A 69,324-nucleotide genomic window follows, 5' to 3' on the forward strand; every position below is an offset into this window, starting at 1 on the left:
TGGGGAACAGTAATGGGGATAGACCATTAACACTCCTCTTTCCAACACCACCAAACACTGCCCCCCGATACGCATTTCCACTCATATTGATCCTTTTTCACCCCTAGGCGAAGGCTCAATACAATCAGAAACGCGTGTCGGGGCGCAGTCATCCCTGGACATTGGAGCTCATCACACATTTGGTAAGGTCTGGTAATTTCATCTTTGGTCTTTGAATACCTTAGCCAGCACCAGCATTCGCTGTGCAGACATTGTCATTGTAGTATATAGCCTGCAAGCCTCCTGTAGTTTAAAGCCAGCCAGACCCTGTAGTATAAAGCCAGACCCTGTAGTATTTAGCCAGCCATCCCCCTGTAGTATTTAGCCTGCCACCCCCCTGTAGTATTTAGCCTGCCAGCCCCCTGTAGTATATAGCATGCAAACCCCCAGAAGTATGTAGCCTGCCCGCCCCCTGTACTATAAAGCCAGCCAGCCCCTGTAGTATATAGCCTGCCAGCCCCCTGCAGTATATAGCCTGCCAGCACCCTGTAAAATAGCCTGCCAGCCTCTGTAGAATATAGCCTGCTAGCCTCCTGTAGTATATAGCCTGCCAGCCCCCTGTAGTATAAAGCCAGCCAGCCCCTGTAGTATATAGTCTGCCAGCCCCCTGTAGTATATAGCCACCAGTCCCTGTAGTATATAGTTTGCCAGCCCCCTGTAGTATATAGCCAGCCAGCCCCTGTAGTATAAATCCAGCCCCTGTAGTATTTAGCCAGCCATCCCCCTGTAGTATTTAGCCTGCCACCCCTCTGTAGTATTTAGCCTTACAGCCCCCTGTAGTATATAGCATGCAAACCCCCAGTAGTATATAGCCTGCCCGCCCCCTGTACTATAAAGCCAGCCAGCCCCTGTAGTATATAGCCTGCCAGCCCCCTGTAGTATATAGCCTGCCAGCACCCTGTAAATTAGCCTGCCAGCCTCTGTAGAATATAGCCTGCTAGCCTCCTGTAGTATATAGCCTGCCAGCCCCCTGTAGTATAAAGCCAGCCAGCCCCTGTAGTATATAGTCTGACAGCCCCCTGTAGTATATAGCCACCAGTCCCCTGCAGTATATAGTCTGACAGCCCCCTGTAGTATATAGCCACCAGTCCCCTGTAGTATATAGCCAGCCCCCTGTAGTATATAGCCACCAGTCCCCTGTAGCATATAGTCTGCCAGCCCCCTGAAGTATATAGCTACCAGTCCCCTGTAGTATATAGCCTGCAAGCCCCCTGTAGTATAAAGGCAGCCAGCCCCTGTAGTATAAAGCCAGCCCCTGTAGCATTTAGCCAGCCATCCCCCTGTAGTATTTAGCCTGCCAAACCCCTGTAGTATTTATCCTGCCAGCCCCCTTTAGTAAATAGCCTGCCAGCACCCTGTAAAATAGCCTGCCAGCCTCTGTAGAATATAGCCTGCTAGCCTCCTGTAGTATATAGCCTGCCAGCTCCCTGTAGTATATAGCCTGCCAGCACCCTGTAAAATAGCCTGCCAGCCTCTGTAGAATATAACCTGCTAGCCTCCTGTAGTATATAGCCTGCCAGCCCCCTGTAGTTTATAGCCACCAGTCCTCTGTAGTATATAGCCACCAGTCCCCTATAGTATATAGCCACCAGCCCCCTGTAGTATATAGCAACCAGTCCCTTATAGTATATAGCCACCAGTCCTCTTTAGTATATAGCCACCAGTCCCCTGTAGTATATAGCCACCAGTCCCCTGTAGTATATAGCCTGCCAGCCTCCTGTATTATATAGCCTTCCAGCCCCCTGTATTATATAGCCTTCCAGCCCCCTGTAGTATATAGCCTTCCAGCCCCCTGTAGTATATAGCCTGCCAGCCTCCTGTATTATATAGCCTTCCAGCCCCCTGTATTATATAGCCTGCCAGCCCCCTGTAGTATATAGCCTTCCAGCCCCCTGTAGTATATAGCCTGCCAGTCCCTGTAGTATATAGCCTGCCAGCCCCTGTAGTATATAGCCTGTCAACCCCCTGTAGTATATTCCCACCAATATAATATATATGCCCTCAATATAATGCCCCGGAAGTATACTCACAAGTCTGAGCAAGAAGAAAGAGTTAAATAAACACAACAATGAATGCACATCACCCAAAATTTATTTCCACTTTCTTTACACAAGTCAAAACATTCCGAAACAGTAGTTGTACATTTATTATTTAGCTACTAGAATGTAAGTGTGTATAGGGAGGACGATACAGACTTAACACCACTGTCTTAATAACTAAAGGATCAATATTCAAAGTGGCTTCCATAGGGTTTCTATACACCCTGCAGTACAACGCCAGAGCAGAATGGAGGATTTTACTCTGACTCCGATAGAACTAAATTACCTGTCACCAGAGGTTTAACAAACGTAGCCTTGGTGCAATGTTCTGGATTTTCAAGCATAAAACTTTAGTCCCGAGTGTTCTCAATGACGCTTTTGAAGCTCCTCGCTGATACATATATATATATTTTCCTATACACATACATATTGCTTGTTAATTTTTCCGAGAGGTCATTGGGTTTTATAAGACTAGTTCTTGCTTCAATTTTTTTTTCCCACCAGTTTTAGATGTTCTAAGAAAATTGAGGGGAGGTCAGCCCACCTGGACACATTGGGGCACATTTACTAAGGGCAATTTTCCGCCGGGTTTTCCGAATTTTACCGTTTTGCGCTGAATTGCCCCGGGTTATTGGCGCACACGGTCGGATTGACGAAAAACGGGGGCGTGGGCGTTGGAAAACCTGGCAGATTCGACAAAAATCACGCTTTTTTTTTTAAAAAAAAGTGTTGCTTGACATGCACTTACAAGCACCAGGAATAGAATGGGGAACTCCGTCGGACCTTGGAGCAGCAGCGACACCTAGTGGATATTGGGCGCACAACCTTAGGGAATCCCGGCAAGCTCCAAATCCTCGTCAGAGAACGCGCCGTTGGATCGCGACAGGACTGGGTAAGTAAATGAGCCCCTTTGGTTCTTCAAGAAAGCGAAAAACATGGATGGACCTGCAGGGCCCTAGTCTTAACCGGTTAAGGACCGGGCCATTTCCCGTTTTTTCATTTCCATTTTTCACTCCCCACCATTAAAAAACCTTTTTTATTTTTACACGTAAAAAGCTGTGTGATGGCTCATTTTTTGCGTAACAAATTGCACTTCATAGTGATTGCATTGAATATTCCATGCCATGTACTGGGAACCGGGAAAAAAATTCCAAATGCAGTGAAAATGGTGAAAAAAAGCATTTGTGTCGTATTCTTGTGGGCTTGGATATTGCAGCTTTCACTGAGCGCCCCAAATGACGCATCTAATTTATTCTTTGTGTCGTTACGATCACAGGGATACCAAATTTGTATAGGTTTTATAATGTTTTCATACATTTACAAAAATTAAAACCTCATGAACAAAAATTTTTTTTTTATTTTGCCGTCTTCTTGTGCTTATAACTTTTCCATACTTCGTTGTATGCAATTGAGGGTGGTGTCATCTTTTGTGACTTTTGATGATGTTTTCAATTGTATTATTTTTAGGACTGTACGTCCTTTTGATCACTTTTTATAGAATTTTTAATTTTTTTTTAAATGGCAAAAAAGTGCCAGTTTTGACTTTGGACGCGATTTTCCGTTACGGGGTTAAATGCAGTGAAAAACCATTATCATATTTTGATAGATCAGGCATTTTCGGACGCGGCGATACCTAATGTGTTTATGATTTTTACTGTTTATTTATATTTATATCAGTTCTAGGGAAAGGGGGGTGATTTGAATTTTTAGGTTTTTTTATTATATATTTTTTTTTTTTACTTTTTTTTAATTTTTTTTTTTACCATTTTTCAGACTCCCTAGGGTACATTAACCCTAGGTTGTCTGATCGATCCTACCATATACTGCCATACTACAGTATGGCAGTATATGGGGATTTTACTACTCATACATTACAATGTGCTGATAGCACATTGTAATGAATGGGTTAACCCGAAGTAGCTTCGGGTCTCACGACGGATCGCCGCTCCCCGATGACGTCACGGGGAGCGGCGATCCTCGGAAAGATGGCGGCGCCCATGCGCCGCTGTCTGTTTGAAGCCGCCGGCAGCTTTGCCGGCGACGATCAGCAAGAAAACACCTGCGATCGGCCCGCGAGCCCTCTCCATGCATCGGAACGCGACCGCCGCCGTGAATACACGGCGGGCGGTCGCGAACCGGTTAATACTTTAAAGGAGGAATATGATAGTCCAGCTCAAAAAAAGCATCTCCAATGTGATAAATATAAAACTTCTTTAATGTAGACTTTCTAAGTCAGCATAACAGGATTGTTATAACATTACACAAGTTCTACATGTTTTCTTCTTCTTTATTGGTTGTGCTCCATATCTTCTCGTATATTACTTCACCAAATTGCATTTACAGACACATATTCATAGTTTCTCCCCAGGGGATAATGAGGTAGAGAGAGACTTCAAAGACCCTGGAAGATGCTTGCGAGGTATGAACGTGCTCACCTCAGGAATGAAGGATTCATTAGTCTGTAGACCTTCAAGTGTGAGTGTGGGGAGATTTCCTGCCTGAACTACACTAAGGACTCAGCCTTTAGATAATGGGAAATCATATTTGTCCAATAACTTGAACATAATTCATGGTTATGATCCCCCATTTACAGGATAGAATTTGGCTATTTGGGAACAGGGTCAAACCAAGGAGCACCCCTGATTTTATGCATAGCCAACCAAAGTCTAAAATTGGGTGAAAGATAATGAGATACCCAGATGAATGGAGCCAATGGCACGGTCACGTTTTCCCACCAAGAGTTGTGGGGTTCCTACAAATCCTCTACAAAAATGTATCTTACTGGAGTGAGGGGAAGGCAACATGAACCTCCTCCTCTCAGTAACATCATAGTCAGGGGGTGGAAGCAAAAACCAACTGAATTTAAATTATTGAGTCCCTGTCAATCTTGGGAAATACATCTTTACGGGGTGGTTGCCCAAATTGTCTCTGCTGAGTTTCCCCAGCCAAACTATTGTAACTGTTCCATAGTAAGGTTATTTGTTTGTATATATTATGTCTGCATTGCACACACATGTATTTTATTTTAAAACTTAATAAGCCTCAGCTTGTTGTCTTAAAGAATTTGCTTTACTGAAGACATTTGCGTTACCAGGTTCTTATAGAATCGCATATTTAGTGATTGTGTGTTCTGTGTGATCTACTACGGCCTTCTTAGTGTAAGTAAATTGTGGGTGGTGGCAGCTTGTGTGTGTGCTGAGAGCACTTAGGAGTAGATTTAGTGTACATACGCCATCTTGGATAGATGGGTGGGATTTATGTTGTAAGTTGTGTTTCGGATATTATATTTATCAGATTTTAATAGAGAATAAACCATGTTATACGATTGTGCTATTTGCTATATAATATATAATGATACTTCAATTATTGATATTCCATGTCTATTAGTATGAAGTTTTATATGTCCTCTGTTTTTATAGTATGTAACTAGCCTTATGTATCTAGTACGATTGTTACAATGTTTGCTGCATTTATAATGATTTATAATTTCCTTACCTGCATGTACCTGGTGCTGTTAGTAGGTGGTGATTGGCTGGTGACAGACTTGTGACCTGATGGGCATTGGTGTGTGAGACGCCTTGGGGGATAGCCGTGGAAAAAAAGTTATATAAAAACGCAAAGGCTACGAGCATTTTTGTGTGTTTCCTTTTTTGTAAATATAAATAACAGGATATATACAAAGTCTACATTAAAGAAGTTTTTTTATTCATTGTGTGGGTAATGTTTTAGTTTTGTTTTTAGCTGGGCTTTCCTATTCCAGATCTCAAAGTTTAGGATGCTGCTTATATGTCTTTGAGCAACATTTTGTTATGGTATTATGCATTACAGAATGCATACAGAATGCAGCCCCCAGTGATGAGTATTCGGCCCCCAGTGATAAGTATTCGGCCCCCAATGATGAGTATTCGGCCCCCAGTGATGAGTATTTGGCCCCCAGTGATGAGTATGCGGCCCAGCTTTCAAGAGTATTTGGCCCCCCTTTCATGAGTATTTGGCCCCCCTTTCATGAGTATTTGGCCCCCCTTCCATGTAAGTATTCAGCCTCCCTAGTGCTTAATGTTGAGTAGAAGCTTTGGATCCCTCTTGGGAAAATGCTACTAGTTTCTCATCCTTGGATTTGAGGATCCTCTCCAGTTCCCTTTAGGTTGGATGGTGAAAGTTGGTGGAGGCTATTTTCAAGTCTCTCCAGAGATGCCCAATTAGGTTAAAGAATCTCAAGAAGGATCAGAAGAAAATGGACAACATACGAGTTAAATCTGCAAAGGGGCAGAATACTTATGACTTTGTGATATTTCAGTTTTTCTTGTTTAATAAATTAGCAAATATATCTACATTTCTGTGTTTTATCTGTGTGGGGTGCAGAGTGCACATTTTTTGATCTCGCCAATTGGCTGAAACTTTGTACCAAATAGTTGTTTATATATTTATCAGTGCAGTGTTTGAGGGAGCCATGACCAAAGGCAAAGTCCAAGCTTCACATCGTCACGGTTGTCCCCGCGTTCCATGTCGGGGATTGCGGGCACACCCGTGCTCCTCACTGTTGCGACATGTATCCCCCATCCTTGGACTTTCCTATCCTGGCTCCTGGCTGCGCTCCGGGTCCCGGCATGCAGGCCGCACTCCTCCTGCCATCCAGGCGACACGCTCCCGCTACTAGGGTATGCAAGCTTTCTTCTCAGAAATTAACGGGCCAGCATCCTTACCATTGGCGATTATCACTTCCAGGTGATAACCGGCGGCTCCCTTCACTCCCTGCCGGATCTTCAAGTCTTCCCACTGAAGTGAAAACCTCCTGTGTGTATCCCGAGGTCCAGTTCCTGTGTGTATCCAGAGGTCCCCTTCCTGTGTGTATCAGGTGGTCTGAATCCTGTGGTCCATATTTGGTGACGCTGAGGTGGCGCTGCTGAATTTGCGCCAAGGAGGCTTGTCCATGGGCAAATATGCCGTCAAGTTCTGCACCATAGCTTCTGAGCTCTCCTGGAATGATTCGGCCTTGTCAGCAGCCTTCAAGAAAGGACTATCTTTCCAGGTAAAAGACGCACTGGCTGCCCGTGTTCTCCCTGCTACTCTGAGTGGTCTTATCACTCTGGCCACTCGGATAGACGTGCGGTTCACGGAGCGTGTTGGAGAATTGCTCCACGAACAACCGCAAGTCTGGCCCCACGCCTGCCTCTCCTGGCTCCGGTGTTCCAAAAGCCGTTCCAGACCCTAGATGCACAGTCTGAATTGGAATCCATGCAAGTCAACAATGCCTGTCTCACCGTTGAGGAACGTTCCAGATATCTCCAGGAGAAACTCTGCCTTTACTGCGCCAGTTCCCAGCATCTCATCGGGATGTGTCCTATCCGCCCTTCTACATCTAGGGGACACCAACACCTTGGAATTCTAGGACAAACATCCCTAGTTGATAATACTGGATCTCCACGCTTTACAGTTCCCGTAATTCTCAGTGTCTGTAACAATGCTCCAATGCAAGTCCCAGAATTCCTAGACTCCGGTTCTTTGGGGAATTTTGTGGATGCCGCTCTGGTCTCCCGGCATCACATTCCTGTGGTTCCCATCAAGAACCCTTTATCCATATCCTCCATCGATGGACAGATTTTGCCTGTTCTAGTCCAGTACCGCACTAAGCTAGTCCCTCTCCAGGTTGGAGTTCGTCATAGAGAAAGACTCTCCTTCTATGTCCTGCCACGTTCCACCTCATCTCTCCTTCTTGTTCTTCCATGGCTGCAACACCATACTCCGGTCCTCGACTGGAAAACTGGTGAAATCCTGAGTTGGGGATCAGAATGCCCCCCAAGCTGCACTTCTTCACCACAAACCGTCCTGACCTCTTCGGACTTCGCTGGTAAGGTGTCAGTTCATTTACAGTTATCCTCCTGCAAGACATCTCTTGCACCTGCTCTCCTCCACAAATGCTCTGGTAGAGGACCACGGGAGTCCCCACGATCCATGGCACGGATCCTGGGCACACACGCGCTCCTCGCTGTGGCGACATCTATCCCCCATCCCCGGACTTACCTATCCTGGCTCCTAGCTGCGCTCCTTGTCCCAGATGCACGTCTCCTGCCATCCAGGCCGCGCGCTCCCGCTACTAGGGTGCGTGCGGTGACTTCTCAGAACTTAAAGGGCCTTAAAGCGTCCTTCGCTTTTGTGCTAGTCACTTCCGGGTTTCCTATATAACCCTGCGGCTCCCTTCACTCCCTGACAGATCTTAAAATCTTCCCACTGAAGTGAAAGCCCCCTGTGTGTATCCCAAGGTCCCGTTCCTGTGTGTATCCTGTGGTCTTTATCCTGTGGTCCCTGTTTGGTGGTCCGTATCCAGTGGTCCGTATCCCCTGGTCTGAATCCTGTGGTCAGTGTCCTGTAGGTCATTCCCGTGCTCCTATCCTCCAGCCATCCCGTGCTCCTGCTGTTCCTTCCAGAGTTCCTGCCCAGCGGTATCTTCGTTCATTACCAGCATTGCCAGCTTTCCTCTGCATTCCTGCTGTCATCCCAGGTTGTGGCTGTTTCCTGCATTTGTTACCTTGGCTGCCACCGTGGGTCTCATACCATCCCCCACTGTGGCCCAGGGGGACCACAGACTTTTCCCAAAGAGACTCACAGACGGTTCTTCCTTCACAAACTGTGACACACATCTAATACAAGGACAAAATGTCAAGCTTCTATCTCAAGTTCGCAGTTCCAAATTCTTTGAGTTTACATATTTTTGTAAATTGTTTTGATATATATTTTTCATTGATTTGTATATATTTGTGCTATAATTTGCAGATTTCTTCACCAATTGTTCTTGAAGTAGAGCTGTTTATGGGCCAAAACGTGAATCCTCTTTGAATAGTAAAGATATTTACCGTATCTACAGGTCTATTTTACGTGTATATATATATAATGTTTTAGATATGTATTTTAATCATTGCTGGTATATATCTATGCACTGCAGGGCCATTATCTAAAGGGATCATTATCTAAAGGGATCTTTATTACAGCCACATACTATATTTAAAGGTGTGGTATATTTATCGCAAGCATGTTTTTATGTTTGAAGAATATTTCCTGCTTATATATATGCATGTGTGCAGTATATACACTGCTAGTAATGATTCAGGTAAGCAACTTGGTTATTGCTCCTATATATTTGTATGTATTTGCTGTATTACAACTGCTGTTATAGGTTTATATGTGTAGGATATTCCCTTTTTATAAATTATATTTTAATGAGTGCAGAATTTGGATTGTTTGTAGATATTTATTTGTCTGATATAGTTGCTGTTGGTATAAGTTTATGTGCACAGTATAGTTGTTTCTGGTATATATTTATGTGCATAATATAGTCACTGCTGGTATATATTTTGTTTGTGCAATATAGTCACTGCTGGTAGTGATTTATGTGTGAAGTATAGTCACTGTAGGTATAGATTTATGTGTACAGTATAGGCACGGCTGTTATATATTTGTGTAGTAGAGTGACGGCTAGTATATATTTATTTGTGCAGTACAGTCCCTGCTAGTACTTTATGCTTGTGCCGTATAGTAACTGGAGGTTTATATTTGTATTTCTAGATAATTTTGTCCTAGTGCATTTTAGGGGTATCCTAGAGGAGATGCGCCATTTACTTTTCTGCCTCCAGAGAGTCTAGAATCAACTGTCCACTAGGATTGCGTATAAGAATTTTTGGGGAATCCTTGTATTGCATAATTTACTGTTTCCGTTTCCTCTAATTCTACCCTGATCCTAAAGTCATTATATTGTAATCTTAAGAGTTTTTTTAATTATTAAGTTTCCTCTAACATTCAGTTCTGGTCTCAGAAGAATAATGTAACATTTAGGAATGAAGATACAAATCAAAAGTCCTGCACCCGAAACCTCAATGGTGAGGACCTCCACAGCCACCATGTACTTCCCCTTGGTGCTGAGATAGGCCAGAATGAAGGAAATCCACAGACTGCAGAAGACCAGCATGCTGAAGCTGATGTACTGAGCCTCGTTGAAGGTGTCTGGAAGTTTTCTGGCAAAAAATGCTACAGCGAAGCTCAAGACAGCCAGGAGTCCCACATAACCTATAGCAACATAGAAAGCAACGATAGACCCTTCATCACAATGTAGAATGATCTTCCCGATTTCTGTTGTCGTATCTTGATATGGGAATGGTGGAGAGAAAGACAACCAAAAGACACAGATGACAACTTCAACAGATGAGAAGATGATCAGCAGACCAGATGAGAATTGTCTTCCGAGCCATCTCCTCAGTCTTGTATCTGGTTTTGTGGCTCTAAAGGCCAAGATCACTGTGATGGTTTTCACCAAAATTGTAGAAACTGAAACTGTAAAGATGTTACTAAAAGCCACTTGTCGGAGGAGACAGGACGTCTCGGTTGGATGGCCAATAAATAGAAAAGGGCAGAGAGAGGATAAAATGAGCGTGAGAAGAAGGATAAAGCTGAGGTTCTGGTTATTGGCTTTTACAATGGCCGTGTCCTTGTGTCTGATGAAAATCCCCAATATAACAGCAGTCAGAAGACAGAGGACCACAGCAAGAACCACAAGAGACAATCCCAGGGTTTCCTCATAAGACAGGAACTCCACCGCTCTGAGGATACAGGAGTCTCTTCTCTCGTTTGACCATTGATCCCTGGAACACTTCAGACAAGTTTCCATATCTGTGGAGATGTGATGTACATGACACATTAATAATTACTTACATTGATGTTACACATGGAACTTCTTATTGTGATTTGGTTTATTTATTCTTTTCATTTTTATGATTTATACAGTAGTCACGTTTCTCCTATTACCTGTGTCTGGATTCATTATAATGGTAAAAACTTTCTGAACCTTGGAGAGAGATTAATTGTAGATAAAGTACAGTATGGCCTTACCTATTATGTGAGTACAGAGGAATAATCTAGATATTGGAGATTATAAAAGATGATATAGTATGGAATCTCCAACTGGAAAACCTGTTTTAATAGGTTAATCTAAGTGTTTTATAGATGAAAGTCTGTGTAAGGATCAGGGGTAGTGGACCTACTGTACCACCATGAGCGATGACAAAAGCAGACACCTGGGAGCGGAGTTTATATGGCACCTGGTTTTCACCAGGTTGGACTTGCTGAGGCAGGATATCACCAGGTTGAAACACAGGCACAACTTTGTTGCGATGACGGCCAAGGAAAGCTAGAGAGCCGTGACGCCGGACAGGAATTCGAGACAGGCAGCACTGGATCAAGGTCAAATTCAGAGCAGAAGGTCAGGGCTAGCAGCGGAGAGGCGTAATCAGTAACATAACCGGGGTCACAACGGGAATTAACCAAACAATTGCAGGGCATAAGGAGCAAGCTTTTTCAAGGGCACGAGGCAGAAAGCTCTGGCATGGTATCAACGGCAGAGGCTGGCTACTTAACAGGTCAGGCGGCCTGCAACACCAATTAGCGGCGTGCTCGCCCTTTACATCTCGCAGGAGCCACCGCTGGATCACAGAGAGGTAAACGAGACTGCTGTTGGCGTGGAGAGGGACACAGAAGAGCATAGGTAAACCTACAACCCGAGACGTAGGCCCAAGCCCCTTCCAATTGACAAGGAAGAACTGCCACGAGAGCAGGAGGAGGTACTTGGCGGGAGAAACAGTTCAGGATGACTGGTTTCAGAAGAGAGACGTGGAAGGAGTTTGGGATGCGCGTAAAGGGAGGAAGGTGGATCTTATGCGCCACATAGTTTATGTGCTTCAGCACAGGACTGGCACCAGCACTAGGCAAATTTGGTCAAATGCCGATGCCCAGAGCTGCTGGGGGGGCCCACATAAGGCTGCACATAACAAATCCATGGCGGGTAAGGGAGACTTATATAAAATAACTATGAAGTGACTGTTTGGTATGACAAACAAGGGAATATTTTAGAGAACAGGGGACTGATTTGGTTTCTGAATTTTTAAGGCTGCTACGTGAGTTCACTGCAAAGGGGCCCACTGAGGCCCCAGCAACCAACCTGGAACCGATCCTGCTTCAGCAACTCGAATGGTCCCAGGAAATGTGGACCAAGTTTGCAGCTGTGAATCTTCAGACAGATATGCCTGGTGGACAGCCACACCTTATTACCCGGAGAGAAGATTGGTGAATGCCTACGTTTTTTGTCGGCCTTGGTTCGAGCAGATGCCTGTAGCAAGGAAAGTCGAGTCTGCTTCCAGATAGACTTAAGATCTTGGACCAACTCTTCCATGGCAGGAACATCCGAAGGCACAAAAAGAGGAAGAGGAGGGCTTGGGTGTTGTCTTTAGACAATGAAGAAGGGAGCGGAGCTAGCAGAATTGTGCCAATGGCAACAGAGTGGATGAGTCGTCCTGATGGGCAGAGAAACAATGATGGAGATAACAGCCCAGAGTCTAGTTAACTCTCTCTATTTGTTTATTTGACTGTGGATGGTACACAGGGGAGAAATCCAACTTACTTGAAGTTGGCTACACAGGGATCACCAGAATCGGGAAATAAACTGGACCCCATGGTCTGAGGCAGTCTGCAGAGGGATTTATAGAGGATGGGTCAGCTAGATCTAACGGGCGCTGACAACCGGTAGGGGGTGTATCAACGGCAGTGAATCACTGACTCAACTCCAACATAAAGATGATTTTCAATAAATAACATACACTAGGAAAATAAAATCAAGGTATTTCAAATTCCTTTTAACGCGTTTAACGCGAAGTTTCAGGTCGGACGACCCTTTCTCAAAGATAGGAGAAGCAATGAAGCTGCAAGACCTGGACCTGGAATATCTTAGAGAATCCATTCCCATGCAGATGACTGTATTACCGGAAGATAAAGGGAGATCTGTTGTAAAGTCCATGGCTTTGTGAGTCCATGGGCAACAGGGTATTAGCAATGGTAGGAGCAGACCTGACTTGTTATGGGCACAGGAAGTGCAGGAGCTCACAAAATCATGTACGTCCCTGACCAGATAGAAATGAGATATGAGAGCGACACATCCCAGGGTGTCAAAGCCACATGAGAGAAATGTCCCCACATTAGTATCCTCTTCCTAAGAGCTGGCCGGAGGAAGCTGCCGTAGGTCCACAGGAGAAGCAACATTTAGCCGTTCAGAAGGAACCATATGGCTAGGAGCGGGTTCTTACCCATTTACACGAGAGGCATGAGAGATGGCATTGGCCTTAACATTCTTCTCTGCAGGACGGAAATGTATCATGAAGTTGAAGTTAGACAAGAAGAGGGACCAACAAGCCTGTCGAGAGTTGAGATGCTGAGCAGTCTGCAGACTCTTAGGGGCGGTGTAGATACAGACCGGATGACGAGCTGCTTTCAGAAGATAACACCTTTTCTCTAAAGCTAGCTTTATGTCCAGAAGCTCCCGATCACCATGGAATAATTCCTCTCTGCAGAAGTTCTTAGAGAAGAAGCCACAGTTGAGGGTTTGACCTTCGGGCCCTTTCTGGGTGAGAACGGCTCCAGCACCAACGAATGAGGCGTCAACCTCTAGCAGGAATGGTTTCTCAATATCAGGTTGGATAAGAATGGAAGCAGAGACAAAGGCAGACCTTAGCTAAGAGAAAACTTCTTCAGCTGCCGGAAGCCGGCACAATAGTAGAGGAAAAATGTCGTATGAACTGCCGGTAGTAATTAGCAAAGCCCATGAATCTCTGTATAGCACAAAGTCCTAGATGATGTATCTGAGGAAAGGAAGACTCTTCTGATGAAATTGGCACTTCTTGAGTTTAGCATAAAGGCGATTGGCTCTTAGGCACCTGAGAACTTGCCATACATGGGCCCGATGGGAGCTTGGAGAACAGCAGGATATCATAAATACAGACCACAATACAGGTATACAGTAAGTTGGGAGGCTGGATCCCGTGTGCCACCCTGCTGGTGTGGAGGAGCACAGGGGAGAGGAGAGGAGCACGGGTGGGTTGCAGGGCGCTGTTTGGTCTATATGATTAATTGGCATTGACTGTTAATTGAGGTTTATCTTTCAAACTCCCCGGCTTCATTCACTGCACATTTGGTCGTCTGAGAATAATATTACCTGTCTGGTTGGAGATTTCCCCCTCTGGACATGGGACACAATAGTAGCAGCATCTGGGTTTTTCTTCATGGAGAACTTTCCTGTATCCATGTAGACAGCGAGGATTGCAGAGAGATTGTGGAGTCTGGAATAGAGGAAGTTCATGAGAAATCCTGGAGCTTCTGTATACAGGACTATAAGTATCAGGGTACAAATGGTGGCCCAAAACCTATGTCCAGCTGCAGGGAATGATGGGAAATGACCATACAACTTGCATTTCATGTATTATAATGATTTTGCAGTGACAGATGCTCTATAGATCAGACAGAAACATCCGCTACTTATCTGTGGATTGTGTTTGATGGAATTAATGCGACTCCTCAGTACATAGATTGGAAAGCAGGATGGGATTATGGTGTGATTTGAGATGTTATACCCCAACCCAGAATAGAACAGCTCAATGACATTAAGAATGTATGAGGAGGGCTCATGGACCTTTACAGACCTTAACTCGAGGCACTTAACTTTTACTGGTTTGTAATTCTTGTATTGTTTTTTCAGTTTTTAGCACTTTATTTGCAGAACAAATCTACTTTCTAGTGGTACCATTTAATATTACATGCAATGTATTGGAAAGGTTGAAAAAAGTTCAGAACTGCAAAGTTATGTTTCAACCCCTAGCAATTAATGCCTGACTTTGTCAGTAATATTTAAACAGTTAACACTTGTGATCGAGGCCAGCACCAATAGTGGTTGTTACCGGTGGGGTTTGGTTCCAGGTTCGGTGTCTGGACCTGGTCAGATTTTAATGAAATTGGTAATCACCACTAGGGAACATAAAAATAGTTAAATAATCATCAAAAAAGTTTTGAAAAACCTGACCAAGCTACATAGAGGACGTCTGAATAAGAGCTTCAACACACGGACCCCAAACCGTGGCTTATCAGCAATTCATCAAACCCAAAATTTGAAAATCTAGGAAAGACAAAGGACCTAACTATTATACTACCCCCAAATGTAAGAAAAATCAAAAGGATTTGGAAAAATAATCTGTAAAAAGCTCGCCTCACTGCCCCACCACCAGCATGGCATTGCAGGACTTCAATGTGCCAGACAATTCAGAAGCTGAGAGCCTAACCGACTAAGATGCAGCTTCCACAGATGGCAATTCAGCACCATTGTTGACCTCAGTTCTCAAGAAAGTGCCTTCTCAAGCCCTGGCACTAAGTTCCTGTACCTCAAGCAGAGCCTGCTTTTAGCCATTACCAAAGCCTTCGTCTTACAAATTAGAGCATCATTCAACTCATTCCTGGAAGGCCAAAAAGCAAGGATTCCTTATAAGCGCCTGAAACTTAGAAGAGTCAATGAGGCCAGCTATTATATAGCAATACTCTAAAAAAGATGTATCCAACACCATAACCCCCAACTCTGAGCTTTGAATTAGAAGCCCACTCCTTGACTAATGCCCAGAAAGCACAACTGTGGAATATAGATCCCCCAGGCCCATGTGATAAACCCATCACTAAGACAACACTCCAAGTCATCAAATCCTCCGATACTCATCTCTTAGGTTCACCTTCTCCTCTTATGCCAAGCAACGTGATACCATATCTGCTTAGACCGCACCGAGCAACATATTTATCTTCAACCTCGTTTCATTGGAATTCTGTTCTTTTTTAAAAACATTTCTTGATAAACATTTATGAGTGATAATAGAAGACCCTCAGTGTAAGATGATTACCTTATTTTTACAGATACTGTTAATTATGCAACATCAAATTGCCATATATACTCATGTATAAGTCGAGTTTTTCATCACAAAAAATGTGCTGAAACCTGTCTCTTTGGCTTATTCACGAGTCTATTAAAAAAAATAAACTTATATACTCACCCTCCGGTGTCAAGCGGCTCCCCGATGTCGGCTTGGCTCGTCTTCTTTCTTCTGTCTTCTTAAACTGCAGGCACGGACGCGGCCATGTTATCTTCCGGCCGGCGCATACTATGAGTTCAGCAGCGGACGCGTCATAGTATGTGCCTGCAGGAAGAAAACATGGCCGCGTCCATGCCGGCAGTTTAAGAAGACAGAAGAAAGAAGAGGAGCCGCGAAGGAAGAAAGAAGACAAGCCGACATCGGGGAGCCGTGCCGTACATTGGAGGGTGAGTATATAAGAGCTGGGGTGGGAGGCAGGCTGTATACTACTAGGGGCAGGCTGGCTGTATACTACATGGGGGCAGGCTGTATACTACTAGGGGCAGGCTGGCTGTATACTACATGGGGACAGGCTGGCTGTATACTACTAGGGGCAGGCTGGCTGTATACTACATGGGGACAGGCTGGCTGTATACTACTAGGGGCAGGCTGGCTGTATACTACATGGAGGCAGGCTGTATACTACTAGGGGCAGGCTGGCTGTATACTACATGGGGACAGGCTGGCTGTATACTACTAGGGGCAGGCTGGCTGTATACTACTAGGGGCAGGCTGGCTGTATACTACATGGGGGCAGGCTGTATACTACTAGGGGCAGGCTGGCTGTATACTACATGGGGACAGGCTGGCTGTATACTACAGCCAACCTGTCCCCACTCCGGCCTATATCGGCAGCAGGGAATCTGATCTAAATAGGACCTTCTTTCAAATGAACAAAATCTACATTAGATCCCATGGGTTTTGGAGGTATATTAAAATTCAGGAAAACTTAAAGGCGGTGTAACACACCTGTGGTTTTAGTAGAAAAAACAACAGATGATTGTTAGAGATGTGGCAACACAGGGGTTTTTTGGGTCACATTTTCTGGAGATTTCTCAAACTGTTCTGTTTATGGGAATAGATTCGAACCCAAATAAGAAATATAGTTGGTAAGCAGGTCACACTGACACCAAAATCTGTTTACCTAGTAGGTCCTGGTCATCACATAAAATGAGAAATATAGTAGGTAACACCATGTGACAAGTTCCCTTTAAATATTTCTAATAATATCTATTGCCTCATACAGTTCATCTACCTGAGTAAATTTTGGGTCCCAGTGAATGTCGCTGTCATTTATCATGAATTGCTGATCACCGCCCACATCATTAAAATATCCGATTCTTGTTATTTCTTTTGAGGTGTTCAATATATAATAGTTTAATACATCAAATCGTGCAGGCGTGCTTCTATTCTCATTGAAGTGAAGCTCCTCCCCCCCAGGAGTCGTGAAATTCACCGTCTGTAAGTAGCGATTGACCTACAGAATGACAGAATGTTTTGTTACTGTGATACAATTTAAGTCTCATCAATGTCCAGGAATTAAGCAAATGAGATACGGCTGGGAGGGTCTGTAAAAACAAGAAACCTTCTATACTCACTCGTTCTGCACTCCTACTACTGGGATGAAGATTTGTAAACCAAGTACACTGACAGACTGGTGTTCTGACATAGAGGTTCCATTCTTCTTTAAGCTTCCTATGCCCTAATTTTTTAGAAAGAAGGCTTTAGAAATCATGCTAATAGGCTCGAGAGGCTCTAGGCTCTACTAAGATCTATGGAGCCTCCCAAGCTCATTTGCATAATTTTACAAGCCTTTTTTTGTAAAAAAACCAAGGCATAAGAAGCTTAAAGGGGTTTTCCCATTTGGCCATTCAAATTTATTTGCCAAATGTAAACATTTCTTCAATTGGATGTTTAAAAACAATGTTCCTGTGTGAAGATAATTTCTCATAAATGTAGTTATGTTGTCCCTTAGAAACGAGATGGCTTCCTCACATTTTGGCTGCAGTGGCCACACATTCGCTATTGAGTCCTGTCCGAACCATTTGGCTTCAGCAATCATTACCACATGACGCCTGTAGGACCTGCAGTAACCCCCGGACATTTCATGTACAAAACCTTTTTGTTTCTTTGGGCAATCCCTCGAGCAGAGGTGACCGTAATTGTTGGTGAAGAATCAGCAACAAGGGGAGCACAGTCGTGAAGTAGAACAAACTTTCTTAGATATTTTAAACTTTTGTAAAAAATAAACTGAAAAGTAGGGTGTTCAATATTATTCCGCCCCTTAAGTTAATACTTTGTAGCGCCCCCTTTTGCTGGGTTTACAGCTGCAGGTCTTATGGAAGTGGTGGCGAACCTATGGCACTGGTGCCAAAGATGGCACTCGAAGGCATCTCTGTGGGCACACGGGCTGTCTCCCAGGCACAGGGTTTGCCAGACATGGCACTTTCCTGCAGTCTCTGGCAGTCCAAGTAATGCCCTGCCTGTGCTGCTTGGTCCTGTCCGAAGAGTGAAAAGGTGTTGGATTGGAATCAAAAGTTCTGATAGCAGTAAGTTTGTTACTGCCTAAATTGCTGTGCTGGCACTATGGGAAAAGCTAATGGTTTTTAAGTCTCATTTTGGGCACTCGATCTTTAAAAGGTTTGCCATCACTGTCTTAGGGTATCAGGTCACTATCAGTTTTACACATCGAGAAACTGAAATTCTTGCCAATTCTTCCTTGAAGAAGAGCTGGAGATCAGGGATGTTGGATGAAACATTTGTGAGCAGCAGTTTTCAGCTCTTTCCTCAGATTCTCCATTGGATTCATGTCTGGACTTTGACTTTGCCTTTGTAACACATGGTTACGTTTGCAAACCCTCCATTGTATATTTGGCTTTATGTTTGGAATCATTGTCTTGTTGGAAGATTATTCTCAGTCCCAGTCTCAGGTCTTTTCCAGACTCTTTTTCAGGTTTTTTCCCATCAATTTTAACCATCTTTCCTGTCCCTACTGAAGGAAAGCCCAAACCATGAAGGTGCCACCACCATGTGTGACAGTGGGGATGGTGCCACCGCCATGTGTGTCAGCGGGGATGGTGCCACCACCATGTGTGACAGCGGGGATGGTGCCACCACCATGTGTGACAGCGGGGACAGTGCCACCACCATGTGTGACAGTGGGGATGGTGCCACCACCATGTGTGACAGTGAGGATGGTGCCACCACCATGTGTGACAGTGGGGATGGTGCCTCCACCATGTGTGTCAGCGGGGATGGTGCCACCACCATGTGTGTCAGCGGGGATGGTGCCACCACCATGTGTGACAGCGGGGATGGTGCCACCACCATGTGTGGCAGTGGGGACAGTGCCACCACCATGTGTGACAGTGGGGATGGTGCCTCCACCAAGTGTGACATTGGGGATGGTGCCTCCACCATGTGTGACAGTGGGAATAGTGCCTCCACAATGTGTGACAGAGGGGATGGTGCCCCCACCATGTGTGACAGTGGGGATGGTGCCCCCACCATGTGTGACAGTGGGGATGGTGCCTCCACAATGTGTGACAGAGGGGATGGTGCCACCACCATGTGTGACAGTGGGGATGGTGCCTCCACCATGTGTGACAGTGGGGATGGTGCCCCCACCATGTGTGACAGAGGGGATGGTGCCTTCACCATGTGTGACAATGGGGATGGTTCCCCCACCATGTGTGACATTGGGGATGGTGCCTCCGCCATGTGTGACATTGGGGATGGTGCCCCCACCATGTGTGACATTGGGGATGGTGCCTCCACCATGTGTGACAGTGGGGATGGTGCCACCACCATGTGTGACAGTGGGGATGCTGCCACCACCATGTGTGAAAGTGGGGATGGTGCCTCCACCATGTGTGACAGTGGGGATGGTGTGTTCAGGGGATGAGCTATGTCGCTTTTACGCCAACCATGTTGTTTGGCCTTGTGGCCATAAAGTTTGATTTTGGACCCAGAGCACCTTCTTCCACATGTGTGGTGTCTCCCAGGTGGCTTGTAGCAAACCTTCAACAAGACTCTTTTCTGGATATCTTTGAGAAATGGCTTCTTCTTGCCGCTCTCCCATAAAAGGGCAGATTTATGAAGCGTACAACTGATTGTTGTCTTCTGGCCAGACTCTTCCACCTCAGCTGTAGATCTCTGCAGGTCATCCAGAGGGATCATGGGCCTCTTCTTCACTTACCTAGGGTGTTCCTTAGTCTTCATGATGCAGAACCTGAGATATCACAGATCAGGTGGATTTATACTGAGACTTGATTGCACACAGGTGGATTATATTTATCATCATCAGTGATTTAGGATGACATTGGGTCATTTAGAGATCGGAGACTGAACGTCTGGTGGGAGTTTGCTGCACTGAAAGTAAAAAGGCGAATAATATTGCATGTCCCACTTTTCAAATATTTTAAAATATCCAATAAATTTTGTTCCATTTCACAATTGTGCCCCACCTGTTGTCGATTCTTCACCAAAAAATTACAGTTTTATATCTTTATGTTTGAATCCTGAAATCTGGAAAAAGGTAGAAATGTTAAAGGGGGCTGAATACTTTCACAAGGCGCTGTATATGGCATCTAATACACATATTTGGTCACATTATTGGTTTTCACATTGCTCATTACTCACATTGTGTATTTTAATGATATTTTAAGTAACAGAAAACAGTAACATAAAATGAAGGCGAATGGGGCATGAAGGCCTCTTCAACATTACTGCCTTCTTGGGTATTTACCTTGGATAACATTCGGAACCTGTTTTTGGCCAATGACATCAGATCTCCTTCTCTTAGTGATAAATCATGTAACGCATAAGCCACAGCGTAGACTGCAGAGTACACACTGAAGGTAAAGCGGAAATTGTTGACATCATACATAGAAGGGTGAACTTTACTGAAGAGATTTGTATCGTTACAGGATCGGCAGGCCGGGTCCTGAGAAGGATTTTCACAACATTCAAGATAAAAGTCCCATATATCATACGTTATTTTGGAATCTGGATGTTTGAAAGGACCAACGTTGAGCAAAAAATCCTTCAGCCCTAAAATATCTCTAATAGATAGAGAAATCTGTAAAGATCCAATCAGCTCGTGACCAACATCAATACTATGCTTAGTAAATAAAGGCGGTAGTATAAAAACTTTCCTATTATTATATCCATGAAGCAAATAATTCTGAACATCCCCGAGATCCCTTGTGTTACCAAGAAATATGATAACATCACAATTGCTTTTGAGTATCTCTTGGACAGCAAATTCGGAACCAGACATAAAGTTTGTTAATGTGTATTGTTTATAGACAATGGTATTTAGAACAACACATATCCCGTTCCGGGTCAGGACACTAGTGAGATCTATCACCGCTCGTTCACTGCTCTCATCATCCGCTCTTACAATTCCAATCCAATTCCATCCAAAATGCTTCAGTAAGAGAACAATCGCATTATGCTGATTCCAATCATCCGGGACTGTACGGAAAAAAGTTGGGAACCGGATCTTATTGTTAAATATAGAATCCATAGCCCCATAGCTGATCTGGGAGGAAAATAAATAATATGTGATCAAACGATTGCTCCGAGTTAATTTACATTTCACATGGTTGATAATGGATTTGGTTTTGTATGGATAGCTGCATAGGTGGGATCCAGTCAAAAGCATTTAGCCTGCAGACTAGAGGGAAGAAAAGCACAGGAACTAGGTCATTTTACTATTGTTAACTGTGGGGCAGGCACTGTGGCTACTTGTGAGCAAGCACTATGACTATTGTCTATTTGGGCAGCTGCTATGATTACTGACTAGGGGGAAAGTACTGTCACTTTTGGCTACCAGGGGAAGGCAATTTGATTTTTGGCTACTGAAAGTAGGCTATATGACTTTTGTGGGACAGGGACTATGACTATTGGCTACTTGTGTCAGGTCAGACTGTGTGACTAGTGGTTACTGTGGGGCAAGTGCTGAGACTATTGGTTATTGTGGGGCAGCTTCTCTGACTATTGCCTATTGTGAGGGGAGGCACAATGACGATGTCCTTGTGACTAATGGTTACTGTTGGGAAGGTGGTGTGACTATTAGCTATATGTTAAGCAGTCACTAGGTCTATTGCTAACTGAAAGCAGATGCTCTGCCTTGGCTACTGGACCCAAGCACTAAGACAATTAGCAAGTGAGCTATTGGCTACTGGGGGAAGTCAATGTGACTACTGACTATTGTAAGGTAGATACATTGGAGGTACTTTATCATTAGAGCGGCTTCTTACGTTCTATGCAGTCAGATTATTTAAGGTGGCTTTGGCCCTTGATAAATCTGCTGTATTTTTTGCTGTGTGCGTTGTTGTCGCATAAAAAGTCGGAACAACAAAAATCCCAACATAGACCAGGGTAGGGACTGGTGTAAATTTGCACCAAAACTTGCACCTAAACGGAAATTGCGCCAAATCACAAATTATGCATTTAGTAATATTGTGAAAACTAGTCTATACAAATAATGAATTTGGCGCAAGCAGGGTCTATGTCAAAGGGTCTATGTTTCCCAAATATTTCTGATTTGCCCTGAATTGCACAGGGGTTCTTGTTGCACACGAGCAGATTGTGGCGCTTCAGCGGACGCAACGGAATGGTTAAGTAAATGTGTCCGTTTTGGGGGATCTGTATATCCCAAATAGCAGTTATTTTTTGTTGCTGAATTGAACAGGAAGAAATCTGTGTAAAATCCACATTGTTTCTGTAGTAATTTCTGCTCCTATTCCAGAGTGTCAGTTCTTGTGCTTCTGTACACCCCAAATTTCAAGTTTTTGGTAGATAAAGTAGATCTGTGTCTAATCAACATAGTTGATTAACCAATATGTCAGAGAGGTGGCAGGTGGAGCAGGCACAGGTCGCAGCACAGTAAGGGGACGTCGTGGCGGGGGTGACTCTGTGAGGCCAGAACTGCCGGTGTCATCAAGCGGCAGTGTGTTGATAAACAACTCAAAGGTTGTCAATTGATTGACTAGGTCATCTACTTCCTCCCAAATGACATCTAACAACCCCAGTCAAGAGTCCATGGGTTTGTCAGATACAACACTTAGCTGGCATGGCCAAGGAGCAGGTCAGTGGCCCTCACCTGTCCTCAACCAGCCAACTAAGTGGTCTGCGCTCAGCGTCACTATACAGAGAGGACGAACTCCTTGAGGACAGTCAGCAGCTGCTTGGCAGTGAAAAGGTAAAGCAGACATCCGCTGCTTCGTGCAGTAGGCGGGAAATTAGAGATGTGGAGAGTGGCACAGGAATTTATGTTGCACTTGCAAGTAGTCAGGCTGTGCATAATGAGACCGTTGAGGAGAATAGCAAAGCCAGGGATTTATCATCATTGTCAGGAGAAGAGAGTGTCAGCTTGCGCGTCAGGCAGCGAAGCAGTCAGCAAGTCGCTACTGTGGCCGTGAGTCAACAGGGTGGCAGCAGTGCAAGGACGGAAGCCAAACAGCCGCGGGGTACAAACCCCAAATAAGCAGAGGTACAGGGTCTCAGTGAGGCAGTGGCATTAGTAATGACTCAGTGCAGAGGGTTGGCAGTAAAATCACCAACTTGGCGGTGTGGCAGTTTTTGTTAAGACACCAGAGGAGCCGAGCGTGTGTATATGCAAAATCGGCAGGCAGAAAGTGAAGCATGGCCAGAAAGCTAACATTGGCCCCACGGCCCTGCCTCAACACATGCAGCGTCACCATCCAACGGCCTGGGAGAAACGTGGCTCAGATGTGGCGGTCCATTCTGCCACCGCAGCAACAGCAGCAGCACCTAGTGGAATACATGCCATTTCAGCCAGTCAAGGCTCCAGGGGAGATGCTCCTGCTTCTCGCTACGCATGGCGCCAGCAGTCGTTGAAAGAGGCGATTACAAAGAGACAACTGTATGCGTCCAGCCATCCCAAGGTGCAGAAGCTGACCGTGCTCCTGTCCAAGTTGTTGGTACTGCAGTTCCTCCCTTTCCATGTCGTGGACTCTGCACCCTTCAGAGAACTAATGGCTTGTGCTAAACCGAGGTGGAGAGTTCCAAGCTGAAATTTCTTTTCCGAAAAGGCAGTACCAACCCTTCACAAATATGTAGAACAGAAGGTGGGCCAGTCCTTGAGCTTATCGGTTTCTTCCAAGGTTCACGGCAGCGCAGATGTGTGTCAATTTGCTGCTCTTGCGCCAGTGTCCGCCTCCACCTTCTGCACCACCACCTCAGCCTCCACAAGTCTAAGTGCTGCTCCATCATACCACATGTGCAGGGCACAGCGGTGTCACGCAGTTCTACACCTGGTGTGCCTGGGCAAACAAAGTCATACAGGGGAGGAACTGCTCAGCGTCATGCAAGAAGAAATCAATCTGTGGCTTTTTCCTCAACAACTGAAAATCGGAACCATGATGACAGACAATAGGTGTCTGCGCTGCACCAAGGAGGGATGGCATGGCACACGTGTTCAATCTGTTTGTCAACAGGTTCCTCAAGTCTTCCACCCAACTGCAAGACATTCTAAAAATCACCATGAAACTGTCTATATACATCAGCCATTCTTACAAAGCCAAGCACATCCTCTGTAGCGGCAGAACGGTGTCCCCCAACATAGTCTAATATGCAATGTTTCCACCCGTTGGAATTCCATCCTCCATATGTTAGACTGCCTATAACAGAGAAAAGCCATTAATGATTTTTTGATGATGCAAGTGGACCGGATTTACTGTGTAACTTTAATGTCAGCCAAATAAAATTACCCAGCAAATATGGGTCAGGGATAGAATAAAACATCCAAAAATTATTAATGTCAGCCACTGGCAGCTCATGCGTGACACCTGCCGTTTGCTCAGGCCCTTTGAAGAGGCCACGTTATTTGTCAGCCACCAGGACTGCGGGAAAAATAGCATCATTCCACTGCTTCATGTTCTGGAACTCATGCTGCAAAATCTGTCTGGTCAGGGCACTGGAGAAGTGACTACATCTCATGGCCACATGAGTCCGGTGGTGGTTGAACTGGAGGAGACGTCTGGTGAAATCAGTGGTTTTTCCACTCAGGTGTCAAGAAAGGAGGAGAAGGAGCATCCAGAGGAGGTAGAAGATGAGGCAGATGACCCAGAAGCACTGTGGTAGTATACAGTGGAGATGGAGGTCGGGAGTCCCTCAGAGTCACTTGCGCAGATGGCTCGCAGCATGCTGCTTTGCCTAACTAGTGACAGCTGAATAGTCAACATCCGGCATAGAGATGAGTTTTGGCTCAACAACCTCTTGGACCCTCGCTACTGTTCAAAACTGGGTGACTTTTTTCCAGCTGCCGAGAGGTAGGAACAACTGGCATACAATTGAGAGACACTGCTCATCGCTCACGTACTACTGCCATGGCTGCTGTGGGGAGATGGGGGGGGGGCCGTAAGAGCACTAGCAGCTCCATCAGCAGCAGCTTAAGTCTGGAGTCCTTAATGAGCAGTTTCCTTCAACCGCCTAGTGAGCAGGGTAGCCGCCAACATCAGCAGGGCATGGAGTAGGCGGTGGCCTACTTGGACAGCACTTTACCACCCATGATAGAGGATTCCCTGGACTACTGGGCAGCCAAACTTGATGCGTGGCTGCAAATTGCGGAGTTTGCAGTAGAGAAGCTGTCCTGTCTGGCCAGTAGTGTGGCATCAGAGCTGGTGTTTAGTGCAGCGGGGGCCATCGTTACCCCAAGGAGAGCCCACTTGTTCACACATAATAAGGAGGTACTGACCTTTGTCAAGATGAATCAGGCGTGGATCGGCCAGGATTTTAACACACCAATCCCTTATGCATCAGATTAGATCAGCCATGACGCCTCCCCCAAATGTTGAGGAATGAATCTGGATTCTAACTTCCTGCCTCAGCCACTATTCTGATACTGCCACTTGCCTGATGCCACACATCTGCTGCCAGTTGCTCCATCTGCCTCCCACCATCTTTACCAGGGACTGGAATTGTCACCCACCTCTACACACTGTCATTGTGCCACTCTGTTGCCTGTTGCTGCCAGCTAAAGAATTTGTCATTGTGCCACTCTCCTGCTGCCGCAAGCTCCTCATACTGTCGTTGTGCCACTTTCTCACCTCCTGCTACTGCTGCCACCTTCACACTCTCAATGTGCCACTCTGTAGCTTTCCATGTTGCTGCCACCTCCACACTCTGTCATTGTGCCACTCTCTGACCCTCTGCTTGCTGTTCTTTTTTGGCAAAGACATCATATTTTCAGGGAAATTGTAATGAAGGATGCATGTGGCACCTCTAATCTTCAAATTCAAATTTATATTAAAAATTCCAACTTCAAATTCATTTCAAACTTCGTCATTGTGCCACACTGTGGCCTATCATGTCGCTTCCACCTAAAGAATTCATCATCGTGCGACTCTCTGACCTAATGCTGCTGCCACCACCTCCACACTCTGTGGCCTTCCAGGTTGCTGCCACCTCCACACTCTGTAATTGTTCCACTCTGCGGCCTTCTGCTGCTGCTGCCGTCACCTCCACACTCTGTCGTTGTGCCACTCTGTGGCCTACCATGTTTCCGCCAACTCTATAATTTGTCATTGTGCCAGTCTGCGGCCTACTCGTGCTGCTGCCGACTGACCGCAGTCTCCCTGTGATTTCCATAATGCTGTTTTCACCCTCCACCACTCTATGATGTTGCCACTGTTTGGTTTTCCCCTTCATTTCATCTGTCAGAAGGATCCACTCCTGTTTGTTTTTTGCTTTAGCAATACTGATGATGGATTATTGATGGATGATTGAACGGTCACTGACGGACAAAATGAAGGGTAAATTGATCAGTGACGTCAATGTAGAATTACTGCCGACACCCTCTCCCTCTTTTGGGGGTTTCTTCATGTATCCACGTCTAACAGAACAGGTTCTGTCCTAATCTATGGAATCATCTGATGTCAGTGTAAAAAGAGTGCACTCTGTGTTGTTATAGTGGGATCTTGGCCCTCAGCTCAGTCCTTTAGAGCTGGCACAGACGTTACCTTGACAGGATGCATTCCTGCTTATTTGGTGAAGATGGCCTCTGTAAATGCCCATGGAAGGGAAGAGTGAAGCGATTCTAAGAGCGGCGGCTGTCATGTGCGTGTCATACTAAAACACAACATTGTTTGAAGACCAAACCACGCTCCCTATGCATATTTAAGCATGGCACAATGTTCTACGACACCCTACAGGCTCTTAGCACCCAGGAAATACATGTTTTTTAATGTGGTTCATCATGATCGATTTGGGTCGAATCCACTGTTTTTCAAAAAATTCGACAAATCGGGTTGAACTGAATTTCAACAAATTGGCTCATCTCTAATTATTATCTGTATCAAATTACATTTAACAATACATAGAACAGTAGGGACTTATAACATCATTTAACAAACACATGCAGACATCTACAATTGTCAGAAAAATGGCGGCTTACTGGGAGACTAAGCTCCAAAAAGTGAATCCAATGGCAGAAATGTACAGACCTACCCGCAGAACAAGGACAGAGTGTCTCGGCTTGTTTTAGATCAGAATGGTAAAAGAAGAGTAAAAAATCAACCTTTTTTCAGCCAATACATTGTTTATTGAAGGGTTTACAAATATTTCTACCGACATCATAAGCAGATGGTGGCCCATAACATAGAGGTCACCTCCGACTGCATAGACAGAGCAGGAAGCAATAAAAAGAAGGGGCAAGAGGGGAGGAAAGAGGGAACATTAAACGGACACAACAAAAAGGTTACTGATGTTCACATTATGCAAGAGTATGGTAAGACAGTGATACAGGTTCACCGAAACCATCCCTAGACCAGAGAGCTGGTGCTACATCATATGGAAATCCATAAATTAGGAAGAGGTGGGTGCGAAAAGACACAAGGCATTTTGCCTCATAGCTGATAAAGGTGGAAGTCGAACCAGTTCTTGCAGCTATACGGTGTTCTAATACACAGTTGTATTGGATCTCATGTATTATAGCAGATACGTCAGGATTCTAAGCAGATTTCCACATCTTAGCTAGATTCATTCTTGTAGTTGTGAGGATATGGAAGAATTGCTATATAGTTTGAGGGGCCATCTGACAACAAGCTTCCTAGAAGCTCTGTTTGAGTTTCAACCCGTTAGTGTTTAGAGAAAGAAATTAAAGGGAACCTGTCATCAGAAATTGGCCTAATAAATCAATACCAGTATGTTGTCAAGCAGTTGAACAGCTTCTAGATCATGTTTCTTTTATGGCCAAGCTTGGTGGCATCATTCAGGAAATCAACTTTGAAGTGAGATGTTAATTGGCTGTATCAAGTCAGGGAGGCGTTGCTATGATGTCAGGAGGGATGTGACACTGAAGTCAAGCTCTCCTGCCTCTGACCACCTCCTCCCATGTGACAACATGTATCAGACTTCAGAAGATTTGATCCTGACCCTGGACAGAGAACCATAATTACAGTGAAGGGGGCGTTTTATGGCAGGGCTGCTTGCAGATGACATCAGCGTGAGAAGGGGTTTAGCTAGTGGTAACTCAACCGGTAAAAGGTAGAGGCTGTGGAGCTGCTTCTTGCGTCTTCCACATGTTCAGAGCAGAGGCCTCGTGGCTGGCGCAATCTCGGGAGTCCTCTGTCGCAGGGACGAACTTTGTAAGTTTCGGAGGGCTCTTCTTCCCTTTGCCATGTCTCTGCTGGTACCTCAATAGCTCCGGCAAGGTTTGTGATGAGATATAAAGCTGATGTGGCTGCTATTTACCCACTGTGCTCCCTGGTTCAAAGAGCCAAAATGGATTACAATGTGCCCCGCAAACAACAAGCCCTCATGTGGCTTTGTAAATGGAAAAATTCTTAGATTTGGCTTTAGAAAAGTAAGAGGTAAATAAAAAAGTTAAAACAAAAATGTAGGTTTACACAAACTTAAGGAATCTACCTATTAAGGTAGATCTGATGGTAGGTTACTAACCCTATAACACTTTCTAAACTGATCTACATGCAGCTAACTAATATGGAAATTTTTCAGAGAGCATTGAAGCCAGAGTTATTGCGCATGCGCGGTGGGCCGGGTGCAGGAGGCACGCTAGATAACGTGCGTCGTTAGGGAGGGACCACAGGGGCCACTGGGGCATGGACTAGCCTTTGCTCCCCCTCTTTGGACAAGATTTTCCATGCACCAGCAGCCTCTCCAGAAAAATTAACATTTTAGTTAACTAAACTGTAGATTAGGTTAGAAAATGTTATGGGGTTATGGAAGGATAGTTTAGGGTTTAAGATATAACCTGCTCACACCAAGACCGAAACGTGAATGAGAATGAGGACCTGAGGATCATAAGTCAACCAAGAATTCTCTCATAACATCATTTCAATAGAGTTCACTAGATCAGACAATTCTCTTTAAGCCTAAACTAAAACTTGATGAGGGCTGGAGTTCATAGGTCAGGACATCAAGATATTTCCTACCTGAGGATATCCATAGATCCTAATTATCTGGTTTATGAACAGACTGGAGGCAGACATCAGGTGTCCAATAAAAGCCACCACATTGTTCTTCTCATCACAGTTGTAGTTGGGGACGGCTTCTGCTCTTGCTGACAGTATACTCAGTGCACTCTGTACAGCTTTATCTCCTAAACTGCAGGAGTCATAGATGTTGTATCCAAGCGTGATATTAGGTAAGATGTCAGATCTACTGTTTATTTCTTCTAAGGCAAATATAAAGGCCAAGAGATGTCTCCAGAAATTAAGCTGTAGCCTGTAAATAAATGATAAAATAGAAAGATGAGTAGTGCAGGGTTTCTAGTCCATTTAGTACCAATATCAGAGGTTAATAATTGCAAATAGTGATGTAATAATGGGGCAGTGTTATCTATATAGAGGTCATTGTACATGGAGGGGGAGGAGATAAGCTGTGACATCATCTATTGTTAGTAGTGATGTAGTGATGGGTCAGTGTTATCTATATAGAGGTCATTGTACAGGGAGGGGGAGGAGATAAGCTGTGACATCATCTATTGTCAGTAGTGATGTAATGATGGGTCAGTTATCTATATAGAGGTCATTGTACAGGGATGGGGAGGAGATAAGCTGTGACATCATCTATTGTCAGTAGTGATGTAATGATGGGTCAGTGTTATCTATATAGAGGACATTGTACAGAGAGGGGGAGGAGATAATCTGTGACATCATCTATTGTCAGTAGTGATGTAATGATGGGTCAGTGTTATCTATATAGAGGACATTGTACAGGGAGGGGGCGGAGATAAGCTGTGACATCATCTATTGTCAGTAGTGATGTAATGATGGGTCAGTGTTCTCTATATAGAGGACATTGTACAGGGAGGGGGAGGAGATAAGCTGTGACATCATCTATTGTCAGTAGTAATGTAATGATGGGTCAGTGTTATCTATATAGAGGTCATTGTACAGGGAGGGGGAGGAGATAAGCTGTGACATCATCTGTTGTCAGTAGTGATGTAATGACGGGTCAGTTATCTATATAGAGGTCATTGTACAAGGAGGGGGAGGAGATAAGCTGTGACATAATCTATTGTCAGTAGTGATGTAATGATGGGTCAGTGTTATCTATATAGAGGTCATTGTACAGGAAGGGGGAGGAGATAAGCTGTGACATCATCTATTGTCAGTAGTGATGTAGTGATGGGTCAGTGTTCTCTATATAGAGGTCATTGTACAGGGAGAAGGAGGAGATAAGCTGTGACATCATCTATTGTCAGTAGTGATGTAGTGATGGGTCAGTGTTCTCTATATAGAGGTCTATGTTTGTTGTCCAATCAGGTGGCAAACTCGGAGTTGGGTCTTTAGTATTGGTTTATTAGAGTTTTTAAAAATGGCAACGTGTTTCGGGTCAAAAGTGTCAAGTTAACAAAGACTGAATGAGGTAACGTGAAGTGAAAGAAATTTCAATCTGTAGGGTATGAGAGGCGCACGGAAAGGAGGAAGACGGAAGTACTGTCATGGTAATAGAAAAATCAATCAATAGATAAATAAATATATGGATAAATAAATGTGATTGATAAGATACATGAGGAATATTTATAATACTCATGTCAATGGATGGCCGAAATCCAAATGGGTCATCACCTCTGGTTACATTATAAGGACCAGATTATGCTGGAATATATGGAGGAACTATGTGGGGTGGTCCATGGGCAGACGTTCCAAATCAGCGGATCTACAAACCTTTATGGCTTTCAGTCCACCAGGAGAGGGTAAATAACTGGCCCCTACGTAACATCGCAAACGCCCTGGAGCCCCTATGCAGCACCCTCGGCATCGGTAAGTGGCCAACATGTTTCCCCTATAAAATTACCTCCAATCATACAACCTACAGACAGAAGATTTGGAAACACCATCTTATACACCTGGGTATTTTACCAGCACTTTCTACATACCAGATATGGACCTTCCTGTATGAATGTGATACAACTGGCTAATATGATTTAGATACCTTTTATATTTCTATTTATTTATCCATTTGCCTAATATTAACAACAGTGAAACTAGATATATGTATTTAATTACTAATTCGTTTATTTTATTATTATTTTTTTCATATGAATTTTATGTACCTATTGTACCATTTTGTTTTAACGTGTAAAATACCCAGGAATTCATTTAGATTTTTTGTAAATACTAGATTTCCGTTGCATTGTACAGCTGATAGGAAGAGATTTTTTTTAACATGGTTTTATTTTAACTGTAACTTATGTTTCAATCTACCAAAAATTTACCTACTGCATACTACAGTGCAGGATACTTCAACTATGTGCATTGCACTTATATTGGGTATCACCACATGTGGCACTTTCATAGTCATAAAGCACCGTCCGTTATTTTAGGGTTACAGTATGTTGCACTGTTTAAAAAGTACATTAAGAAAGTACAATCTATACCAGTAAAATCTTAGGAGCACAGTGTGGGGAAATATTATTTTAGGAGCTCAGTGTGTGGCACAATGATAACCATGGAGCACAGTGATTGGCAAACAAAGTCTTTGTAATTTGTCATCCATCTTTCACAAGATGATACATTTAGTGAATACACATATTTCTGTCCTATGTGGATGTCAGAGAACTAATCCAATCATCTTGGACTGGCACTCTGACATCTCCTAAAAGGTTTGCTATTTCCTCCTTGCTTGCTTTAGTCTTATTTTGAGCTAGCTGGCATTTATCTTGAATTCTTTATGCTGGACTTTTTTACTCTTTTCTGACTATTTCTTTGCCTATTGATTTTGTACTGCATCTGTCCCCTTGGTTCTGACCCATATCTTGTTGACTTCTTTGATGTCCACATGTCGACCAGCTGTCACCTACAGCTTTGGGTAGGCTGGGCAATTAGGTAGGGATAGCTGGGTGGGGGGTTTAGTTATGCAGATTTTAGTTTTATGTAAATTACAGAATAAAGATTTTCTACTTACAAATTACAGTTTTGCATTTCTTTCTTTAGGCCAATTGAAGGAAGAAAGTAGCCATAAGACTCGTCAGAAAGTTTAATGATTCCCCCGATGATCAGGTCTCCAGACTCTACAACATTGTTTACATTTCCAATCATTGTCATTTTGCAGGCGCTGTCTGCAATACCTTGTCCAAGGACAAAAGAGGGAGCCATAAACATGATGTATAAAATAAGCAACATGGAGACCTTGGGAGAAGAGAGGAATCATCATTTATTCAGACATGAAACATTTGGCCTTAAAGTGTAACTCTGATTTCATAATGTCATATGTGAATTCCCCTTTCAGAACAACAATATGATTCCCACGTCATTTGGCTTTCCCTTTTATTTCCAAAGACATTCCAATTACATTTTCTATGATAAAGTTACTTTTCAGAAACCATCCCCTGTAGTAGTGGACAGAAACCAACCTGTCCTGTCTTTGCTGAGTCAGATATAAGCTGCCCTCACTTCCCATGATGCTTTGTGTTCTCTCCTAAAGTAACTTCAATGAGAAGTGACTGAGGTAACTAAAGTAATTCAGTAAATCTTGTGAGATTCCTGCAATGAATCCATGGAGCTCTGCATATTGGGTAAGTAATGATTGTACACAGACAGTGAGCCCTAAAACTGAGCCACCACCCCCCCCCCAAAGATTCCTGCCAGCTTACTGTGTCCACCCCCATAGAGTGAGATCAAACACATCACAAATAGATATAACAAGCTTCGACAGAAACATTGACATTTGTTGGAGCTCGTCTATTGTCAACACTTATCCCGTCAGAAGTCACTGACAAGTTAAGAACACTTTTCTTGTAACTACATACATATAGACACACATAGACAGTCATATAGACACATATACACACACACATACATGTATCCATACACACTGTACACATACATGTATACATACACACATACATAGTGTATATACACACATACATACTCTACATACACACATACATACTGTATATACACACATACATACTGTACATACACAAATACATACTCTACATACACACATACATACTGTAGATACACACATACATACTGTAGATACACAGAGCTGAGGACACAGCACACACTGTCAGTCTCTTGTACGGCACACGCTGTCAGTCTCTTGTACGGCACACGATGTCAGTCTCTTGTACGGCACACGCTGTCAGTCTCTAGAACGGCACACATTGTCAGTCTCTAGTACAGCACACGCTGTCAGTCTCCAGTACGGCACAAGCTGTCAGTCTCTAGTACGGCACACGCTGTCAGTCTCTAGAACGGCACACGCTGTCAGTCTCTTGTACGGCACATGCTGTCAGTCTCTAGAACGGCACACACTGTCAGTCTCTAGTACAGCACACACTGTCAGTCTCTTGTGCGGCACACGTTGTCAGTCTCTAGTACAGCACACGCTGTGAGTCTCTAGAACGGCACACGCTGTCAGTCTCTAGTACGGCACACGCTGTCAGTCTCTAGTAAAGCATACGCTGTCAGTCTCTAGTAAAGCATACGCTGTCAGTCTCTAGTACAGAACACGCTGTCAGTCTTTAGTAAAGCACACGCTGTCAGTCTCTAGTAGAGCACACACTGTCAGTCTCCAGTACGGCACACTCTGTCAGTCTCCAGTACGGCACACTCTGTCAGTCTCTTGTACGGCACATGCTGTCAGTCTCTAGTACAGCTCACGCTGTCAGTCTCTAGTATAGCACACGCTGTCAGTCTATAGTAAAGCACACGCTGTCAGTCTCTAGTACAGCACACGCTGTCAGTCTCTAGTACAGCACCTGCTGTCAGTCTATAGTATAGCACACGCTGTCAGTCTATAGTAAAGCACACGCCGTCAGTCTCTAGTACAGCACACGCTGTCAGTCTCTAGTACAGCACATGCTGTCAGTCTCTAGTATAGCACACGCTGTCAGTCTATAGTAAAGCACACGCTGTCAGTCTCTAGTACGGCACATGCTGTCAGTCTCTAGTACAGCACACGCTGTCAGTCTCTAGTACAGCACACGCTGTCAGTCTCTAGTACAGCACCTGCTGTCAGTCTCTAGTACAGCTCACGCTGTCAGTCTCACACGCTGTCAGTCTCTAGTACAGCACACGCTGTCAGTCTCTAGTACAGCACACGCTGTCAGTCTCTAGTATGGCACACGCTGTCAGTCTCTAGTACAGCACCTGCTGTCAGTCTCTAGTACAGCACACACTGCCAGTCTCTAGTACAGCTCACGCTGTCAATCTCACACGCTGTCAGTCTCTAGTACAGCACACGCTGTCAGTCTCTAGTACTGCACACACTGTCAGTCTCTAGTACAGCACACACTGTCAGTCTCTAGTACATGAAGCTTGTGCTCTGCTGTTGTCACTTACTTGTTACTATGTGGATGCAGCCGGTCTGGAAACCTCCTGAGTCTGAGGAGAAGATCCTGAGCTCTGGAATTTATATCCTCCTTCCACACAAACAGGTTGTGTTATTTCATATGTTCTTGTGATGACACAGGAGATAATTGTGATGTTTACACAAATCTATAAAAGTTTATAATTGCTCCTTTTACCAAAACACAAACATCTCTGCTACATCATGATGTAAGAAATGCATAGTATGTGGTGGATGTCAGTAACATCCAGGCCTTTCACTTGAATAATTTGTTTTTATTAAAAAAAACTGAAAGGAGACCCAAATTATCTTTAAAAAAGCATATATATATAAATTTAATTTACATTTTAAACCCTGTGATAATCTGTTGCTGAAGTTCCCTTGACCCCGCACCCGCACCTGGGATGTGGCCCCTGCAGGCACTGACCCACATTTACTAGGAGCAGTGCATTGTGTACTATGTGCAGTGTCCTGTGTAGTGTGCGGGGGTCGCCAGATTACTGAACACTTGCGCCGGGTCTTCATGAATCTGGAGCCCCAAGAGCAGCCGCGACACAAAACTGGCGCAGACACTTGATAAATACATGCACAAGACGTGTGTATGATCTTTTCCATACAAAGTCAGACAGAAAACTGGCGCAGACACTTTCAATATGTGCGCCAGTATGTGCCACTGAACTAATCAGGTCACTGATTGTGTGCAGCAAATATTGACAGGTCAGAGCCATTGCATTTCTATGTACTTGTATTGTTTTAATCAAGGCAGCCAGATCTTGTGCAGTGAGCTCTGCAGATTTTTGTGGCCGATAACTTTAAAAAAAGCATTAGCAAAGCGAGTGTGTGTGAGCTTGGCAGCGAGTGTGCACTGATCCCAAGTGTGTGCAGTGTCCTAAGTGTGACTTAGGTTTAAGGGAAGGAATACATTTTGGATCCTGCAACAAATAGATAAGTGCATCTACATTTTTATTTCCTGATATTCATTGTGTGTTTTTTATTGCAACCAAGTAGATCTAAAGGTATTTTACTTGCATAATCTGTATATTGTGTGGGGGGTATAGGGAGGCATTCACCTTGCTTATCTAGACAGTATAGTCACAGGTGCTGCCTAATTAATAGTGGGGTGTGGCTATCTAATTAGCAGCCTTTATATACTTCTGTGGTCAGTTTGTTTGGTGGTTTGCAGCCAGATCTTGTGCAGTGAGCTCTGCAGATTTTTGTGGCCGATAACTTTAAAAAAAGCATTAGCAAAGCGAGTGTGTGTGAGCTTGGCAGCGAGTGTGCACTGATCCCAAGTGTGTGCAGTGTCCTAAGTGTGACTTAGGTTTAAGGGAAGGAATACATTTTGGATCCTGCAACAAATAGATAAGTGCATCTACATTTTTATTTCCTGATATTCATTGTGTGTTTTTTATTGCAACCAAGTAGATCTAAAGGTATTTTACTTGCATAATCTGTATATTGTGTGGGGGGTATAGGGAGGCATTCACCTTGCTTATCTAGACAGTATAGTCACAGGTGCTGCCTAATTAATAGTGGGGTGTGGCTATCTAATTAGCAGCCTTTATATACTTCTGTGGTCAGTTTGTTTGGTGGTTTGCAGCCAGATCTTGTGCAGTGAGCTCTGCAGATTTTTGTGGCCGATAACTTTAAAAAAAGCATTAGCAAAGCGAGTGTGTGTGAGCTTGGCAGCGAGTGTGCACTGATCCCAAGTGTGTGCAGTGTCATAAGTGTGACTTAGGTTTAAGGGACTTAAGTTTGAGGGGCTTTAGCAGGTAACTTCTGTGTTTTGTGTTACTTTGACTGTAAATTCTTTCTGTGCATATTTATATTGTAATCCCCATTAGAATTATGGACTCCATAAGTGGCATTGCTACACGGTGTACATCCTGTGCCATGTATGCTTTCCTTGAACAGCCGTTCGAGGGGGAATACTGCTGTGTGGGGTGTGTGAAAATTGCTCACCTGGAAGCCCAGATTGTGGATCTAAATGAGCAAGTTTCAAGGCTGCGGGCAATTGATAATATGGAACGAAGTTTGCTGCTCCTGGAGCACAAACTCTCTGGGGAAGATGGTTGTGGGGAGGGAAGTATGGAGGTGCAGAGTGAGGGGGCAGCTAGTTGGGTAACATGTAGAAGGCGGGGTAGAGGGAAGAGTTGTAGAGAGTCTAGTCCTGATCTGGTGCAGCCCAATAAGTTTGCCAGGCTGGCGGATGAGGGGGATATCAGCTCTGGGGTAGCAATGCTGCAGAAAGACGTGGCCGCTAGCAACCAGGGGAATGTCTGCTCCAGTAAGAAGGGTAATGGGAGCAAAGGCAAAGTCAGACAGGTGCTGGTAGTGGGAGATTCCATTATTAGGGGAACACACAGGGCAATCTGTCACAAAGACCGTGCATACCGAACAGTGTGTTGTTTGCCGGGTGCTCGGGTTCGGCATGTTGCGGATCGGGTTGACGGATTACTGGGAGGGGCTGGTGAGGAACCAGCGGTCATGGTCCACATTGGCACTAATGACAAAGTAACAGGTAGGTGGAAGGTCCTTAAAAATGATTTCAGAGATTTAGGCCATAAGCTCAGGGCAAGGACCTCAAAGGTAATTTTCTCCGAAATACTGCCTGTACCACGTGCCACACCAGAAAGGCAGCGGGAGATCAAGGAGGTAAATAAGTGGCTCAAAAGTTGGTGTAGGAAGGAGGGGTTTGGGTTCATGGAGAACTGGGATGACTTTTCTGTCGGCTACAAGCTCTACAGTAGGGATGGGCTGCACCTCAATGGGGAGGGGGCCGCTGTTTTAGGGGAAAAAATTGCTAGAAGGTTGGAGGAGTGTTTAAACTAGAGACCTGGGGGGAGGGCAATTACACTTGTGCAGGGCAAATAGACGGTGTACATAGAGAGCTGGGAAGGGTCATAGTCCATGGGGGAGGAAGGGGGGCTGGAATGAGATTGGGGAATAAGGACAAAAGGAATACGGACAGGGAAAACCATATAAAGTGTATGTACACAAATGCCAGAAGCCTCACAAACAAAATGGAGGAACTGGAACTCTTGATGTTGGAACGGAAATATGATATAGTGGGTATCAGCGAGACATGGCTGGACAGTAGCTATGACTGGGCTGTTACTATAGATGGTTATAGTCTTTTTAGAAAGGATCGGATAAATAAAAAAGGGGGAGGGGTTTGTTTATATGTGAATTCTTGCCTCAAGCCCGTCCTGCGAGATGACATCAGTAACGCAAATGTGGAGTCCCTATGGGTGGAGATAAGGGGAGGGAAAAAGAATAATAAAATATTACTAGGGGTTTGTTATAAGGCTCCAAATATAATGGAGGCAGCAGAGGAAATGCTGATAAGTGAAATGGATGCGGCTTCAAAGCATGGTGAAGTACTTATCATGGGGGACTTCAATTACCCAGATATTGACTGGGGGGCAGAAACCTGCAGGTCCTTCAAAGGTAGCAGGTTCTTGTCAACAACAAAAGACAATTACCTGTCGCAACTAGTCCTGGAGCCAACAAGAGGGGGGGCACTGCTGGACCTTATCCTTACCAACAGACCTGATAGGATATCAAAACTACAGGTTGGGGGGAACCTGGGGAATAGTGATCATAATATCATTGATTTTGTATTACGCTTTACTAAGAGCGTTAGTGAAGGGGCAACCAACACTCTAAACTTCAGGAGGGCAAATTTTCAGCAACTAAGGGAAGACCTTAAAGGCATAGACTGGGATAATGCTCTCAAGGACAAAAGCCCCACCCAAAAATGGGACTTTTTCTCATATATTCTGAAAAAGTCCTGTGAGAAACACATACCTTATGGGAAAAAGCATAAAAGGAACAAGAAAAACCCTATGTGGCTAACTAGTCTTGTAAGGAAAGCAATAAGCGAGAAAGATAAAGCATTTAAGGTGCTAAAACGTGAAGGTAGTGATGAGGCATTACAGGATTATAGAGAGAAAAATAAATCCTGTAAAAAGCAGATAAAGGCCGCAAAAATAGAGACTGAGAGAAATATTGCCAGGGAGAGCAAAAATAATCCCAAATTATTTTTCAAGTATATAAATGATAAGAAACTAAAAACAGAGAGTGTGGGTCCCCTTAGAAATAACATGGGGGTCATGGTGGAAGGAGATGAGGAAAGGGCCAATCTACTGAATGTCGCCTTCTCAACTGTCTTTACCCAGGAAAATCCCCTGGTGGAAGACACAATGAGGAATAATGTTAATTCTTTTTATAATGTCAACAGTTTAACCCAGGAAGAGGTACGGCGCCGCCTCGCAACCACTAAGATAGATAAATCACCGGGGCCAGATGGCATACACCCCCGGGTTCTGCATGAATTATGTACCGTGATAGACAGACCGTTATTTTTAATATTTGAAGATTCACTGAGGACTGGTTATGTTCCACAGGACTGGCGCATAGCAAATGTGGTACCAATATACAAAAAAGGATCAAATAGCGATCCTGGAAACTACAGACCCGTAAGTCTAACTGCTGTGGTGGGGAAAATATTTGAGGGGTTTATTAGAGATGCTATCCTGGAGTATCTCACTGTGCACAACCTTATAACCCAGCGTCAGCATGGGTTTATGAGAGATCGGTCCTGTCAGACTAATCTGATTGGTTTCTACGAGGAGGTAAGTTCAAGACTGGATCTGGGGGACGCTGTGGATGTTGTATATCTGGACTTTTCAAAGGCATTTGACACCGTGCCACATAAAAGGTTGGTATATAAAATGAGACTGCTGGGAATAGGAGAAAATCTGTGTATCTGGGTAAGTAATTGGCTTAGTGATAGAAAACAGAGGGTGGTCATTAATGGCACATTCTCAGATTGGGTTGATGTTACCAGTGGAGTGCCACAGGGGTCAGTATTGGGGCCACTTCTTTTTAATATTTTTATTAATGACCTTGTAGTGGGTTTACACAGTCAAGTTTCAATATTTGCAGATGATACTAAGCTGTGTAAAGTAATAAATACTGAGGTCGATAGTTTAGCATTACAGAAGGATTTGTGGAAGCTTGAGGGATGGGCAGAGAAATGGTTGATGAGGTTTAATGTAGATAAATGTAAAGTTATGCACTTGGGCCATGGAAACAAAAAGTATAATTATGTTCTAAACGGTCAATTACTTAGTAAAACTGAAGCTGAAAAGGACTTGGGCGTATTGGTGGATGGTAAACTTAATTTTAGTGACCAGAGCCAGGCGGCTGCTGCTAAAGCAAATAAAATAATGGGATGTATCAAGAGAGGAATAGATTCTCATGATAAAGACATAGTTTTGCCCTTATACAAATCCCTGGTCAGACCACACATGGAATATTGTGTACAGTTTTGGGCACCAGTGTATAAAAAGGATATAATAGAGCTGGAACGGGTGCAAAGGAGAGCAACCAGGATTATTAGGGGAATGGGGGGATTAGAATACACTGACAGATTACAAAATTTAGGATTATTCAGTTTAGAAAAAAGACGACTGAGGGGAGACCTCATTACAATGTACAAATACCTGAACGGACAGTACAAGGATCTCTCCAAAGATCTTTTTATACCTCGGCCTGTGACCAGGACAAGGGGGCATCCTCTACGCCTAGAGGAGAGGCGATTTTACCATCACCATAGACAAAGGTTCTTTACTGTAAGAGCAGTGAGACTATGGAACTCTCTGCCGCAGGAGGTTGTTATGGCCGACTCTATGTACATGTTCAAGAGAGGCCTGGATGACTTTCTGGAGAGAAAAAATATCACGGGTTATGGGGATAAAACATTTATTTAATTCTTGAAGGTTGGACTTGATGGACTTGCGTCTCCTTCCAGCCTTATATACTATGATACTATGAAGGTGGTCGGTTTTAAGAGAACAATTTTAAGAGAGTTTTTCTCTTAAATTATTTAACAAGAATGATGTGTGGTCCCTCGCTTTTTTAGTAAAATTAGCTAAATATAATAAAGTAGCAGTAGCCTGAAATTCATGGCTACCCTCACAGCATTCTTCTGAGAATTCCGGTCCATTTTTGAGGAACCTGCACGGGCGTCTTCAGCTGACACTGCACTGCTAAATTTGCGTCAAGAGGACTCATCCGTAAGTGACTATGCAGTTCAGTTCCGTACACTGGCCTCTGAACTCACCTGGAATGATGCAGACCTTACTGCGACCTTTCTGGGACTTTCGGGACAAGTTACAGATGCACTGTGTGCACGAGACCTGCCATCTACGCTGGCCACTCTGGCCACTCTGGCCACTCTGGCCACTCGGAGTGCTATTCGTTTTAAGAGCGCTCTGAAGAGCTACGTCTCGAGCAACCAGAAGCCCAGGTTTGAAGTTTGCTTTGCTTGGCACCTGCCTTCAAAAGACTGCATCAGCCTCCAGCCATGCCTGCTGCAGAGGAACCTATTCCCCTGATGAAGTCACCGTGAGTGACGGAACGCGTGGGGTGGATACGCACATTCCCTGGTTGCTTGGGTGCCTTGCTCCCCTCTCCACAGCCATGCTGGTTCTAGGTTCCTAATTCAGGATTGATATTGGGGTTATCATGCCTTGGTTGTGTTGAGTATACATTGGGCTGATTTGCACTTAATACATTGATTTGAGCACTATTGTATTTATTTATTCATTTCTTGTACTGATTTGTGTGATATGTTGTGTTTACTAGTGAGCAGACACCTCTAAGATTGTTGCAATCAGGGATAGATGTTGGTGAGCATATTCCACTCACCACACTGAGTTTCCAGTGTAGTTCGCTATACCTTTTAAATGCTTTTATATCCTATGTCTGGTCTTTGTTGTGTTGAACTATTAAAGCATATTTGATTACTAATAATTACTTTTAGGTTGTTATGGCACATCTATCTTGTGAATAAATATATACTGTTAGTGCCCATATACCCACCGTTTATGTATTGTTGTGTAGGACCCATGCCGGTGGACAGAGCCTAACTTTCTCCCCAGGAACGCTCCAGGCGACGTCAGGAGGATCTCTGCCTCTATTGTGCCAGCCCGGAACATTTTCTTCAGGCCTGTCCACTCCGTCTTTAGCTCAGGAAACACTCAAACCTGGGAGAAGTGTCCCTAGGTGTGGATAAAGCTTCTCCACATCTGAACATTCCAGTGTTCCTCAGTGTTGGCATACGTAGCCAGTTTCAAGTGTGTGCCTTCTTGGACTTCGGGTCTGCAGGAAACTTTGTGTATGTTGCCCTGGTCTCTCAGCATCACATCCCACCTCGAGAAGCCCCTGAAACCACTGCAATGTCAGACTACATTAAAGAAATCCTACAGAGGGGGTTTATACGTAAATCCTCCTCCCCGGCTGGTGCAGGCTTCTTCTTCGTGACCAAAAATGATGGGTCACTCCGTCCTTGCATTGACTACCACAGTCTTAACAAGGTCAGGACGACTGGTCCACTCTGTTGGCAGAGTTTTCCTATAACTCCCTAGATCAGTGATGGCGAACCTTTTAGAGACCGAGTGCCCAAACTACAACAAAGACCCACTTATTTATTGCAAAGTGCCAACACAGAAATTTAATTTGTGATTCATACTCCCTTCTCTGTCACAGTTCTCATTGATACCAGAACCCTGAGGACACTAATAAAGCAGAAAATAGTCCCAGGTAGAGCTGTCACTTTAAAATATCTCTGTGCACAGCAAGTCCTGGGCTGTCTGGGACTGCAGGAAGATACCTGGAGTCATCTCTGGTGATGGCCTGAGTGCCCACAGAAAGGGCTCTGAGTGCCACCTCTGGCACCAGTGCCATAGGTTAGCCATCACTGCCCTAGATTCTGCTTCTGCCGGCTCAGCACCTTTCTGCATCGACTATGGTCTACATCCACACCCTCCTCTTCCTCTACCTGTGTCATCGGACATCCCTGTGGTTGAAGAATTAGTACAGGCTCTAAAGTCCATTCTGCTCGAACCAAGCTCCAGGCTGATAAGAAGCGCAGGTCTCATCCTATCTTCTCTCCAAGTGACTAAATCTGGTTGTCCTCCAGGTATGTCAGGCTGAAGATCCCTGACTATAAACTTGGTCCTCGTTTCCTGGGTCCATTCGAGTTGCTCTCTCGCATCAATCCACTGGCCTACAAGCTGCGCCTTCCTCACAACATGCGCCTCCCAAGTCCTCCTGAACTGCTTCTCCCAGCAAATACCTCCTCCTGTTCCTGAGACTGACTCCACCAACGTCTTCCAGGAGATCCTAGATATGAGGACGGTGAGAGGTAAACAGTTCTTCTTGGTTGGCTGGGAGGGGTTCGGCCCCGTAGGAGCGATGCTAGGAACCTGAGGCTAACATTCTGGACCCCAGTCTCCTGCAGAGGCTCCTCCAGCCAAAGAAGACGGGGAGGCTGAAGAGGGGGTACTATCATGGGTGCTCCCGCAAACCATGGGGGTCGCAGGGTTACCCATGATCCTCTGTGTGCCCCTGCGCGCGCGTCCCTGGCTCCTAGGGTGCGTGCATGATGGCTTCGGAAAATTTAAAGGACCCGCGCAGCGCTGATTGGTGCTGGCCCTTTTCTCTGTACCTTGCCTTGACTTGCCTCCGCTGCCAGCCCTAACCTGCTGCTCTGCCTCTGACCCTGAACCTCTGCCACCTGTCTTGACCTCCCCAACCACAAACTTCCCTACCGACTCTGTACCTTGCCTTGGCTTCTACTGTGGACAAAGTCGTATGGAGTGACCTGGTGGTACCATGACACAGCAAGTCCAACCTTCTTTACAGTGGGCTCTGGTGAAGACTGGATGCCATTTAGACTATGGTCCCAGGTGTCAGCTTGTGTCATCGTCCACGGTGGTCCAGTGGGTCCACTACCCCTGGAGCCTAACAACACTGTTGAACTAGGAGTACTTATTACCGGGCTGGATGTGTTCATGCAAATACAGAGTGATGGACTATTGTTCACAAAGGGAGGAAGGGCTGGACTGGGGTTCATGTAAGTACACAGTGTTGGACTGGGGTTCATGTAAGTACACAGTGTTGGACTGGAGATGATGTAAGTACACAGTGTTGGACTGGAGATGATGTAAGTACACAGTGTTGGACTGGAGATGATGTAAGTACACAGTGTTGGACTGGAGATAATATAAGTACACAGTGTTGGACTGGAGATGATGTAAGTACACAGTGTTGGACTGGAGATGATGTAAGTACACAGTGTTGGACTGGGGTTCATGTAAGTACACAGTGTTGGACTGGAGATCATCTAAGTACACAGTGTTGGACTGGAGACGATGTAAGTACTTTCTCTAGAGGTAACTACCTCCAGAGAGTGAACCCATTTTGCGTAACCCTCCAAGGATTTTATCAATAGGTTATGATTATGTTCCCATAAAGTATTTTTCAGATAAGAAGAGTATAGAGGCTGAGTACCAGATCCTGCACTATTTAACTGCTAGGATGGGGTTGTCATTCTTGGTGGAGGTTTTGTACTAGCTGCGGGTAGGAATAGTGATCCTGAGGTGAATCCTGCGCTGCCTTTTTAAGTTCTGTAAGAAACTGATCCAGCTAATTAGGATGTGAAAAGACAGCGGTGGCGAGAGGATAACCTCCTGATCTGCAGACACTCTACAGTAATAAACTATAAGATGACGATACTGCATCCAGATTGTTGCCATCTGTTTCTCTGTAGATATTTCTGTGGCTTGGGCCGCCATGGGAAACTGATAATATTATCATGTAACACCTGAACCTTCACAACCTGTAAACACCAGTGCATAATTATATCTCCACGCGTGCAGCCGAGTTTAAGGGATAATCGTCTTCTACAGCACAAGCCCCAGAGAGAGAAATCACTGTTTTAGAAGCGACTGCAATATCACTGAAATGTGGTATATGAAAACTCAAGTGTGGTGCACTCCTCAGTGTAAGAGCTATACAACAGTCCAGGACCGATCCACCAGCTGCTTGCCGTAAAAACTTACAGCCCCTTTCTAGGTTCCCTGCCGGATCTGCAACACCCCTGCCGATGCAAGACAGAGGAGTTCTTGCGAATACGTCCCACCATGTAGCTTGCAGCCTGTGTAGGGTCTGATTAACCCCACAGCAGGTCACTACATAACATAGAGGAAAACTGCAGCAGTAGAGCCAGCCTGGTAAGGCAGGAGTTAATGTGATGTAATATGTGTTAGCCAATCACCTGTGTTCTAACCGTGTATCTGTAAGCTGGGATGTGATTGGAGGAGGAACCACCACCTGACCAGTGGGAGTAATAAAACCCCTGGTCATTCAGTGAAGTCAGTGCAGTCAGACAGACCAGAACAGACCAGTTGGTCAGAGTGCAGCCAGAGCTCAACTCACTGCCTGAGCAGCTCTGCAGAGTTAGTTAGTGAGAGAAAGGGGTATCACCCTACCTTTAAGGGTGATATCTGAAGCAACCCAGGACAAGCTGAAGCATCCTCCTAGGACACAGCTATCTCCCAGCCTGCCATTGCATCCAAGCTGATGACCCATTCCTGTGGTTCCATCTCCAACTGCAGTCCCAGCAGTCTACCATTTGTCAAGGCATGTTGCTACTGTTCCTGTCGGTTCCAATAAAGAACTGTAAGTTATTTTTGTTCAACGTCTGCCTCCGTCTGGTCCATGCTACTACTACAGCAGCCTCTCCCTCATCATTTCTTGCCATCACCACCCCGCTGGAGACCTGCCAGGCTGTAGGACAGCCCTCCAGTTCCCCATACCAAGCACTGTGACACTAGCGTGCCTAGGCCGCAACCGCCAGCCACTCAGGTACTGCGGGCCCCGGCTGTCTCCAGGCCCCAAGAAAAGGCTAGGCCCCGGTGGGGGATGTTGCAAGTGGCGTCACGAACAGGATGTATACTTCTGTGCCTTATACTGGCACTATAGACTGTCCTTTATTACAAAGACTGTGTTGCCTAGCCCTGCTGCCATCCAGGTTTAGGCCCAAGTGATTGTGTGCATTTCTACATTGAACTGTGTTACTGCTACCACGTGCTGTCGAGCATCGCTCCAGCACTCAGGAGGTTAAACCCTACAAAGAACTTTGTCAGCTCTGCAACATCCGGTGATGCCATGCCTGAAGCATTTACCTCAGAGGCTGTGGCGCAGCAAGTATTTCCAGCCTGCCAAATCCTCACTGGCTGGAACTCCAGAGTCGTCACCAGGCTCCACCCCCTGCGCGTGAGACGCGAAGGACTTTGGAGGAGGAGCTGGAGCGTGTGCGACCGGCAACTAAGAGGGTTAATCGGCCATCTTGGATCAGCCTGAAGCCTGCCTCATCCAAAGTCCCGGCGCACGTGTCTTGCGACTGGAGTAGAGCACCACTGAGCATCACCGAGCCCCTACTGCCTGCCGGACATCGGGAACGGAGTCCTTCGTGCACTGGAGTTTTCCTGTCACCGTGGCTGATCCTGAGTGAGTACCGCTGGGGAAGTTAAAGGGGGGTAGAGATTGTTTCCAACGCTAGGTTATTGGCTCACCTCCTAGGTAATAGTGACTGTGTCTTAAGGTTCCCACGTCCCATTCTAGCCATCGCCCATAGCAACGGATATTGTGTAACCCTGCAGACTTCCCTCAGCTAGGCCAGTCATGTCCGACCAGGACGAAGATACGGGACTGGAGCAGGTCCCGTCCCCTGGTCCCTCCTCAGGGTACCGGAGCATGTTAAGCCCGCCAGAGAGTTCCTTCAGCCCTGCTACAGCCAGTGTCCCCGGGACTCCCACCGTTATGCCTCTGACTATGCCATACTATCTGAGGGCCCCCTGCTTACCCCACTACGAGGGAGAATTACACACTCTCCCTGAATTTAGAGCCAAGTTGTTAGCTACCTTCGCCCTGTATCCGCTCACAGAGGAACAGAAAGTGGGCATTCTAACCGGGCAGTTGAAAGGACCCGCTCTCCGGGAAGTCAAGTCTTGGCCCTGAGAACAGCGCCAGAATGTGGTCCAAATTCTCAATAGGCTGCGCAACACCTTTGAAAAATGTACTGCCTCAGAGTTGAAACAGAAATTCTTCGGGAAAAGACAGAAGCCTCAAGAGTCCCTCAGAGACTTTGCCCTCTCCCTACAGGAGACATGGAAGGCCATGACCCGTCTTGATCCCAAAGAGGCTGAAACCTCTGACCAAACCCTGAGAGAACAATTCATTAATGGACTTGTTGATAATCAAAGGTGCCAACTAAAGATATTGGGGGTCATTAATTAAGGGTACGATTCGCGGTTTTCCGCGTGTTACCCGAATATTTCCGATTTGCGCCGATATCCCCTGAATTGCCCAGGGTTTTTGGCGCACGCGATCGGATTGTGGCGCATCCGCACCGGCATGCACGCAACGGAAATGGGGGGGGGGTGGCTGAACAAAAACCCGACGGATTCGGAAAAACCGCCGCATTAAAAAAAAATGTGTCGCGAAAATTGCACTTACCTTCACTCATCCCGGCTCGGTGTATTCGAGTGCGTTCCGATGCTCTTAAGCACAGCAGCGCCACCAGGTGGACGGCGGAGGAACTGCCTTAATAAATCCCGGCCGGACTCGAATCCAGCGCAGAGAACGTGCCGCTGGAACGCGAATGGACCGGGTAAGTAAATCTGCCCCAGTCTCTTTTCAACATGTCCAGGCCTCCTTTCTTGAGTTTAAGGAAATTGCCATTGACATATTAGGGGACCGACCGCCTACTGGACCACTGAAAGATCCTGAATCAGTGGAAATGGAGGACTCTGCTCTAGCTTGCCATCCCATGCAGCCGACATCACCTACTCCTGCGGCTATGGAAGTTGCTGGCTTAGCAGGACAGGTCCCTAATCTGACGGACACTCTGAGTAAAATACTCGATCGGTTGACCCAATTGGAAGTGACTGTCTCTTCTATGAGGAAGAAACCTCCAGAAGACTCTGTACGGTCAGCTACCCCTCGTGCCTCCCCGGCCAAACCGCGCCCAAGGGAAGCGAAGTCGTTAAGCACCTGGAGTCAGAAGGAACCCCGCCAGCGGTGCAGCTACTGCCGTAAATACGGACATGAAGAGGATGGATGTCGTCAGTTAAACTACAAACCCTTGGAGCTAAGGGACGACCCCCAAGGGAAGAACCTTTAAGTCCATGAGATGCCAACTGGATGCCCAGGTTTGTGGGGACTCGCCCCATGGTTCATGTAACCATCAACGGAGTTACCCTACTGGTCTTAATTGATACCGGCTCTCAAGTGACCACCCTCCAGAGTGCTACCTTCGAGAGATGCCGAAGAGGAGCATCCTTAATCCAGCCTCCCATGGCTTACTTGAACATTATTGCTAAGAGCGGAAAAACCGTACCCATCCGCAGTTACTGGGAGCCCACACTAACCATTGGAGACACTGAGTTAACCAGACAGGGCGTAGTGGTGACACGAGTGCCCAAAAACGGTAACTTCTCCCTGGTACTGGGTACCAATGTCCTCCGCAACTGCTATTCTGAAGTGCTGAAGGCTCTCCACGACTCTCTGCCAACAGTGCCCAACAGTTCCTGGAAGGTAATTCAGGCGACTATGCAGGTGCTGGCGGCGCAACAGAAGTTTGCTGGCCCTAATGGAGAAATCTGCAGAGCCCGGATCAAAGATCCCCAACCTGTCTGCCTTCAACCTGGAACTGAGACGTTAGTATGGTGCCGAGCCTGCATGGGCGTCCAAGGTCAAGACTACCAGGCGATGGTAGAACCTCTACCAGATGATGAAGACCTACCCATTCTAGCCACCAGGAGCCTTGTCACTGTATCCTGAGGACAAGTACCCATTAGACTACTAAATGTGAGAGACTCCCCAGTAGATCTGAGAAAATACCAAGCCATAGCCACTCTCTTCAGCGTCCATCCTGAAGACTTGGTGGAAACCTCTCTGTCTGCCTCCCAACAGTTGGAAGTGAAGCAAAGTACTGAAGGTGAGCCTGCCGAGCAATCCTGGTGGCTTGAGCTCAATATTGGAGAGAACGATTTTACTCCTGCAGACCAAGTACAAGGTGTCCTGGATGTCGTTATGAAGCACCACCAGGCCTTCAGCAAACACCCATTGGATTTTGGGCAGACTACCCTGATCCAACATACCATCTCTACTGGCTCTCATCCTCCTATCAAAGAGCGATACCGGCCTATACCTCCAGCCCGCTACCAAGAGGTGAAAAATAGATGAAGACAGCTAACGTTATCTGGGAGAGTCACAGCCCATGGGCTGCACCGCTGGTCCTTGTGAAAAAGAAGGATGGAACCCTTAGATTCTGTGTTGACTATAGGAAGATCAACAATATCACCCACAAGGATGCCTATCCGCTGCAACGAATCGAGGAATCCCTCGCAGCCCTCCGGTCAGCTGCCTACTTCTCTACCCTGGATCTGACCAGTGTCTACTGGCAAGTGGCCATGGTGCCGGAAGACAGAGAGAAGACGGCTTACACCACCCCAATGGGCCTGTTCGAGTTCAAAAACGTGCCGTTCGGGCTTTGCAATGCCCCAGGAACATTTCAACGGCTGATGAAGAGATGTTTGGGTCATCGAAACTTTGAGACCGTCCTGCTATACTTGGACGACATCATCATCTACTACAAGACTTATGAAGACCAACTCCACCATCTGGCTGAAGTCTTCCAAATCCTGACCCAACAAGGGTTGAAGGTCAAGCCATCCAAGTGCCATCTGCTGCAACCTCAAGTACCTGGAACATGTGGTGAGCCCTCACGGAATTGAGCCAGATCCAGAGAAGATTGCAGCTGTCCATGACTGGCCTACCCCATCAACCATACAGGATATCAAAAGCTTCCTGGGATTTGCCAGTTATTACAGACGCTTTATCCCAAAGTTTGCCCAGCTGGCGGCTCCCCTGGAAGAACTCCTAAGGGGCCTGCCAAAAGAGGGCCAACGTTCCCGAGTAGAGATGAGCGAACATACTCGTCCGAGCTTGATGCTCGTTCGAGCATTAGCGTACTCGAAACTGCTCGTTGCTCGGACGAATACTTCGCCCGCTCGAGAAAATGGCATCTCCCGCCGTTTTGCTTTTTGGCGGCCAGAAACAGAGCCAATCACAAGCCAGGAGACTCTGCACTCCACCCAGCATGACGTGGTACCCTTACACGTCGATAGCAGTGGTTGGCTGGCCAGATCAGGTGACCCTGGAATAGACTAGTCCCTGCCCGCGCTGCTCGGATCATTCTGTGTCTGGATGCCGCTAGGGAGAGAACTGCTGCTGGTCAGGGATAGCATTAGGGTGTTCTATTAGAATAGCGTTAGGCAGGAGTGATTCTACAAGAACTCAACAGCCCTTCTTAGGGCTACAATAACGTTATACTTTTTTTTTTTTGTTTGCTTGTGGCTGGGCTTGCAGGCATTAGTAGTGCAGCTAGTACCATATTGTGAGGAATTTGCAGGGGGACTTGCTACCGTTGTGTTTAGCTCTTAGTGACACACATATCCACCTCAAACACCAAAATGGGACAATTTATTAGGGGTTTGATTAGAATTAGGCAGAGTCTGCTGATTTTTTTTTTTTTTTACCTTTATTTCATTTTATAGCTCAAACTCATCTTGCAAAGCAGTGTGCTTTCATTGTAGGCTACAAAATAGCCATAGGAGAACCCCAACGGCTTACGTCCAACTACTGCAGGGGTCAGAGGCCGTGGTCCTGGGCGGGGTGAGACACCACCTGCTGATGAGGGAGCAGGGGAACGCCGCAGAGCTACACTCCCTAGGTTCATCATGTCTCAAGTTACTGGGACTCGTGGTAGAGCACTGTTGAGGCCAGAACAGTGCGAAGAGGTGATGTCATGGATTGCGGACAATGCTTCTAGCCATTTGTCCAACAGTCAGTCTTCCACGCAGTCCACCCATGTCACCGAAATCAGCACTCCTCCAGCTCCTCCACCTCAGCCTCCTTCCCCCCAGTCTGCCCCCTCCCAGCAAAATTTGGCATTTGAACCGGCATACTCTGAGGAACTGTTTTCTGGACCCTTCCCACAGCCACAAACCACTTGTCCGGTTGCTGCTGAGCAATTTTCCAATGCCCAGGTTTTCCACCAGTCGCAGTCTGTGGGTGATGATGACATTATTGACATAGTGGAAGAAGTGTGTAAAGAGGTGTCGGACGATGAGGAGACACGGTTGTCAGACAGTGGTGAAGTTGTTGTCAGGGCAGGAAGTCCGAGGGGGGAGCAGACTGAGGGATCGGAGGATGATGAGGTGACAGACCCAAGCTGGGTTGATAGGCCGGGTGAACACAGTGCTTCTGAGACGGAGGCGAGTCCTATAGCAGAACAGGTTGGAAGAGGCCCGTAGTCAAGCTCCCGTGGCGAGGGCTAGATTTTCAGAAGCCTGGAGGTTCTTTAAAGAAACACCGGATGACCGACGGACTTTGGTGTGCAACCTTTGCCAAACCAGGATAAGCAGGGGTTCCACCACTACTAGCTTAACTACCACCAGTATGCGCAGGCATATGAATGCTAAACACCCCACTCAATGGCACCAAGCCCGTTCACCTCCGGCCGGGCACACCACTGCTCCTTCCCCTGTGTTATCTGCTAGTCAGCTCCCTGCCCAGGACCTTGGCCCAAACACCTCCCAAGCGAAAACCCCATCTTCGCCTCCACGATCCTCCACAGCATACACCAGCGTTCAGCTCTCCATACCCCAGAAACTGGAGCGCAAAAGGAAGTATAGCGCAACCCACCCACACGCCCAAGCCCTCAACGTCCACATCTCCAAGTTGCTTAGCCTGGAGATGCTGGCGGTGCTCAAACTGCTAGGCGATAAAAGGCACACCGCCCAAGAGCTTTTACAGGGCATCACGGCGCAGACTGATCTGTGGCTGGCACCGCTGAACCTGAAGCCAGGCATGGTTGTGTGTGACAACGGCCGTAACCTGGTGGCGGCTCTGCAACTCGGCAGACTGACACATGTGCCATGCCTGGCCCATGTGTTAAATCTCATAGTTCAGCGTTTCCTCAAGACATACCCCAATCTGTCTGATTTTCTCACGAAGGTGCGCCGTAACTGTGCGCATTTCAGGAAGTCCAGCACAGATGCTGCCACTCTCAGGGCGGCGCAGCGCCGCCTCCAACTGCCTGCTCACCAACTGTTGTGCGACGTGCCCACGAGGTGGAATTCAACATTAACCATGTTATCCAGAGTTTACCAGCAGCGCCGAGCGATTGTAGACTGCCAGATGTCAATTTCCACCAGAACTGGTAGTCAGGTCAGTCAGCTTCCTCAAGTCTACAATGAGGAGTGGACGTGGATGTCTGATATCTGTCAGGTGCTGAGTAACTTTGAGGAGTCAACACAGATGGTCAGTGGCGATGCCGCCATCATCAGCCTCACCATCCCGCTGCTTGGCCTGTTGAAAAACTCTCTGGTCAGCATGAAGTCGGAAGCTTTGGGCTCGTCACAAGAGACGGGGGAAGAAGATTCCCTTGTTGATAGCCAAAGCACCCTTAGGTCTGTTTCTCAGCGCATATCGGAGGAGGTGGAGGAGGATGAGGAGGAAGAGGAGGAGAATGTTGGCGAGACAGAAGAGGGGACCATTGTTCAGTCCTTCACTGTTCAGCGTGTATGGGCAGAAGAAGAGGAGTTGGAGGAGTTGGAGGAGGAGGAAATGGGCAGTCAGGCCAGTGAGGGGAGTGAATTCTTGCGTGTTGGGACTCTGGCACATATGGCAGATTTCATGCTAGGCTGCCTATCCCGTGACCCTCGCGTTCAAAGAATTTATTCCAGCACCGATTACTGGGTATTCACTCTCCTGGACCCACGGTACAAGCAAAATCTTTCCACTCTCATCCCTGGAGAGGAAAGGAGTGTGAGAATGCATGAATACCAGCAGGCCCTGGTGCACAAGCTGAAACAGTATTTCCCTTCTGACAGCGCTAGCGGCAGAGGGCGTACTTCTGCGGGACAAGTAGCGAGGGAGAGTAGGCGAGCAGGCAGCTTGTCCAGCACTGGCAGGGGTACGCTTTACCAGGCCTTTGCCAGTTTTATGTCACCCCAGCAAGACACTGTCACCTGTCCCCAGTCTCGGCAGAGTAGAGCTGATCTTTACAGAAAGATGGTGAGGGAGTACGTAGCTGACCATACCATCGTCCTAAATGATCACACAGCTCCCTACAACTACTGGGTTTCAAAGCTGGACATGTGGCACGAACTGGCGCTGTACGCCTTGGAGGTTCTTGCCTGCCCTGCCGCTAGCATGTTGTCCGAGCGGGTTTTCAGTGCAGCTGGTGGCATCATCACCGATAAGCGTACACCAGGTGAAAGAAGCTCAACCTGAATAATGTATGCACTCCTCCTCATTGTCCTCCTTCTTCTCCTCTTTGTACACTAAAGCATAGGAAACTGGCTATTTTTTGCCAGGGCCAACTGGCTCTAGCTATAGTACTCTATGGGGCACATTTACTAAGGGTCCGCAGCTGCGAATCCGTCGGGTTTTTCCCGAATATTTCCTCTTTGCGCTGTATTTCACGGAATTGTGGCGCACGCGATCGATTTTTGGCGCAATCGCGCCGACTTTCGCGCGCCATAAATCGGGGGGCGTGGCCATCGGACAACCCGAAGGATTCGGAAAAACCGCAGAATTTAAAAAGCCATTTGTGTCGCAAGATCAAGCACTCACATACACCAGAAAAAAGCAGGTGAACTCCAGCGGACCTCGGCGCAGCAGCGACACCTGGTGAATATTGGCGCACGGACCTTAGTGAATCCCAGCAGAACCCGAATCAGCGTCGGAGAACCCGCCGCTGGATCGCGACTGGACCGGGTAAGTAAATGTGCCCCAATGTATTTAATTTTTCTGGAGGGCCACCTACCCGGTCCTCTGTTTTAAGCAATTTTTGGGAGTGCCACATACAGGCACTCAATCTATTTAATTTTTCTGGAGGACCACCTACCTGCTCCTCTGGTTTGAAAACTTTTTTGGACTGCCACATACAGGCACTATCCAAATTAAATAGTCTCCATAGCAGCCTCCACATGTCGTCTTTTTAGCTGGCTCCACACGTTGTCTCCATTGCTACCTCCACACGTCATCGCCATAGCTGCCTCCAAAAGTCGTCCATATAGCTGCCTCCATACATTGTCTCCTTATCAAACGAACTGTGTCAGACAGAATTTTGGGTTGTTTTCATGGATTCCACATCAAACTTTGTCGCCACCCTGCTGTGTAATCCACAAAATATACTGGCAAACTTTTATCATTTACCGATATTATTTCAGCGCTTCTTGCGCATCTGTTTATATCTTGCCTCACCCGCCATATCCCAAACTTATAAGAACGCTACTACACTTGATCTCATACAAAAGGTTCTTAGAAGTGCTGTTTGGGGAGTAGCCTAGAGACAGGGGCTTGGATTGGCGAAAGCTCGCCTGGCAGCGGAGCGCCAGCTCCATCTCAAGATCCAACTAACATAGTTTTAACTGCAGCACCTTTAATCTACTACTAGTTCACTGCCTCCATACATCGTCCCCTTATTAAACGAGCTGTGTCAGGCAGAATTTTGGGTTGTTTTCATGGCTTCCACATCAAACTTGTTAACTTTGTCGCCACCCTGCTGTGTTATCCACAAAATATACTGGCAAACTTTTATCATTTACCGATATTATTTCAGCGCTTCTTGCGCATCTGTTTACATTCCCCTCAACCGCCATAACCCAAACTTATAAGAACGCTACTACACTTGATCTTATACAAAAGGTTCTTAGAAGTGGTGTTTGGGGAGGAGCCGAGAGACAGGGCCTCGAACAGGCGAAAGCTCGCCTGGCAGCGGACCGCCAGCTCCATCCCAAGATCCAACTTACATAGTTTTAACTGCAGCACCTTTAATCTACTACTACTTCACTGCCTCCATACATGGTCTCCTTATCAAACGAGCTGTGTCAGGCAGAATTTTCAGGTGTTTCACCAGATTTATAGTGAAACTCGGCCCATCTGTCGCCGCCATGCTGGAGACCTGAATTTGCAATCATGGCAGCGCAATATGGATGCCCCATACTGTCGCTCTTAATCATGGAACCATTTCCGAAAAAACAATACAAAATAGAACCACTATGCTATTCCATTATTCCTAGGTGAAATATTTAAACCACCCCGCCTGCTTTGAAAATTATAATTTTTTCAAAGTAAACGCTTCTGGCCCCCAGGCCCATTTTGGGTGGGGAGGAGCCGAGAGACAGGGGCTTGGACAGGCGAAAGCTCGCCTGGCAGCGGACCGCCAGCTCCATCCCAAGATAAAGCAGCCTCTGAGGGATCCATGCATGCTGCCCCTGCTGTTTCCTGTCCATTTTGCCTCCACAATCCTCCACAACGTCCACCAATGTCTCCATGCGCAACTTTCAACTCTCTATACCCCAGACGCTGGAGCACGAGAGGATATGCAGCACATCATCCCCTTATCAAACGAGCTGTGTCAGGCAGAATTTTCAGGTGTTTCACCAGATACATAGTGGAACTAGGCCCATCTGTCGCCGCCATGCTGGAGACCTGAAGTTGCAATCACAGCAGCGCAATATGGATGCCCCATACTGTCGTTCTTATTCATGGAAGTCGTCTCCATGGCTGCCTCCAGATGTCGTCCCCTTACCAAACGAGCTGTGTCAGACTCATTTTTCGGGTGTTTCACCAGATACGTTCTGGAACTTGGTCACTATGTCACCACCATGCTGTGTTATCGACTAAATATACCGTCAACCTTTTGTTCACATAGGAAATCATTTCAGTGCTTCTTGCTCATCTCCTTTGGTTCCTCTCTGCCACCCATTGGTTTGAAGCCTGAGTCCATTTAGGGTTTGTCGCCATGACACTCTCTAGCCTGCCGCTGCCTCTGCATGCCGTCCCCTATAGTGTCAGGGTCAATTATTGCATGTTTTAGATGCTATCTAGCCTCATTCGGTCACTCTGTCATGGCCATGCTGTTGCCCATAATTTTGGCATAATGGTATGATTAAGCAGCCTCAGAGGCATCCATGCATGCTGCCCCTGCTGTTTCCTGTCCATTTCCGTGGTGTTTCCATCCTTTTCTGAGGTCCCCAGGTGTTTGGCCAAGCTTCCCTGTGCAGAGCCTTGGTCCCCTTGAAAAATGCTCGAGTCTCCCATTGACTTCAATGGGGCTCGTTATTCGAGACGAGCACTCGAGCATTTTAGTGCTCGCTCATCTCTAATTAGGATGTTATGTCACTGCCAGGACTATTAGGATGTGATGTCACTGCTAGGACTATTAGGATATGATGTCACGCCCAGGGCCATTAGGATGTGATGTCACTGCCACGACTATTAGTATATGATGTCACTCCCAGGGCCATTAGGATGTGATGTCACTCTCAGGACTATTAGGATGTGATGTCACGCCCAGGGCTATTAGGATGTGATGTCACTCTCAGGACTATTAGGATGTGATGTCACTGCCAGGGCTATTAGGATGTGATGTCACTGCCAGGACTATTAGGATATAATGTCACGCCCAGGGCCATTAGGATGTGATGTCACTGCCAGGGCTATTAGGATGTGATGTCACTCCCAGGACTTTAAGGATGTGATGTCACTCCCAGGACTTTTAGGATGTGATGTCACTCCCAGGGCCATTAGGATGTGATGTCACTTCCAAGACTAATAGCATATGATGTCACTCCCAGGGCTATTAGGATGTGATGTCACTCCCAGGACTTTTAGGATGTGATGTCACTCCCAGGGCCATTAGGATGTGGTGTCACTTCTTAGACTATTAGCATATGATGTCACTCTTAGGACTATTAGGATATGATGTCACTCTCCTGGACTATTAGTATATGATGTAACTCCCAGGACTATTAGTATATGATGTCACTCCCAGGGCTATTAGGAAATGATGTCACTGCTAGGATTCTTAGGATGTGATGTCACTCCCAGGACTATTAGGATATGATGTCACTCTCAGGACTATTAGGATATGATGTCACTCTCAGGACTATTAGGATGTGATGTCACTCCCAGGACTATTAGGAAATGATGTCACTGCTAGGATTCTTAGGATGTGATGTCACTCTCAGGACTATTAGGATATGATGTCACTCTCAGGACTTTTAGTACATGATGTCACTCCCAGGACTATTAGTATATGATGTCACTCCCAGGACTATTAGGATGTGATGTCACTTCCAAGACTAATAGCATATGATGTCACTCCCAGGGCTATTAGGATGTGATGTCACTCCCAGGACTTTTAGGATGTGATGTCACTCCCAGGGCCATTAGGATGTGGTGTCACTTCTTAGACTATTAGCATATGATGTCACTCTCAGGACTATTAGGATATGATGTCACTCTCCTGGACTATTAGTATATGATGTAACTCCCAGGACTATTAGTATATGATGTCACTCCCAGGGCCATTAGGATGTGATGTCACTCTCAGGGCTATTAGGATGTGATGTCACTCCCATGACTATTAGGATGTGATGTCACTCTCAGGACTATTAGGATGTGATGTCACTGCCAGGGCTATTAGGACGTGATATCACTCCCAGGGCTATTAGGATGTGATGTCGATCCCAGGACTTTTAGGATGTAATGTCATTCCCAGGACCATTAGAATGTGATGTCACTGCCAGGACTATTAGGATGTGATGTCACTCCCAGGGCTATTAGGATGTGATGTCACTCCCAGGACTATTAGGAAATGATGTCACTGCTAGGATTCTTAGGATGTGATGTCACTCCCAGGACTATTAGGATATGATATCACTCTCAGGACTATTAGGATATGATGTCACTCTCAGGACTTTTAGTACATGATGTCACTCCCAGGACTATAGTATATGATGTCACTCCCAGGACTATTAGGATGTGATGTCACTGCCAAGACTATTAGCATGTGATGTCACTCCCAGGGCTATTAGGATGTGATGTCACTCCCATGACTATTAGGATGTGATGTCACTCCCAGGACTATTAGGATGTGATGTCACTGCCAAGACTATTAGCATGTGATGTCACTCCCAGGGCTATTAGGATGTGATGTCACTCCCATGACTATTAGGATGTGATGTCACTCCCAGGACTATTAGGATGTGATGTCACTCCCAGGACTATTAGGATGTGATGTCACTGCTAGGACTATTAGGATATGATGTCACTCTCAGGACTATTAGGATATGATGTCACTCTAAGGACTTTTAGTAAATGATGTCACTCCCAGGACTATTAATATATGATGTCACTCCCAGGACTATTAGGATGTGATGTCACTGCCAAGACTATTAGCATGTGATGTCACTCCCAGGGCTATAAGGATGTGATGTCACTGCTAGGACTATAAGGATTTGATGTCACTCCCAGGGCTATTAGGATGTTATGTCGCTGCCAGGGCTATTAGGATGTGATGTCACTGCTAGGACTATTAGTATGTGATGTCACTCTCAGGACTATTAGGAGTCACTGCTAGGAATATTAGTATGTGATGTCACTCTCAGGACTATTAGGAGTCACTCCCAGGACTATTAGGATGTGATGTCACTCTCAGGACTATTAGGATGTGATGTCACTGCCAGGGCTATTAGAATGTTATGTCCCTGCCAGGACTATTAGGATGTGATGTCACTGCCAGGACTATTAGGATGTGATGTCACTGCCAGGGCTATTAGGATTTGATGTCACTCTCAGGACTTTTAGGATGTGATGTCACTGCCAGGACTATTAGGATGTGATGTCACTGCCAGGACTATTAGGATATGATGTCACTCCCAGGACTATTAGGATGTGATGTCATTCCCAGGGCTATTAGGCTATGATGTCACTCTCAGGACTATTAGGATGTGATGTCACTCCCAGGACTATTAGGATGTGATGTCACTGCCAGGACTATTAGAATATGATGTCACTGCCAGGACTATTAGGATGTGATGTCATTCCCAGGACTATTAGTATATGATGTCACTCCCAGGGCCATTAGGATGTGATGTCACTCCCAGGACTATTAGGATGTGATGTCACTCCCAGGGCTATTAGGATGTGATGTCACTGCCAGGACTATTAGGATATGATGTCACTGCCAGGACTATTAGGATGTGATGTCATTCCCAGGGCTATTAGGATATGATGTCACTCTCAGGACTATTAGGATGTGATGTCACTCCCAGGACCATTAGGATGTGATGTCACTGCCAGGACTATTAGGATATGATGTCACTGCCAGGACTATTAGGATGTGATGTCATTCCCAGGGCTATTAGGATATGATGTTACTGCCAGGACTATTAGGATGTGATGTCACTCCCTGGACTATTAGGATATGATGTCACTCCCAGGACTATTAGGATGTGATGTCACTCCCAGGACTATTAGGATGTGATGTCATTCCCAGGGCTATTAGGATATGATGTCACTCCCAGGACTATTAGGATGTGATGTCACTCCCAGGACTATTAGGATGTGATGTCACTCTCAGGACTATTAGGATGTGATGTCACTCCCAGGGCTATTAGGATGTGATGTCACTGCCAGGACTATTAGGATATGATGTCACTCCCTGGGCTGTTGAGATGTGATCTCACAGATATTTCTCTCTCTTTATATAAGACATCATCTATGTGTCCTCTGATGATGAGAATTCCAGAGATGGAAGGAAGGAATACAGAGACGTTACAGGTGACGGTAAGTGTATGTTACCGGGGGAGAATATACATTATGCAATCATGGTATTAAAGGACACCAATCATCAGGTCTCTGTCACTTGTCCTGTCACCTCTACCTGTTGCAGCAGCTCACAAGGATCCATCACAGCCTTTATCTAGTCAATTCATACAATTATGATTATAAAATCATCTTTTCTTTATTATGTAAATGAGGTGGGTCACATGGTCAGAGGCAGTGATGTCACTCCTGTTACCCCTCCCCACTCCTCCCCCTGCTTATGTCTGTGTGTAATGTATAGTAAAGCATTGCTAGTGTCTGTGCTTCATCTGCTGACATGCTGCATCCTCCTAATACACAGAGACACAGACATCAGCTACACAAGTACCTGACATGTTCTGCTATCCACATGTGAGCCACAGACATCAGCTACACAAGTGCCTGACATTTTCTGCTATACACATGTGAGACACAGACATTTGCTACACAAGTACCTGACATGTTCTGCTATACACATGTGTAAGACACAGACATCAGCTACACAAGTACCTGACATGTTCTGCTACACACATGTGAAACACACAGACATCAGCTACACAAGTACCTGACATGTTCTGCTATACACATGTGTGAGACACAGACATCAGCTACACAAGTACCTGAAATATTCTGCTATACACATGTGTTAGACACAGACATCAGCTACACAAGTACCTGACATGTTCTGCTATACACGTGAGAGACACAGACATCAGCTACACAAGTACCTGACATGTTCTGCTATACAGATGTGTGATACACAGACATCAGCTACACAAGTACCTGACATGTTCTTCTACACACATATGATAGACACAGACATCAGCTACACAATTGCCTGACATGTTCTGCTATACACATGTGTGAGACACAGACATCAGCTACATAAGCACCTGACATGTTCTGCTATACACATGTGAGACACAGACATCAGCTACACAAGTACCTGACATGTTCTGCTATACACATGTGTGACACAGACAGCCTGGAGCTGTGGTATCTTTCCTTTATACACACAGGCTGCAGGAGGCGTGGCCAACAGGAAGCATATGGAGCAGCCTTTACACCATTATACCTCACATCAATATACAGGCTGTCCGTCAAGCACTGGGGGTGTGGCTGTGCCTCCCACTCATTAATAAGCCGGACAGCTTGAATGCTTAAGTTTACAGGCATGTAGAGCGACAATGAAGGGATAGAGGCAATGCTTTCTAATGGCAGTTTATGAAAATATAATTAGTTTAGGGGGTTATTTTGCCTGACAGGTTCTCTTTAAGGGTCAAGTTCTTTCCCTCCATAGTTCTTCCCCCTAAAATGAATATGTAATATGCCCACACAGCCCCCTGGGGGGAGGAGGACTTGTTTGTGGCACCTCTGCTGACATCAACTCTATATCATTACAGGCGGCAGTTATGTGGAGTCCGATGAGGATGACGAGGAGTCATGTCACAGGGTCCAGACTTCAAAGATGAGAAAGAGAGTAGTAGAAAATGATGACATCCACAGCCCCATAACACTGACATCCAAAGCCCCCATAACACTGACCTCCACAGCCCCCATAACACTGACCTCCACATCCCCCATAACACTGACCTCCACAGCCCCCCATAACACTGATAACCACAGCCCCCCATAACACTGACCACCACAGCCCCCATAACACTGACCTCCACATCCCCCATAACACTGACCTCCACAGCCCCCCATAACACTGATAACCACAGCCCCCCATAACACTGATCTCCACAGCCCCCAAAACACTGACCTCCACATCCACCATAACACTGATCTCCACAGCCCCCATAACACTGACCTCCACAGCCCCCATAACACTGATCTCCACAGCCCCCAAAACACTGACCTCCAAATCCCCCATAACACTGATCTCCACAGCCCCCCATAACACTGACCTCCACATCCCCCCATAACACTGACCTCCATATTCCCCATAACACTGACTTCCACATCCCCCATAACACTGACCTCCACATCCCCCATAACACTGACCCCCACGGCCCCCCATAACACTGACCTCCACATCCCTCATAACACTGACATCCACATCCCCCATAACACTGACCCCCACATCCCCCATAACACTGACCTCCACATCCCCCCATAACACTGACCCCCACATCCCCCATAACACTGACATCCACAGCCCCCACAACACTGACATCCACAGCCCCCACAACACCAACACCCGCAGCCCCCATAACACCGACATCCACAGCCCCCCCTAACCCTGATCTCCACAGCCCCCCATAACACTGACCTCCACAACCCCCCATAACACTGACCTCCACAGCCCCCCATAACACTGACCTCCACAGCCCCCCATAACACTGACCCCCACAGCCCCCCCATAACACTGACCCCCACAGCCCCCCCATAACACTGACTGCCATAGCCCCTATAACACTGAACTCCACATCCCCCATAATACCGAAATCCACATCCCCCCATAACACTGACCCCCACAGTCCCCCCATAACACTGACCTCCACATCCCTCATAACACTGACATCCACATCCCCCATAACACTGACCTCCACAGCCCCCCATAACACTGACCTCCACAGCCCCCACAACACTGACCTCCACAGCCCCCACAACACTGACCTCCACAGCCCCCACAACACTGACATCCACAGCCCCCACAACACTGACATCCACAGCCCCCACAACACTGACATCCACAGCCCCCACAACACTGACATCCACAGCCCCCACAACACTGACATCCACAGCCCCCACAACACTGACATCCACAGCCCCCACATTACTGACATCCACAGCCGCCACAACACCGACATCCACAGCCGCCACAACACTGACCTCCACAACCCCCACAACACTGACCTCCACAACCCCCACAACACTGACATAAATAGCCCCCACAACACTGACATCCACAGCCCCCACAACACTGACATCCACAGCCCCCACAACACCGACATCCACAGCCCCCCCTAACACTGACCTCCACAGCCCCCCATAACACTGACCTCCACAACCCCCACAACACTGACCTCCACAACCCCCACAACACTGACCTCCACAGCCCCCTCAACACCGACATCCACAGCCCCCCCTAACACTGACCTCCACAACCCCCCATAACACTGACCTCCACAGCCCCCCATAACACTGACCTCCACAGCCCCCCATAACACTGACCCCCACAGCCTCCCCATAACACTGACCCCCACAGCCCCCCCATAACACTGACTGCCATAGCCCCTATAACACTGAACTCCACATCCCCTATAATACCGACATCCACATCCCCCCATAACACTGACCCCCACAGCCCCCCTATAACACTGACCTCCACATCCCTCATAACACTGACATCCACATCCCCCATAACACTGACCACCACAGCCCCCATAACACTGACCTCCACAGCCCCCCATAACACTGACCTCCACATCCCCCCATAACACTGACCTCCACAGCCCCCCATAACACTGACCTTTACAGCCCCCCATAACACTGACCTCGACATCCCCCATAACACTGACCTTCACAGCCCCCATAACACTGACACCCACAGGCCCCTATAACACTGACCACCACAGCCCCCATAACACTGACCTCCATAGCCCCCCATAACACTGACCTCCACATCCCCCCATAACACTGACCTCCACAGCCCCCCAAAACACTGACCTTTACAGCCCCCCATAACACTGACCTCGACATCCCCCATAACACTGACCTTCACAGCCCCCATAACACTGACACCCACAGGCCCCTATAACACTAACATCCATAACACTGACATCTTTGACCCCCCATAACAATGACATCCACAAACCTCCATAACAATGACCTCCACAGCCCCCATAACAATGACCTCCACAGCCCCCCATAACACTGACCTCCACAGCCCCCCATAACACTGACCTCCACATCCCCCATAACACTGACCTCCACAGCCCCCCATAACAATGACCTCCACAGCCCCCATAACACTGACCTCCACAGCCCCCCATAACACTGACCTCCACAGCCCCCCATAACACTGATCTCCACAGCCCCCCATAACACTGACCTCCACATCCCCCATAACACTGACCTCCACAGCCCCCATAACACTGATCTCCACAGCCCCCATAACACTGACCTCCACATCCCCCCATATCAGTGACCTCCACAGCCCCCCATAACACTGACCTCCATATTCCCCATAACACTGACCTCCACATCCCCCATAACACTGACCTCCACATCCCCCATAACACTGACCCCCACAGCCCCCCATAACACTGACATCCACATCCCCCATAACACTGACATCCACATCCCCCATAACACTGACCACCACAGCCCCCATAACACTGACCTCCACTTCCCCCATAACACTGACATCCACTTCCCCCATAACACTGACCTCCACTTCCCCCATAACACTGACATCCACATCCCCCATAACACTGACATCCACATCCCCCTTAACACTGACCACCACATCCCCCATAACACTGACCTCCAAAGTTCCCCCATAACACTGATCTCCACAGCCCCCCATAACACTGACCTCCACATCCCCCATAACACTGACATCCACAGCCCCCCATAACACTGACCTCCACATCCCCCCATTACACTGACCTCCACATCCCCCATAACACTGACCTCCACATCCCCCATAACACTGACCCCCACAGCCCCCCATACCACTGACCTCCACATCCCACATAACACTGACATCCACATCCCCCATAACACTGACATCCACATCCCCCATAACACTGACCACCACAGCCCCCATAACACTGACCTCCACATCCCCCATAACACTGACCTCCACATCCCCCATAACACTGACCCCCACAGCCCCCCATAACACTGACCTCCACATCCCACATAACACTGACATCCACATCCCCCATAACACTGACATCCACATCCCCCATAACACTGACCACCACAGCCCCCATAACACTGACCTCCACAGCCCCCCATAACACTGACCTCCACATCCCCCATAACACTGACCTCCACAGCCCCCCATAACACTGACCTCCACATCCCCCCATTACACTGACCTCCACATCCCCCATGTAGCTGTGAATTTCAGGCTACTGCTACTTTATTCTATTTAGCTAATTCTTCTAAAAATGCGAGGGACCACACATCATTCTTGTTAAATAATTTAAGAGAAAAACTGTCTTAAAATTGTTCTCTTAAAAACCGACCACCTTGATTAATTCAATACAAGTACATAGAAATGCAATGGCTCTGACCTGTCAATATTTGCTGCACACAATCAGTGACCTGATTAGTTCAGTGGCACATACTGGAGCACATACACTCACCGGCCACTTTATTAGGTACACCTGTCCAACTGCTCGTTAACACTTAATTTTTAATCAGCCAATCACATGGCAGAAACTCAGTACATTTAGGCATGTAGACATGGTCAAGACAATCTCCTGCAGGTCACACCGAGCATCAGTATGGGGAAGAAAGGTGATTTGTGGCCTTTGAATGTGGCATGGTTGTTGGTGCCAGAAGGGCTGGTCTGAGTATTTCAGAAACTGCTGATCTACTGGGATTTTTACTCACAACCATCTCTTGAGTTTACAGAGAATGGTCCGAAAAAGAAAAAACATCCAGTGAGCGGCAGTTCTGTGGGCGGAAATGCCTTGTTGATGCCAGAGATCAGAGGAGAATGGGCAGACTGGTTCGAGCTGATAGAAAGGCAACAGTGACTCAAATCGCCACCCGTTACAACCAAGGTAGGCAGAAGAGCATCTCTGAACGCACAGTACGTCCAACTTTGAGGCAGATGGGCTACAGCAGCAGAAGACCACACCGGGTGCCACTCCTTTCAGCTAAGAACAGGAAACTGAGGCTACAATTTGCACAAGCTCATCGAAATTGGACAGTAGAAGATTGGAAAAACGTTGCCTGGTCTGATGAGTCTCGATTTCTGCTGCAACATTCGGATGGTAGGGTCAGAATTTGGCGTCAACAACATGAAAGCATGGATCCATCCTGCCTTGTATCAGCGGCTCAGGCTGGTGGTGGTGGTGTCATGGATCCATCCTGCCTTGTATCAGCGGCTCAGGCTGGTGGTGGTGGTGTCATGGTGTGGGGAATATTTTCCTACCTGAGTATTGTTGCTGACCATGTCCATCCCTTTATGAGCACAATGTCCCCTGTAACATCTGATGGCTACTTTCAGCAGGATAATGCGCCATGTCATAAAGCTGGAATCATCTCAGACTGGTTTCTTGAACATGACAATGAGGTCACTGGACACAAATGGCCTCCACAGTCACAGATCTCAATCCAATAGAGCATCTTTGGGATGTGGTGGAACGGGAGATTGGCATCATGGATGTGCAGCCGACAAATCTGCGGCAACTGTGTGATGCCATCATGTCACTATGGACCAAAATCTCTGTGGCGCTTCCAGCACCTTGTTGTATCTATGCCACGAAGAATTGAGGCAGTTCTGAAGGCAAAAGGGGGTCCAACCCGTTACTAGCATGGTGTACCTAATAAAGTGGCCGGTGAGTGTATATTAAAGTGTCAGCGCCAGTTTTGTCTGACTTTGTATGGAAAAGATCATACACATGTCTTGTACATGTATTTATCAAGTGTCTGCGCCAGTTTTGTGTCGCGGCTGCTTTGTGTCCGACAAACCAGAAAAAATGTTCACTCAAAGGGGAGAGTTAGTGTTTATTCTGCACCACAATTATTACTGACCTGCGACACAATTCTGCAGCATGGACGAGGTGCAGCAAAAAAAAAACCTGACACTTCCTGAGAGCAGCAGGGGGCTCCAGATTCTTGAAGACCCGGCGCCAGTATTCAGTAATCTGGCGCCCCCCGCACACTACACAGGACACTGCACATAGTACACAATGCACTGCTTCTAGTAAATGTGGATCAGTGCCTGCAAGGGCCACATCCCAGGTGCGGGGCCAAAGGAACTTCAGCAACAGATTATCACAGGGTTAAAAATGTAAATAAAATGTATATATATATATATATATATATATATATATATATATATATACACTCACCTGGCATAGATACAACAAGGTGCTGGAAGCTCCTCAGAGATTTTGCTCCATATTGACATGATGGCATCACACAGTTGCCGCAGATTTGTCGGCAGCACATCCATGATGCAAATCTCCCGTTCCACCACATCCCAAAGATGCTCTATTGGATTGAGATCTGGTGACTGTGGAGGCCATTTGTGTCCAGTGACCTCATTGTCATGTTCAAGAAACCAGTCTGAGATGATTCCAGCTTTATGACATGGCGCATTATCCTGCTGAAAGTAGCCATCAGATGTTACAGGGTACATTGTGCTCATAAAGGGATGGACATGGTCAGCAACATTACTCAGGTAGGCTGTGGCGTTGTACCAAGGGGCCCAAAGAGTGCCAAGAAAATATCCCCCACACCATGACACCACCACCACCAGCCTGAAGATAATTTGGGTCTCCTTTCAGTTTTGCTTTAATAAAAACAAATTATTCAAGTGAAAGGCCTGGATGTTACTGACATCCACCACATACTATGCATTTCTTACATCATGATGTAGCAGAGATGTTTGTGTTTTGGTAAAAGGAGCAATTATAAACTTTTATAGATTCGTGTAAACATCACAATTATCTCCTGTGTCATCACAAGAACTTATGGAATAACACAACCTGTTTGTGTGGCAGGAGGATATAAATTCCGGAGCTCAGGATCTTCTCCTCAGACTCAGGAGGTTTCCAGACCGGCTGCGTCTTCATAGTAACAAGTGAGTGACAACAGCAGAGCGCAAGCTTCATGTACTAGAGACTGACAGTGTGTGCTGTACTAGAGACTGACAGTGTGTGCAGTACTAGAGACTGACAGCGTGTGCTGTACTAGAGACTGACAGCGTGTGAGACTGACAGTGTGAGCTATACTAGAGACTGACAGTGTGTGCTGTACTAGAGACTGACAGCGTGTGAGACTGGCAGTGTGTGCTGTACTTGAGACTGACAGCGTGTGCCATACTAGAGACTGACAGCGTGTGCTGCACTAGAGACTGACAGCGTGTGCTGCACTAGAAACTGACAGTGTGTGCTGTACTAGAGACTGACAGTGTGTGCTGTACTAGAGACTGACAGCGTGTGCCGTACTAGAGACTGACAGCGTGTGTTGTACTTGAGATTGACAGCGTGTGTTGTACTAGAGATTGACAGCGTGTGCTGTACTAGAGACTGACAGCGTGTGCTGCACTAGAAACTGACAGTGTGTGCTGTACTAGAGACTGACAGTGTGTGCTGTACTAGAGACTGACAGCGTGTGCCGTACTAGAGACTGACAGCGTGTGTTGTACTTGAGATTGACAGCGTGTGTTGTACTAGAGATTGACAGCGTGTGCTGTACTAGAGACTGACAGCGTGTGCTGTACTAGAGACTGACAGCGTGAGCTATACTAGAGACTGAGAGTGTGAGCCATACTAGAGACTGACAGCGTGTGCCGTACTGGAGACTGACAGCGTGTGCTGTCATAGAGACTGACAGGGTGTGCTGTACTAGAGACTGACAGCGTGTGCCATACAAGAGACTGATTGCATGTGCCGTACTGGAGACTGACAGCGTGTGCTGTACTAGAGACTCACAGGATGTGCTGTGCTAGAGACTGACAGCGTGTGCCAAACTAGAGACTGATAGCGTTTTCTGTACTAGAGACTGACAGCGTGTACTGTACCAGAGACTGACAGCGTGAGCTGTACTAGAGACTGACAGTGTGTGTCGTACTGGAGACTGACAGCGTGTGCCATACTAGAGACTGACAGCGTGTCCCGTACTAGAGACTGACAGCGTGTGCCATACTAGAGACTGACAGCGTGAGCTGTACTAGAGACTGACAGTGTGTGTCGTACTGGAGACTGACAGTGTGTGCAGTACCAGAGACTGACAGCAGGTAATGTCCTAGAGACTGACAGCGTGTGCTGTACTAGAGACTGACAGTGTGTGTCGTACTGGAGACTGACAGTGTGTGCCGTACCAGAGACTAACAGCAGGTAATGTCCTAGAGACTGACAGCGTGTGCTGTGCTAGAGACTGACAGCGTGTGCTGTGCTAGAGACTGACAGCGTGTGCTGTACTAGAGACTGACAGCGTGTGCTGTACTAGAGACTGACAGCGTGTGCTGTACTAGAGACTGACAGCGTGTGAGACTGACAGTGTGAGCTATACTAGAGACTGACAGTGTGTGCTGTACTAGAGACTGACAGCGTGTGAGACTGGCAGTGTGTGCTGTACTTGAGTCTGACAGCGTGTGCCATACTAGAGACTGACAGCGTGTGCTGCACTAGAGACTGACAGCGTGTGCTGCACTAGAGACTGACAGCGTGTGCTGCACTAGAGACTGACAGTGTGTGCTGTACTAGAGACTGACAGTGTGTGCTGTACTAGAGACTGACAGTGTGTGCTGTACTAGAGACTGACAGCGTGTCCCGTACTAGAGACTGACAGCGTGTCCCGTACTAGAGACTGACAGCGTGTACTGTACCAGAGACTGACAGCGTGAGCTGTACTAGAGACTGACAGTGTGTGTCGTACTGGAGACTGACAGTGTGTGCCGTACCAGAGACTGACAGCAGGTAATGTCCTAGAGACTGACAGCGTGTGCTGTACTAGAGACTGACAGCGTGTGCTGTACTAGAGACTGACAGCGTGTGCTGTACTAGAGACTGACAGCGTGTGCCGTACTAGAGACTGACAGCGTGTGCCGTACTAGAGACTGACAGCGTGTGCCGTACTAGAGACTGACAGCGTGTGCCGTACAAGAGACTGACAGCGTGTGCAGTACAAGAGAGTGACAGCATGTGCCGTTCTAGAGACTGACAGCGTGTGCCGTACAAGAGAGTGACAGCGTGTACTGTACTAGAGACTGACAGCGTGTGCCGTAGAAGAGACTGACAGTGTGTGCTGTGTCCTCAGCTCTGTGTATCTACAGTATGTATGTGTGTATGTACAGTATGTATTTGTGTATGTACAGTATGTATGTGTGTATGTACAGTATGTATGTGTGTATATACACTATGTATGTGTGTATGTATACATGTATGTGTATAGTGTGTATGGATACATGT

The 69,324-nt window shown here is 46.4% G+C and overlaps 1 protein-coding gene across 1 annotated transcript; it reads right to left on the reverse strand.

Annotated features, from left to right (window-relative positions):
• Positions 1-9,819: 9,819 nt before the first annotated feature.
• Positions 9,820-42,989, reverse strand: LOC140123030 (vomeronasal type-2 receptor 26-like). Its single transcript, XM_072144282.1, has 6 exons — positions 42,774-42,989; positions 32,237-32,460; positions 29,257-29,548; positions 17,088-17,309; positions 14,104-14,227; positions 9,820-10,736 (listed from the first exon to the last, which is right to left on the reverse strand). The coding sequence occupies exons 1-6, from the start codon at positions 42,987-42,989 to the stop codon at positions 9,820-9,822; spliced, it is 1,995 nt and encodes a 664-aa protein (XP_072000383.1).
• Positions 42,990-69,324: the final 26,335 nt, after the last annotated feature.

This window comes from Engystomops pustulosus, chromosome 3, assembly GCF_040894005.1.
Source record: "Engystomops pustulosus chromosome 3, aEngPut4.maternal, whole genome shotgun sequence".
In the NCBI taxonomy this organism is placed as follows: Eukaryota; Metazoa; Chordata; class Amphibia; order Anura; family Leptodactylidae; genus Engystomops; species Engystomops pustulosus.

Bases quoted from the DNA above. Each gene is read 5' to 3' on its own strand.
- LOC140123030 (XM_072144282.1), bottom strand. From the start codon at position 42,989: ATGATAGTACCCCCTCTTCAGCCTCCCCGTCTTCTTTGGCTGGAGGAG. The intron at 32,461-42,773 runs GTATTTGCTGGG...TCTTCTCCCAAG, and splicing joins AGTCTCAGGAACAGGAGGAG to GTCTCCATGTTGCTTATTTT. The intron at 14,228-17,087 runs GTAGATGAACTG...CCTCTATTCCAG, and splicing joins GGGACCCAAAATTTACTCAG to ACTCCACAATCTCTCTGCAA.